We start from the raw sequence: 72,089 nt of genomic DNA on the forward strand, positions 1-72,089 counted from the left end.
TCCCACAATGCCATAAGCCACCTATCTTCTGTTTGCGTTTTTCCCAAATAAGAATTTTAAAATATGCACTGACAATCAATATCAATACATATATTATTAGTGTAAGAATTAATAATGATGCACGAAATACTTTGATCCACTGAGGGAGAGAAGTTATACAAGATTTTATCAATTTCCGGTGGCATCATGTGCTTCTCTCGCTCAGGTTGTGGGCCTTGATATAAGTAGCTCTCCCTTCACTGGCTTCAATCACTTTTTGTTCTGAAGGTATTTATTCCCATTGCTAGTGTTACTGCAGCACCCACAATAGGAGATACACAATAAATGATCCAGAAAATAGTTTCTCTCCTAAACAATCACTTGTAACTCCTGGTAACATTGGCCATAAAATAAACTCTCCCAATCCCACATGCCCAGGGGCTGAAAGAATTCAGGGTGGGCCAGATGGAAATTATATCCTGAACCTACAAGAAATTAAATATGCTCAGCCTCTCCAGTTTCCCTTTTTTTTTTTTTTTTTTTTTTGGTTTACATGGGAACCTGTGTTTGTAATGGAGTTTTGTGTTAACCAGCTGCAGACAGAGTCCTTATTGCCTGTGCCTTCCCAGTGCCACAGAACTCCTTTTCCTAACATTTATTCAAGTCATGGTTTATGGTTTCATATGCTTTTTAATTGATTTTAGTCTTTCCCTACCAGAGGCAATGTTTGGGTGCTTTGTTTGTTTTATTGGTTGGTTGGTTGGTTTGGGTTTGGGTTTACTTGCTAGTTTTGCCCACATTTTATCCCCACTGTATCTAACAATGTCCTAGGGTCTGATAGGCTTTTTAAAAATATCTGGTTGACTGACTACTTAATCAAGTTCTCATGTTCTCTAAGGGTTTCTAAGATGACATGCTTTCCCAATATTCATTTGCCCTCTTCTTTCCTTTCCCTGATGCCTATGCCTTACAGAACAAATGGCCTTGTTGGGTTTAACATATTTCTAAAAACTGGATTAATCAATACACCTCCATTTACAGCAACCACCTCCAGCACTATGATCACCACAATCTTTGTCTTTTTGTTAGAGAAACCCTATCCCTTCTATTTTTTCTCCTGCTACATGGTTTAAATTTCTTATGTGTTATCACTGACCTTGTGCTATGGATGGAACTATGTGGGCAAAATCACTCTTTGGCTTTCTACATAACAATTTTTTCAGGGTTGTTTTCTCTTTCCTATGAGGGAACGTTTATGCTATCTCTAAAATATTGCAAATGGTTCTCCCAGTCTTCCTCTTACCTGGCTGTGTTTCTGGCCAAAGTTGAGAAAATGGAGAAGAAAGCTCATGGTCCCTCAAGTAGCCTACCATACAGAGGACAGCACCTGTGTGGACAAAAATTACAATGTGATGAGAGAGACGCTGTCATGGAGATCTGTATGAAGTGCTGTGAGATAACAAGAGAAACATCCAGATCTACTCCCCAACACACACACACACACACACACCCCCACACAAACTCAAGGGAGAAGTCATAGGAAAAAAAGATCTTTAAAATGGCAACTGGAGTCATAAGTATGCATTTGCTGGGTATAGACATCCTACGTAGAGAAAGCCGACTGTAAGCAATAGAGGGGGCAGCCTGCCCAGCTGATATGAGTAATCCAGTGGTGTGTGTATATGTATGTGTGTGTGTGTGCAGGTGTGCAGGTGTTTATGAAGGAGTGTTTATGAAGGTGTTAGGAGACTAAATATTGAAAGATGAGTATAGACAGGTTAGCATAGTTCAACTAAATATCTTTTACTCTATCCTGTGGGCAATCAGAGGCTGTTTTATATTTACTGGTGAGAAAGATTTCTGGCATAAAGCAGAGAACTGACCGGTGAAGAATGATATTAAAAGCAGAGAGAATTATACAGCACTTGAAGCAAGAGATGGCATGCATTGACGAGCTGATGCTACAACAGAGTCAGTGGAGAAGATATCTGGAGGCATGTTAACAGATTTGATGATGGTTTGAGTGGGTGCTGGATGTAAGGTGAGGGGAGGCATCTTGGATAATGTCTAGGATCACAGAGAGGACGGCAGAGGAGTAAATTGGAGGAGAATATGAGTTTAGTAGTGAAACAACAGGTGAAGATATCCAGGTGGAATCAATGTTTTTATTTGAAAAGCAATGGAAGAATCTGGCTGGAGGAATAAATTTGAAACTCATCAGCAACTGAGCGCAGATGAAGGCAAGTAAGAAAATGAAATTACCCTTGCAGAGTAGCAAGAAAAAAGAAATAAGTTTATGTTTGTTTCGTTCTGAGCTATAATGTAAACAAGGCTGCTTTGCAACAGCTTTATTTATTTTTACTTTCATGCAATTTTTTACACATCTTTTGGAGGGTAAACTTCACCATATCCATTAATAATCCTTGGTTATTTAAAATGGAAAAAAAGAATGAAATTCTGGTGAATCTCCAACTGTAAGGTATAGATGGAGGAAGCAGAGCTACAAAGTACACTGAGAATTGGCCAGAGAAATAGAAAAGAATTCATGTAAAAATGAAAGTTGGAGCATAAAGTGGTAAACAATATAAAACGTCATAAAGAGGGTCAGGTAAAAAGAGGAACAATTTTCTTTTTGGTTATAACACCTTGAAGGGCTTTGATGATGGTTGCTAGAAAAATTTTAACAGATTAGTGCTGTGTGAGGCCAAAGTGCAGTGATTATTAATGTCAATAGAGGAGAAGGAATAGAGACATCTAAACAGTAGCTCCATGAGGTTTCATCTTAAAGACGAATAAAGAAAACTTCACCAAGACCGAAGATAACATCAATCAAGAGTAAAAAGTAGAAGATACACAAAGAAAGAATAATTTTTGGACCAAGTTCTTCAAAGAGGTGAAGAGAAGTGTGAGGTAGAACACAGAACGATGGCATGAACTTGAATAGTGATGGATACATCTCTGCTAAGGCAGAGTGAACAAAGGGGCATGAGAAGATGAGCGTGAGGAAGAAAAGCCAGAAAGTTAACATTTGCTTCCAATAGCCTTTATTCTCTGGTGAAAGCAAACACAGAGCTAGACAGAGAGATGGAGTGCCGACGGCTTCAATAACCACGTGAGGAATTATAGATGGGGGGATGAGAGAATGACTAAGGCTCCAAAGAGAACCGTTTTGAGTTCACAGCTAGTGACAGCAGATGACCCTAATGCAGTGTGTTAAATCTGTTCTCCAGAGGTATGAACTTCAGGCTGGCACTGGGCCAGAAGAAGATGATTGCTGGCTCTGTCCTGCGAAGGAGGTGTGGGTAGGAGGATTCTCACAGCGGATGCACTTGAACAGGTAAGGGATGGGAATCCCAATGGGTAGAAGAAACAATACAGAAATAGGAGGTTCTAAGGCATGTCTGAAAGTGTCTTATTTCTTATATCTTTACTTTTGCCACAGTGATGGGATTCTCCTTATCAAGGCCCAGCTTTTCTATTGATGTCATGCGGAGAGCAAGCCATGTCGTTCTTGCTTCCAGGAAATATTTTTTTCTGGGAAAGTATGGAAGGAATCTGTGTGCTCTGTGAGCTGCCCTGGCCTGACCACACAGCTGGCTCTGTCAAAAACCAAGAGGATTTTCAGATGTTTCCCTAAGGCAAAGATACATATTGTGTATATCCAGCAGTTTATTTATCTAATAAAATAATCACACATAGTTCTCCTACTATGGGCCGTAACTCTTTGAGCACTTTGTAAATATCAATTAATTTAACCCCCAGAACTACCCTCCAAGGTGAGTATTGTCATTATCCCCATTTCACAGATAGGGAAGCTGAAGTCTAGAGAAGTTAGGTGTGGTGTCTACAGACTCAAAGTGGGTAAGACACAGGGAGGGATTTGAACCTAGACAGTCCAGCTCTGGAGTCTGGATTCTTATCCACTATTCCAAGCTGTTTTTTATAATCAAATAGTTAAAAGTTGTAAAATTCTGTGTGGTGGGAATTTTCTAACTACTCCAATTTCTTCCTATTACACTATCACCAAACATTTAATTAGAATTGGCAACTTAATAATTTCAATTTTGTTATCTTCTTTAAAGACATAAAGGTGCAGCATAAAGGTGAGCATTTTTATTTTAATGTCATAGAATGTTTTTTCCTTCACCCTGAAATATCCACATCTTTGATTTCCATCAGTCATAGAACATTCGTGGATTCCCTGGACGTCAGCCCTATTTTAACTCCCTTTGTTTCCAGAGCAGGTGTCTACACAGTTGGTCATGGTGACCTCTGTTTGTTCTGGGAGCCTTTTTGAATTATTAGAAGGTAGTCTACTATTAGCCAGTATTCCACTTGGCAAAGCCAAACACGTGTCAAGCCTGCTTGGAGATATATATATATATATATATATATATATATAGCAAATTTGATTTTCCTTATTCTTAGCCAGTTATACATCTGTGTATATATTATTAATTGTTATAAGTTTAATTTTTCCATTGTCCTATATATGCGTATTTGTGTCTGGAAATGATTATCTTCTGTTTAAAATTCAAACACATTGTTTCTTTAGTTAATAGATTACTCTGTCTTCACAGAGATGTTGGTTTGATTTTCTAGAGAAAAAGTTCTGGGATTTTGAATGTTTTGTATTTTGAACACTGAGCCAAACTCTGACCACATTTTTTAAATGGAAACACTTTTGATGAAAAGATAAAGCATTATGTTAACCTGTAGTCTTTGGAGTTGAAGTCTAAACAGAAGTATAATGCGTGAATTGGCTGATTATTTCCCGCTTCTGAGTTAGCTGGCTTTTTACTGTTAGCTGTAAGAGTCACAGGGTTCACAAAATTCTGTCTCCCCCTAACCAATGAGTAAGAAATGATGAGTTGTTTAATATAATACAAATCAAATTATAGAATGTTGCCAAAAGAATGACAACGGCAGTTTGATAATGGAGCAATTAAAGTTTAATTAAGAAAAATACATTTTTGATTTGGCAGATAATTGAGATAATATCTTCTACTATGATGTTGGAAAAAATATAAAAGAATAATTAAAAATTTTAAGTGGAAATGAAGAGTAGAAAATAAAATCTCTAAGCACAAAACATTCTTAGTTTCCTCAGTGCAGTAGAAAGGCCAGCTTGCCTGAAGCAAAATGTACAAAAGTAGTTCTGAATCCCAGCATTCATAGCAGATCTGTGACTTATACTTTCGACAGCATCGTTCAGGAAAAATCCATGACCCCAGAATATAGGTGAGAATCTCATTAGTAATGATTAATGATTTACATGAGTATAGTAATTTACCTTTTGCAAAGTTATTTATTCATTTAATTAAAAATTATCTGTTGATCATTTACTATGTGCACAGCACTGTGTTAGATAATACAGCAACAAGATCTTTACTCCCACTGAGTTTCCATCTACCCAGGAAGATGAAGCATGACATGTCATTTCAAATGTGATTATGTGTATTATGAAAGGCTAAGTACAAATTGCTATGGCGGCAAATGCTACGCGAGACTTAGGACACATAGACTATCTACATGCTTATAAAAGATGGTTTTTAAAATGTTAGTGTGCTTAAAAGCTCTATACCTGTCTAATTGTAGCTATACATTACAGCATTCATCACATTCTATGTGTACGTATACCTATTCCACCAAACATTGTTCTTAACTCTGATTACATAATAAGTGGTCTGCAGGGAAGCCCAAGCAAAAATATATTTTTAAAAGAGCTTCCCAGGTAATCCTACCACACAGCCATGATCAAGAACCACAACACGAGGCCACGAGCTTCTTAAGGACAGAGATACCTGTTGTCCTGAACTTTATGCCTAACATCTGGCATGGTAAGCTATACAGATTTGGTGTACAATAAACGCTTGTACATTGAACTGAATTGATTTGAAATGCCCTGGAAATGCATTATAAACTGCTTCCTCAAGAAAGAAAGTCTCAATATTGCATGTCCTTCTTTCATTTCTACTCTAGAAATGTAACATAAACATGATGAAATAGCCATACCAATCCGGTGAGTTATCTGCCTGTTCCCTCAGGGGGACAAAAAAATTAAAAGCATATTATTAAATAACTATAAAAAATTTGGATTAGGAAATATCCTAATTCACCCATGGCCTGTCTAGTCCACTCAGTTCTCAATGCACATGCCAACTATTGCTAAAACCATCTGTTCCCTTCCAGACATGGATGATCCCATCAAACAACCATGAGCCAAATTTGCTAACCATCAGCCTGCAAAAAGTACACAGAGTTTGACTTTTCACCTGACCAATCCTATCAGCACTTCGTGCCAGTCATAAAGACAAAAAAATCCAGCCAGCTGCACTCTGTGAATGGCTGAACTGATTGAACTGCCTAGATATTTTGGTCAGGAAGACACAATCTAAGGCTTCCCCATCAACACAAATTTCCATGGAAACCAAACCTGGAGATAGAGTACATGTACTTTATTTTAGGTCCAATGGTTGTCATGAGGCCTTCCCTGTGTCAGTCAAGGTTCTTGGTATCCAGGCCAGTGCTTTGCTCCATGGCTGGCTATCGTTTGAGCCATCACTTTAACCAGGCTCAGACAGTACTTGCTTTGAATAGGCTCCAAAGAGTTTTCCATGGAGAACTTATGTCTATAGAACTGTCTGCTCACCCAGACTTCATAAACCCTTTGTCTATCCAGACAGGAAAAAAAATCAACATTGCACTGTTATTATTAAATTTATTTAGTATTATTTTATTCTTCTTAAAAATACAGCTACATTCCTCTCTTACCACAATATATCTGGAACTTGAAATTTTGTATCTGCTTTTTAAAACCATTTTAAGGATATCAATGACTTATATCCTAAATAGCCAAATATAAATTAACCCTTACTTTTCTTAACACTCCAGAGCATTATGAAATGAAAAACCATGTTTTACCGTGAAAAGTTACTCTCTGATTTTTGTAAATTCGGATTTGGGCACATCAGGCCCTCCACTATTTAATGGAAATAAAAGTGGAGGTATAACTTCACATTGATGATATCAATCCCTATTTTGTGCTTTCAACATTCACATCTTTATTTGCTTGCCTAATGTGTTAGGAGGAATTCAAGTCAGTGCAGGACACAGAAACCACACTGAAGGTTTTAAGCAGGGACAGATTAAAATAGGAAATTTGTTTCTGACAAAATTATTGAAAGGGCTTGAAGAACAGCTTCTATGCTGGACCTCGTGGAATGACTTCAGAAACAAAACTGACCCACTAAGCTCACTAAGGTGGTCACTGGAGCTGTGATGGAAGGGAGACGTTCCACTGACATGGCTCCAGGGTCCTTCCCACATCCAAAAAGCTAAGAGAATGAATACTGGGAGCTGTGATTCTGAGACTGGAAAGCCAGATCATGATGCCAGCACCTCTGCCCCTGCTTCTTGACACCATGGAAGCTTGAGAATGGACAGTGGAGCGCTGAATTAAGGAGACATCCTATCTTCATGATCTCACTGGCCAGCAGCAACAGCTAAAAGCTACAAAAGGATGACTTCTCCCTCACACCCGCCTTTCAGATTTCATGGAAATCAGTCTAATTGGTGGATCGTCATTTCTTCTAAACCGCAGCTGCAAGCATATCTGGGAAACATAATTAATAATTTTTCAAACTCTTCAACTAGAGGAAAGTTGTGAGTGTACAAATAATTTTTCAACCTCTTCAACAAGAGGAAGTTGTGAGTGTATAAACACCTATATAAACAACAGAGGCACAAAGTAATATTCATTGCTTTATTTACACATTCAAGTTGAATATAGATAGAAGATGACAAAGTCTGATGACCAGAGGCCCCAGTTTCAACACTGTTAAAAGGAAATTGAGGTCACATCAATCCTAAGTACCATGCATTCAGATTATGGTTTCAAGTTCAAATAACAGCTAATGACTCAATTCACATATATTCAGAAAGACAGCCCAAAATCACCCAGAATAACACTCCCATGTCTCTACTACTTGACCTCTCTACCATTCAACTCAACTTTGATGTCTAATTTTTGCCTTGAAACTGCATAAATTCAGTCTTCAAAAGTTTATTGTTCTGTAGGACAACCAGAAATTTACACTCAGTTAAGAAACATAAGACACAGTTGTCTTTTAGCGTGTCCATTCTTCTGAATGTATATCACTCATAATAATAATAACCGATACCTCAAAGCAAATAAAGTATTTTATGATGTGGCTTAGTGGTTTTATTTATGCCTCCTCAGGAAGCCAAGAGTCCACAACACAAATCTGAAAAACAATTAGCCTGTTTCTGATTAAACATGTATTGCTTAAAGCTGTAGCAAGTGAACAAGTGAAAAAGTTTACTGCTAATTCATACAAGCAGTATTTTTTGCTGGGCCCTTTAAATAATGAAAGCTATGCAAATAGTGGCAAAGGATAAAAGAAATTAAACACAATTTAATTTCTTCATTTTGAAATGCAATCAGTAACTGTTTTCATTCATACTCCTTTGGATTTTCTTATCTATCCTGTGCACCAAGGAAATAAAATGTATCTAGAAAGGTCAATTGATAAATGCTTATTAGCTTAAAGCATGTTTAAGCTAAAATCTTAATCCTAGAATTATTTGTTTAGTGGAAATTCAAAAGGGCAAGTCATATTATCAAAAATCATGTGGCTAATCATTAGTGTTTTATCTTTAAAACTACTTTTAAACTAACAAGCATTTCTCACGGTTTGCAAGTTGATTCAGTAATGTACCTTTGGCCTTCATGAGCCACTCACTTATGACCCTCCAAATCTCCTAGCTTCTAAGTCTGCAGTCAGAGAACACATACACAGAAGGAGCCTTAGGTGTTACGCTCACAGTGTAACTCCTTATATATTCAATTTAAAATACAAAAGTGCCTCATAAACAAAACTAATTTATAAAGTCTTGATAAAATGCATAGAGGTTGGTGAAGATACTTATTCATTTAAGACACATGATGTAAATAGTCAAGTTCTCATGGTATGCACACAGACAAAAGGTGGAAAAATTTAGCAAATACTCATTTTTTTAAACAGGGTCTTGATCTGTCATCCAGGCTGGAGTGCAGTGGTGCAATCATAGCTCACTGCAGCCTTGACCTTCTGGGCTCACGTGGTCCTCGCACCTGAACCTCCCAAGTAGCTGGGACTACAGACTTGTATCACCATACACAGCTAATATTTTTTTTATTTTTTGTAGACATGAGGTCTCACTACGTTGCTCAGGCTGGTCTCAAACTTATGGGTTCACATGAACCACCTCAGCCTCCCAAAGTGCTAGGATTACAGGCATGTGCCACTGTGCCCTGTCCCAAATATTTGGATCTTTAGTTCCCAAAATACCGAGTGTCTGCATATACAAACATATCTGTATATTGGTGTTTTTAGTTTTCATTTGGAAGTTTTCCATAAAAACCACGATCTTAGTTTTCTTAACTATGTGCCCTGAGTTGTGAATAATAATTTTGATAATGTTACTATCCCTTTAGGAAAATATTTAGCACAGAAACTCTGAGAAATGTGTCTTGTCTGTTGCAATTGAGTATGTTTGCAAAAAGAAAAGGATTTGGAAAAGATATTTCAGTAATTCAACATAGCCAAAAACTTATCATTGTATAAGTATTAACACACTACTAAGACAACTAATCTCATTTTATGTACCACAAGATACTTAATGAGTAAATTTAACTAAACCTATCACAGTAAAGGGTAAATGACTACTCCACACCTTTTACATTTGAAGCGGGCACCAGTAATGCTCACTTCAGTGCAGGGTCTCTGCGGTGTCTGCACTCATTCCTCAAGGAGTAGCAGGCCACAAACTGGTTATTGAGTTTGGAAGGGGAAACTGAACAAATGTTTCCCAGCCTCTTCCTAGTTCCTTCATCTAGGAAGTGTAAGGCTTGCAAGTAGCATGAATTTTCATATGCGCCATTTTGCTCCATGTTGTAAAGGATCTTGTCTCTATTGAGGAAACTTGTGGTTTTCCAGGACTGCTGTAATTGGCAATCATACTCTCCAAAAGCAGATTTACTAGGTTAAAAAAAATGTGGTAATTTGCTCCACTTCTTTTTTATCTTTTGTCTTCTCACTTGGTTCAGAACTTAGGCAGTTTAATAGAGTTCTCTTTATTGGACCCACTTGAGTCTCACATAAGATTTAATTTTTAAATTGTCTGAAAAAGAGTCTGAGGTTCCCAAGAAGCCTCTAGTTCATTAAACCACTTGACTTTCCAAATCTATGTGCATTAGCCAGAATCCATGTGCAAAGATCTACCTATATAAAAGCCCTTCTATAATTACAATTTCTACATGGGCTTTTTTTTTAACGAAGAAATAGAAATGGGAAACTCAACCAATTTATATTTTTTCTTATACAGCTCATCATAGAAATAGATAGATATATATAAATAACTATATACATAGTTATATAAATAACTTTTCTTTAAAACATTTTTAAAAGCAGAACACATATTTAATATATATTAAAAGGTCACATGCCTAATATAGTTTTCTGTTGCTCTCTAATGAAAGATGCATGAGAGACTTATTTACAAGGTTTCTTAATTTCAGCATTGGTTGCTTACTCTGCCCCAAATTCACAAGTAATTGATGAAGGCCTATTTTGTTAATTATGTGAAGATCTGTTTTAATTGTGCCTTCTATTGGCATTTTCATACAAAACAAAGTGAAATTGCGATTTAGGAATTTTCCAGTAAATTTGATCAATGTAGGCCACCAAGCTTATTAATTCAGGCAAAGAAATAGAGGCTGGTTATCAGAGTTGATCAAATGAGTGATGGTCAACAAATTCCTACTGTTTTGTGTACTATGGACACATAGTCTAGGAATTTATCCTAACTTCTCTTCTTCTCCATGAAATATATGAGAAATTGCCTGTCTCCAAAGCCAAAACTAAAAGCTACTTAAATTGACTGCAGATGCTTATGTATCTCAAGATTAATGCACTGTGGATACAGAACTCTCAACCCAGACTTCACAACCAAATCAACTGGAGCTCATATGGCACACACCTGTGGAATTCAACCAACTAAATTCTCAGAGATTTGGACACAAGTAGATATATTTTTATTACCAGAAAGGAAGGGTAAAGGCAGAAGCATTTTGTAAGACCTTTCTTAACAAGCAAGTATGTATTGCAAGGGGGCTCTGGGAAATGAGGCCTGCAGGAGGGGAGGGAGTAGACACAGGATGCACAGGAAAGACGATGGCAAGTACCAAAGAAAAATATCGTTGATTTCTAAAATTAGAAAATAGCATCAGTGACTGAAAAGGACCATATACAAAGTTTGTGGGTTCTTTTCATTGATTATTATAACCAATTGCAGCTTCCATTACCATTTTCCAAATCTGCTATCTCTTGGGTTCATAATTTGCTAAAGCTTTGGCCCCCAAAGAAGCATTCTATCTCCTATTATACACTAACTTTCCTAGCCAACATTTCCCTCTCAAGCAATGCGTTTTTTTCTGCATTGCATGCATGAAATTTACAGAACGTATATCCCACTTGTTAAAATCCACAATGCTTATATTAAAAGCTAGAGAGATAATTAATGCATAAAACACTGAAAATAAAAAAAAAACCATTGTCTCCAGAAATAACTTGCCGAAAATGTAACCCTAGAGTCCTAAGTGGGGCTGGAAAGCAGAAAATGCTCATCTCAAACACCTTTACCTCTTTTTTTCCCTCCTTAGGAATGTCCAGAATGTCTGAGGTCCTTATGAATTCCTAACTTCTTGTTCAAATTGACTCACAGAAAAAAAATGCCCAATAAACTCATCCATGTTAAGTAATAAATTTGTCTACATTTTTACATTAATACATCATGAATATTATCATTTTCTGACACATACATTTCAACACCAAAACATTATATACAATAAGGAAATCCCAATCATTTTAATAATGGAGAAGAATTAACCAGGTCTCCCTTTAAATCATGTATTTGCCTACACAAGCTGGCTTCCTTCAGTGTACTTACTGTACATCTTGAGAAGCAACAGCTTCGTATCATCTGGACCAAGCACAGTGAGAGTTCAAGGAAAGTTGACTATAACAGGGAGTTGCAATAAATCATCATTCGGAGTTTGAAGGTGACAGTGTCTTTGCTGCACTTGTAATCCCTTTCATGATACTGGAGAGGGCAGAGGGAGAGTTAAAAACAGTGGACATGTTCATCTCCAAGCAGCCTGACTGTGATGTTTCTAGGGGGAAGCAGTTCTTAAAACATCTTCTTTTGAAATTCTCTAAAATAGTAGTGCCTCATAGTGTCAATAATGGGTTAAGGGATTAGGAGGATAAATGGATATAACAGAATGATACAAAGTCAGACTTTTAGGAAACCTACATCTCAGAGGTGAAGAAGATGGCAAGCAAGAAGCACAAATAAGATAATTAAGGATGATAAAATAGGAGAAGCTCTCCATGGGAAGAGATGTGAGGAGACATGAATCTAAAAATGAGATAGCGATGTCAAACACAGTGAAAAAAAAAGTGCTCAGGCAAATAAACAGGACATGCAAGGACCCTGAGCTGGTCTCTGGGCCTCCCCGACCAAGACTAAATACCTACAACCTTCATTCCCTGACATAATGCTGTACATTGGGGGAAAAAAAAATATGCCATTTGTAGAGATCACTAACAACAGCCAAACTGTTTTGGCTGTTTATACTAACAAGATTTGTCAATAGTCTGTAGATAGTTTTATATGTGATGCTATTTGATATGGTTTGGCTGTGTCCCCACCCAAATCTCACATTGAACTATAATAATCCCTATGTGTCAAGGGTGGGGCCAGGTGGAGATAATCGAATCATGGGGGTGGTTTCCCCCATACTGTTCTTGTGGTACTGAATAAGTCTCATGGTATCTGATGGTTTTATAAGTGGGTGTTCCCCTGCACAAGCTCTCTTGCCTGCTGCCATGTAAGATGTGACTTTGCTCTCATTTACCTTCCACCATGATTGAGAGGCCTAGCCAACCATGTGGAACGTGAGACAATTAAACTTCATTTCTTTATAAATTACCCACTCTCAGATAGGTCATTAGTAGCAATGTAAGAACAGAGTAATACACAATTTAAATAATGTATAGGTAACATTTTTCCTGGATCAATCTATACGGACTTTGGATGAGAGTAAGAAGGAAGACAATGGCCTCTTCTCTTTAGAGTTGAGGAAGTGACTATAACAAAAGCTAAACATCAATTTGTCAAGAAAAAATGCAAATTTAGCAAGGATATTCCAGAGAACAGTACCAGCCAGTTCTGCTAACACCAAATGTAGCGGGGAAATAAAGAGAGAGTAATTTGTATTTATGAAATAGGGAAAGCAAACTACCTTGGGGATGACTATTTTCTTATTCCCAGTAAAAGACCCATTTATGGGAAATCACAACAGTCAACAGAGAAGCAGGAGAAACAAAAGTCTTCATTTCCCTCAAAAACACTTTCCTTGACGTAAAAGGTGCTTCATTTGTTCTCTTACTGCAGTCACAGCAGGATGAAACCATATCATAATTCTTAATTCCAGGAAATTTAGGACAAATTATGAGCAAGCTATTCTTTTAAAACAGCTGCTATTTTTAGTGTCTTTATAATTATTTAACTTCCTGGAAAGAATAACATATACAACTCTTCATCTTCCAAGCTCCAGTGTTTGGGCTTTTTAAAAATGTTTAAGTAAATGTTAGAGTAGTTTTAATAAAAACATGCCAAATTCACCTTCTTCTACCCACAGTGTTTATAGGTTCTTCTGTATCACTATATTACCTAAAAAAAAATGGCCCTGAAGGAAAGAAAAAGTGAAAGTGGGGGCTTTGAAAATTATATATTACAATAACTTTATATTTTGGTAATCATATCTTTTTTTGAGACGGAGTCTCGCTCTGTTGCCTAGCCTGGAGTGCAGTGGCACAATCTCGGCTAACTACGACCTCTGCCTCCTGGGTTCAAGCGATTCTCCTCCCTCAGCCTCCCGAGTAGCTGGGACTACAGGCGTGTGCCACCATACCCAGCTAATTTTTGTATTTTTAGTAGAGACAGGGTTTCACTATGTTGGCCAGGCTGGTCTTGAACTCCTGACTTCATGACCCGCCTGCCTCGGCATCCCAAAGTGCTGGGATTACAGGCGTGAGCCACAACACCTGGCCCAATAATCATATTTTAAATAGTGATATTGTAGTTCAACCTGCTGGATTATGTTATTTCAACTCTATCCTTTCTTAGAACAGAGTAGCTAATACATATATTCAAGGACTCTTAGAGAATTTATACCACCTAGACATTGTGCAAGTGAGAGAACTGAATTCAGCCCGAGAATCTTCAACAACTCACCTATGATACCATAGGGAGAAAGTGAAAATGGCTGACGAGGGAAATATTTTCAGGTGACTATTTTGTTCAGAGAAGCAGAATAAAATTTCTCACCTGTATGGACCCAGATTTACACCCTGAAGCAAAGTAGAAACTTTTAACTGTGCCCAGCCTTTCAGCTTGTAGCCAGGGATAGATGGAAGGCTTTGCACTCACTCCCAACAAGAAGAGAATCCAGGAGAAAAAATCCAGTTCCGCCCCAGGCAGGCAGAGTGATGGTCCTGAGCAGAGCAGGCAAATTTTTTTCTGTAAAAAGACAGAAAAAATTTTTAGTTTCTAGGGACAGGAAACAAATTATACTATATACTTTTAAAATAAGTGAGAAAACAAATTCTTAGAATGTTTTCGTTGATGAAATTCAAAATACAATGATAACTGAGTACTTTTTTTGTAATATAGGTCCACCAATGAGAAAAGCTGAATTCTTTATAGGGTGGATAATGTGTCACCTAATGAGATTCAAAGGTAAAAACTGTCTCTAGTGTGTGAGCCATACAAAAACAGTGAGCTGTATTCGACCCATAGGACATAGGGTACCCACCCAGGCATTCAGTGTGGCTCTATGTGGTACTACCTACATGTCCTCCCATCCGGTAAAGAAAAACCTGGGCTAAATTTCTTAAGACAGGTGGGGTAAGATGTAATGTTTCTCAAGGAGAAAAACTCTTATTATTTTAAAGCCTGCAGCAAATACAGCAGTTGTACCACTGAAAAAGGCCACGGCACAGCAAATTGAAAATGGTGCTAATGAGAACAGCAGGAAGACCTTAAGAATCATGACACGAATGGTGTTCATGATCAAGGGGCTCTAGAGGAATTAGGCCTTGGTCCAGCCTTTAGGTAAATATCCATATTTTCTCTCTGTAAATAAATATCCATAAAGCAAAGACTTCCAAAATTGTTCTCAGGCTATGAAGTGTGTGCTTAGATTGTCTTACTCCAAGGCAACATGCCCTGGTGGAGGAAGGTCACATATTCACATCTGTATAATCTTTTCGTTGCTTCTTAAACTCTGAGTCTTTAACACCGAGATTCTTTTGCCTCTCCCAAAGCTTGGTCATTCCATTCTAATTCATCAGAGGTGATCAGTTTTCTAAGAGAGAAAGAATGAGATACAAGTGAGGAATTTTCAAGCTTTTGGAGATAAAGGAGGAATGACAGTGTGTAGTTTGATGCAAAAGGGAACACATAGAAGGAATATTCACTTACCAGATGCACACTTGCTGAATAGATGTTCTAGAACTCTTGGGTCATGCCACTAATGGACATGTTACTGATGAGGTTCAAGAAGTTTCAAGAGTCCTGTGGAGATCTAAAATTGTAGGCCCTAGAAAAGTGGCTAAATTAAAATACAGGAGGAGTCTAGAGATAAATTTTGCTTCTAGAAGGAATTGTGTCCATGGCTGGAGCTTGTCAGCCAATGTAACTAACACCATCTTCGTGAGTAGTGTTAGCTTTGAGGACCTTTGTGATCACTGAGTAATTGCAGAACTTCTTGTTCACTCAGGACAGTGATTGCTGGATTTAGAATGTGTACAGCTTCCAATGACTAACTCTGTGCATCACTTTCTCTGACTCCATAATCCCAGTAGGCCCTTCTCCCATGAGAAACTAGGGAAGCTTTATCAAGAATGAAGACTATGAGATATTAAGCCACTTGCAAGCTAACATATTAGCCCCCACAGCTTCAAGGTGATGGGCTGAAGACACTGGACTCCTAGATCAAAGAGAAAAGACTTTATTACTGAAGGCACAATGAGCATCCTTATCTTCATATTTTCCCAGGTGGATGCAGCACACACAATGGGTTTGCATCATAGATGAGCAACCCCTTGCTGGCAAAACCCCAGTTTCTAATAGAGCTGCAGAAAAGAAACCCAACGTCTGCCCCAGATGAAGACATTGTATTTATTAGACTGCAAAGTAGACAAACACCTTTTGCTTCAGAGAGAGAAATCATCTCTATCTTCAAAAGCTGTTTGCTCTACCAACATCCTCGAAAAGACAGAGTGATCATCATCGATGCCTTTATTTGCAAGACATACATGGAGAATTGTCTCCCAATATGCCCAGACTTGCTTAAATTCATTCATGTCACATTCCCTATTGAGCTTCCAGATAATAAATGAATTACATCAACCTAATTCTTCTCTTTCCCTTCCCTGCCCAGTACACTAACATTTATTGATTAGTTAGGCAGTGAGCAACTATTTATTGAACATCATTCTAAGACATGGCTTTATTCTTATGCACCTCAAAGTCATTAGGAAAAATAGTCATTAGGAAAAAAAGTGAGTCATGATTTCTAACCACTGCAATAAAGATAACATGAGCCAAGCCATTTGCTATTTCTCAGATTCAATTTTTGCTTACATTTCACTGAACAGAACTTAGTGACATAGCCTCACATAGCAGGAAAGGCAAGGAAATGAATACATTGTTGCCTGGAATAACATCAAGATTCTGTTACTAAGGAATATGGGAGGGTGCAATTAAAATCTCTGACACAAGAAGAAAACCTGTAAAAGTTACAATGAATGATATATCTTTGGGAAATTATTCTGCTCATATAAAACCAGGTTTCCCCAAATATGATTTAGGTATTCCTGTCAAATGTTAGGTGATTATGTAACTGAACTAGAAGATAGAAAATTAGACTTAACATGCTTACTTATTCCATTAAACAACAGCAAAAAAAAACAAACAAACAGATTCACTCTCAGTTTAGCATTTATATATGCCATTGTGTGGTAACTATCATGTGGTAATAATCTAACAACATAAAATATTGCTTTAAGATTAAAGTAAGATCATAAAATTTTCAAATACTAAGAAGTTACCAAAAATTGTATACTACAGACTCACTGTATACTATAGTTCCACTGAAGGTTGTTTCAAGAAGTTATTTTAAAATTTAGAACATAAAGGGCAAGGAGGTGAAAATACTAGACAAAAAGGGAAGCAATCTAAAAACAGCCTAATTCTCAAAACAATATATTAGAAATTTCAGAAGGAGATATAATAGACAAAGGAGAGATAATCAATAAAATAATAGTTGAGAATTTCTCTGAATTGAAGAAACATTAAATGTTAAAAACATGTTATGGTAGTAGAAACATAATTATACTGGAAAATATTTAAATATTTTTATAAAGAGGAGATAATAGATGGGGGGAAAGTGAATGTGTTTCTTTTCCACAAATATCAAATTTCAGAAGATAGTAGAGCAAAATTTCTAGAGTTTGAGCTTCAATACCTTCATGCCCAATCAACCTAAGATTTAACTGCTAGGGCAACTGAACAGTATTCTTATACATGCAGGAATAATACTACCCATGTGCTCTCCCCCCACAAAAAAACTGAAAAACTATTTCATCAATTGAGGAACTGAATAAAAATAAGACATCTGTGATGTACTGACAAGATGAAATGAAAAAGGCAAGCTCAAAATATGTCTTATAATATGAACGTTTTGTTTAAAAAGATATTATACATGTTTAATGGAGATATGTATCTCTATTAAAAAGCTTAGAAATATATAATCAATATGTTAATAGTGGTTATGTTTTACTAGTGGGAAAAATAATTTTTAATATTTATGGTCTACACCTGAGCTGTCCAACATGGTAGCCACTAACACATGCAACTAGTAAATGCTTGAAATATGGCTGGTCCCAGTGAGAGGAGAGATATGCTATAGCGCATGCCAGATTTCAAAGACTTAATGGGAAAAATGAATATAAAATATCTTATTGATAATTTTATATTAAATACTAAAATAATCATATCTTCAATAATTAGATGAATAAATTTTATTTTTAAAATTAATTTTACCTATTTTAAAAAAATTATCTCACAAATGTAACTACTAAAAAGCTTTAAATTATATATATTGTGAGTAATGGAAGTCTTCTTCGAATTAACAGTTTTAAAAGGAAATCTGTAACTCATGGAGCTGGAAATAGTATTGGTATAGCTCATCAGATGGAAGGAAAAGCTATGGGAACCAATATTCTGGTCATTATCCACCTCCCAGCTCTGTATTCCACTGGCTTCTTTCTGTGGGAGGCTTCTCTCCACCTAGCAGGAAACATGTTTGCCAGCAACTAAGTTTTGCATCCTCCCAAATAAAAGAAACATCTTTCTCTCTACATGTTGATATGTTTTTTGTTTTGTTTTGTTTTGAGATGGAGTCTTGCTCTGTCGCCCAGGCTGGAGTGTAGTGGCATGATCTCAGCTCACTGCAACCTCCACCTCCCGGGTTCAAGCAATTCTCCTGCCTCAGCCTCCTGAGTAGCTGGGATTACAGTTGCCCGCCACCAAGCCCAGTTAATTTTTTTGTAGTTTTAATAGAGACAGGGTTTCACCATGTTGGCCAGGGTGGTTTTGAACTCCTGACCTCAAGTGATCCACCCACACTGGCCTCCCAAAGTGCTGGGATTACAGGCGTGAGCCACCGTGCCTGGCCCATGTTGATATGTTAACCAAAAAAATTACTCTGTTTGGCCCCACTTGAGACATATGGAAACTCCTGGACTAGTATTTTTTCTGGCAAGGTCTGCATGGCAGGTAGACAGGGGACCTGCAGGAGGGTGAGAGACAGGCAGAATGGGCTTGTCAGGGTCCATGACCAGAAGGAGTAAGACGGTGTTCTAAGAAGACAGCCCACTAGAACCGAAGTCTGAAAGCTGTTATGCTAGATAAATATTTCATGAAATGAAACATTATGCATTAGACCATTTGACTCACATCATGTCCACTACACAAAAGTCTGGAAAGTGGCAGAAAATAGAAAGATTGAACAATGATTTCAGGGATAAAATGGACTAAGTATAATTGCATGATCTGTCTGTTCTTGTATACATCACTTCTATAAGAAGGATTATACACATTTTTGCTGTAGTTTGTTACCACCACAGTCTGGCATATAAACTATGCCTGCCTCTTACCCTTTGTGAACTAGAAATCCTGCTCTGTTTTTACTGCCTTAGACTTTCAGAGATCAGCAATTACAAAAGCTTCCAAGACTTTTCTCTGCTCAGAAGCTTTGTATATTTTTGCAAAAGAACATAGTTTGGGATGTATCTTTGCAGGCCACAGGTTCTTTCCCATCCGAGGGTCAGGAGGAGGACATCAAGAGAAAGGATCAGTGAAGACAGAGCTTAGAGCAATCACAGCTTTAGTCTTCACCATTTAGCTTTCTGCTCTCCTTCCCTACGTAGATCTATCTCCACTGTTTATAGTGGAGAAACACAGATGTGCTCATTATTTCCTTGGATTGATTTAATGTAAATTAACTTATTAATAAATACTCTTTCTTACCTTTCCCTGTCCATTATCTCATAACATACACAGCACATGAAGCAAACAAGAAAGTTTCCTGGAGGTATTACTTGTTCATTTATCACCTAAGTGTCTTTATCCTGTTTTTGCTCATTTAAACTGTGTAGTATTGAAAGGAAAAAAGAAAAAAATACATGAGGAAGGACAGACATGTCCTTTCTTATTTGCATTTCTCCATCTCTTGTCATCATTCTCCTTTACTACACCTTGGCCAACATAACCATTTTGCAATATCAGCAATTCCTACTCCCTTATGATAAATATTCACCTCTTATCTTCTAATATCTTATAATCTGCCCACTTGGGACCAATAACACCTACACCAGAGACTATGAATGACTGGTGATGTAATTTAATAAAGGACCCAAGAATATTTGGAAACAGCCCAGTATTCACTGTCAGTAACAATGTTTGTGCATATCTGAGTTTTCTTTCGGCAAAATCCCTTAAACCTTATTTATTTATTTATTTATTTTTGCATTATAGAGGGCTTGTTCACCATAGAAAGCACAATTTGATAAATAGCAAGTAATGAGAACAAGGCACACATGCAGTAGTAATCCAGAAAAGGAAAATGTTACTGCTGTAGCAGCACAAATGAGGTCATCATGGTACAGGGGCTGTAATAGTCAGAGGCTCAACTTGGTGGTCACTAGCCTTTGATCAGCAATTTCCAGTTAGTCAGAGTCATGTCCAAGGACAGAGGGCAAAGCATGAAAGACGTATCAGCAATAAGTCAGAAGCAGGAAAATGGAAAAAGTCTTAAAAAAAAAAAAAAAAAAAACCTAACTTGGAAACCAGGGATGAAACCAGGAACACAGGTTTCAGCTCCCAGGTCACATTTCTCCCAGGTCACAGCTGGGAGAAATGAAGCTGAAGGTGGAGAAAGCATGGAGGAGGTGAGTCACAGGCCAAGGAACAAAAGCCAGGGAACAAAGCATGGAACACCATGAGTCAGCCATGCTCAGGATAATGAGCAAAGACAGCCTTTCCATTAAACAGCTGCCTTTTGGAGGTGCATGATGGCTGGACTTTCAAGTCTTAAGTTAGCAGGAACATGGGGCTGCTTTGGGCCCTGCTTCTGGACACTTGAGGGTCTGGTGGACACAAGAACCCCAGTGGAGGTACCTCTAAAAGAATTCAGATCCCATCAAAGAGGAAGGAGAGAGATTATTCCAAAATGTGATCATGTGATAAAGAAGCAAGTTGAGAAGGCAGATGGGCCCACATGGCGGAGGACTTAAGGAGGATTTAAGTTAGTGAATTCATACCCTGAAGGCTCTTTGGAAAAGCAGAATAACATCATAAAAGCAAAATTGTGTGCAGAAAATCAAGGACTTTCTATTGTACTTTGAATCTCTGTTTCATTTATATTTTAAATGTCTAATTTAATTGTTGCAGTCATATTTCAAAATCATATGGCCTAGCAGAAATCATAAATCTTATTAAATGCCCTGTTTCTTAGTCCAACTGCTGTAACAGAATACCACAGACTTGGTAATTTATAAACAACAGAGATTTCTTACATTTCTGGGGGCTAGGAAGTCCTAGGTTGAAGGGGCCACATCTGGCAAAGGCCATCTTGCAAGATACCATGGCAGAAGCCATGAGCGTAAGAGAGCATTGGATGAGGAAGGGAAGAAAGTGAGATGAAAGCATCCTTTTATCAAAAATTCACTCTTCAGATAAGCGACCTTCTCCAGCAATAATGGCATTAATCCATTCATGAGGCTTAGCTCTCATGACCTAATCACCTCTTCCAGGTCCCACCTCTCAACAGTGTTAACTGGGGATTAAGTTTCCAACAAGTAAGCTTTGAGGGACACATTCAAACAATAGCATTATGATAATGTAAACTTTAAATAATAAGTAAAGAAATGAATCCCTTTTCCAAAACTTTCCAAATCTGTTTTCAAGTTATTAATCTATATTCTTTTATATATATGCATGTTTATATATGTGTCTGTATGTGTGTATGTGTGTGTATTCCAATAAGTTTAAGAAACACTAGGATAACAATACTTAATAGGTTTCTCTACTTTAGAACTAATATTTTAATCTCCAAGATTGGGATCTGTTTGCATTACTTATCAAATTGTTTGACCCTGCACGATTTGTTCTTGAAGCACGTATTGGCACCCTTCCTGGTGCAAGTGTTCATTGGAATATCCGTTTAAGAGATTATGTTTCAGTCTACTGGCTTTTTCCTAAGAAACCAAGCAGATTGATTGATGTTGCTCAACAAAAAGATGGTTTGGAATGAAGTAGCTATTCATGGCAGAATCTACCATCTCCCAAACCGTCAAATTATCGGTATTGTTCTCTCTCTCTCTCTCCCTCTCTCTCTCTCTCTCTCTCTATATATATATATACATATATATATATATACACATATACATATATATATACATATATATATAATACTTTAAGTTCTAGGGTACATGTGCACAACGTGCAGGCTTGTTACATATGTATACATGTGCCATGTTGGTGTGCTGCACCCATTAACTCGTCATAAGAAAATGTTTCATGCATAATACACTGAATGTCTTCTTGAGAAAGCAGCGTCCTGCTTTCAGGATTCTGAAGGCACATCAGGATCTTTGGTGGCTTGTAATAATTATTTTCAAATTCCATTTTGCTGGTAGAACACAGAAATCCAAGTTTTAAAAGCTGCTTCTTAACATGTGGCTAGATAACTAACGTTTATGCATATTCTGCAATAAGTATATCTTCATATATTTATACACACACACACACATAAAAGGAACTTTCATACACACCTTGCAACTGGTCTTGTTAAATTTTTTTAATATTGGTTATGAATCAATGTATTGTATTGAGCCTGAGAGTCCTAATCTACAGAATGGGTGTATTAATTTTTATTCTTCTGCTAAAGTGGGTCAAGGAGGTGAAAGTATTTTGTAAACTCTTTATGCAAATGCAAATGGTATTATTCAGTATATTTTTGTTGTATAGAATATATTTAGTGTCCTTGTTTAACTGAGTGGCTTAATCATTGGAATAGCTTATTCACCTGAAGCACATACTCTTTGGGTATGTATCTACATTAAAACCTAAGTCACATGAATAAAACAGATGTCAATCAAAATTGATATAGATTATCATTGAACTTGCAGTCACATCGTGTAGACCTGCGTAGGTATTAAATTGGGATGATTAGTCCATCTACCTCTAAATTCTGAAAAAATACAGATATTTTCCCCCAAGGTTTGTGTTGCTCGCTGCATCTTCTAAATGTCACATGTAACTTATTCTATCCCACTCTTAGCCCTAAATTTTTGTCTACCAAATCCCTCTATAAAACCATGACTGTGAAATAAAGGGAGAGGACTGGATACGATGTTTGTGACAAAAAATACAGACTCATAATGCACCAAAACACAGCACTTCGATTCTGAGTATTTTTATTTTACTCTGAGAATTAAAAGCAGGCTGTTGACGCACATAGTCAATAAATCAAACACATGAAATCTTGGGCTTTTTCCCCAGTGTCCACTTTACCAGGGTTTCTAATAAAAAGTCCCATATTTTGAATTCAGCTCATTCAGACCTCAAATCCAAACACAGTTTAACAATTGAACAATGGCTGTTGTTAAAAAATGTCACAACCAAACGTTAAAAAAGTTGCTAAAACATAGACTGTTCACCAAGCACTTTCACCTGATTTCTAAGTACGTAGTTAATAGATTGGGACTTTGCCTGTTTTTGTTTTTGTTTTGTTGCCTATTCATAAGACTCTTAGGAAGAAAAAACTGTCAATGTTTACAGCAGGAAGTTAAAACAAACTGAGCAATACATGCAAACATTGTTTGAACCTACGAGTTGGCTGAAAGAGTGACCAATTCCCAAAAAAAGAAAACAGACAAGGAGTAACTAGAATATAAGTTCCCAACAGAGGCTAATCTATATGTTTTCTAAAGCTGGGAAAATAAAACGCAATCAGAATATCCAAATATTTTGCAAACACTACTAAGACATTTCATTTGGTCCAAGCCCCTGATTTATAGACATTATAAACAATTGGGCAAAGCACAAAGCTTGCTGGAGATTCTTCAAAAGAATGATGCAAACAGCAGGAAGAAAATTAACAAGCAACAGATGCATGCATGAGCATTCTGTGTAACTGGCTGTGAGTACAGCATGTGCTGTTTTGTTTGTGCATGAGTTTCCTTAACACATGCACTATTTGTATCTGTAGATATCATACTAAAAAAATCACCATTACGAAAGAGGCTTACATATTATCAATTACTACAATTTTAACAAAATGCATAAAGACAAGTATTCATGGTGAAAAAATACATATATTTTACCTCTCAGTCACATACCTTTTTTCCTTCAAAAACAAACAAATATTGGATAAGAAAAGGCAAAGCAATAGTTTGCCAGAGAATCAACTGATGCACTTGGTTGCGAGACAGGTTTTAAATGTGCAAATTACTTCCATCCAATAGTTCGCTTTTGTTTCAAACCATTCATTTTTTATGTACGAATTTTTCAGACAAAAGTCATATGATTGACTCTGAATAGGTTATGCCTCCATCCTCTGTCCTTACTTTTACCTTTTCCATGTCTAGCTGCTTATAAAAGTGATACAGAACTACGATGCTGCTTAGGACTAAACAAAAATCAAATTTAATGTGCTTGTCTCTACTCAAAAAAAAAGGTCAAAGATTGAATTATTTTCATCCCACACTGTTATCCTTTTATTCTTTAATCATAAGTTCTACAGATATCCAGTAATGCCTGTTGGGCACCAGGTACCTGGAACTGGGGGTGTAAAGATGAGAATGAAAGACACAGATTCTGTTGTCACAGAATTTGCAACCAAGCTAATAAAAAGCCAAAGATAAAAATACATTCAGTTAATTAGTTTTGACATCCAGCAACTGAATAGTCTTACCAACTCATATAATATGCTCATTCAAATATTCACACATCATTCATTCAACAAACATTTATTCTTACCATGTCTAGTTATGCCAGACACCACTATGTTAAATCCTGAGGTAGGTATAAGAAGCAAAAATATACTTGCTCTGGAAATGCTCAAAGCCAATCACATAAGATAGGCCTGAAAATATGTAGTGCTAGAATGCACTAATAGAAATGTGTACTGATACAATGCCAAGCACATAGTAGGTATGGAAAATAAGATGTTCTTGCTTTGGCAAAAATAGACCAAGCAGCTATTTGCCTACAGAGGAGCTAATTATTCTGCCTGATGAAGCTGGATAAGTTTCCATAGAGGAAATGGCATTCGATTTGGGTTTACATGGATGAAAACACATTTCCCAGATGGTGAAGAACACAAAGACTGTTTTTGGAAGAGGCAAAATCACATGTGAAAGCACAGAGACCCATTAAAAATGTGTAGAATAATCACACATGCCCGATCTCAAGTTCTAAAATTCTAGTGAAGATGGATTTACTCTGTACATTATATCCTCAGGGAAATTTTAGTTTCCATGCACATGAATTTACACTTCTCCCTGCCTTAGATTATTAGAGAAATAGGAAACTAGAAGTTAAGAAAAGGAAGCTGAAATAACTCATAAGGGAAAAGATAAAAGAGAGATGAGGCAATGCAATGAAACTGTAGGAGAGAGAAAGAGAGCTGGGAGAAGATTATCCCCAAACCTTGCAATTGAGTGTTTTGGTTTATGGGTGAAAACATCCCTGAAGTTATAGGTGAGGAAGGGCTTTCTTGTAAATTTACGATGTTCAGAATTGGCACCACTGGGCCCTGCACTTGGGAATGCAAGTTGAGAAATAAAGACTACCTGAGGTTAGTTTTCCAGCTCAGGCATCCACATGAATGTCTGCACAAATGCGGTGAAACCACACTGATAAAAGGTAAATTAAAATCATAAAATCAGAGAGGCTTTGAAAATTAGACAGTGGACAAACACAGGGACTCTTCTGCACTGTAGATTAACACCATCAAACAAAACAAATGTATAAGTTCTGTATTTAAAATATGGAAAAAGGAGAACAGAGATACTGAAAAGTCACTGGAGATCAAAGAATGATAAATTAATATATATCCATTCCATGCTATTAATTACCAAATGAAGAAACGTGTGAGATATTGACATTCTCATTATTTGGTGGGCTGTTTTCATGGCTCTATTTTAGAAAACATAAACTATGTCCATCAGATTTTTGAGAGATTAACTAATTATCTCATTTCCCCAATCCTACTTTGGCGGGATTGTAAGTTTCTTACATAGGGATTTTAGTAATCTAATTTTATGTATAGAGAAGAGACTATTACATTGTAGCTGATTAAATTCACCACATCCCACGTGGTTGTATACACACAACCTTAGGAGAATTGCAAGAAGCAAGTTTGTCAAAGTGAAACCAAAGAGTTTGAAAAGTGTCCTGTAGCCAGTAAGAAACCAAGGGAAGATTTTAGGTAACTCTGTCTTGAAAATAATTGTTTATTACTGCCTCCTCTTCCTGTCTATTGAGAGTTCTTTTTGTAAGGTGCCGTCTTTAAATTATGTTAAGTCTTCCTGGAAATTCAGTGGAAAATTCTTTTTTATTGAGAACATATGAATTAAAGGAAAGGAATTTTACATGTGTGAGAATACAAAATAACCAATATTCTAAGTTAAAGAGAGAGACGGAAAGAGAGACGGAAAGAGAGACGGAAAGAGAGTTTTGGGCTCCTTCACTGCAAAAGAAGGAGGTTTGGTATTGTTTTCATTTTTTTAACTGCATGCATTGCTTAGTGGACAAATGAAAATTAGGCAATTCTATTTGCCAAAGCTTCAAGATCTCACTCTTGAATCAGAATACCAAGTACACTTAAGATACAGCAAGAAGGAAGCTGCAATCTGGCATCACACATGAATCATATGTAAACTATGTACAGTAGTGATCTTCCCAGTGGCAGAAAAGCTCAAAGCCACGTGAAACCAATCAACACCATATTGATGTCATTTTCTCAAAACTTCTCATCTGTTTCATAGCCATCAGGCATTGTGATCTTTAAAGCAGATATTTACCCTCTCTGTTGCTAACTAAGCCAAATTTTGCATTACAGTAATTTTTTACAAAATATTTTTTTCAGATTGTTGAAAGAATATAAAATGTAGTGGTTTATTTATTTAGTGGTAACAGTAATTCACACTAATATTATTAACTAACTTATAAACTGTCCATTTAAAAACATGCTTATACATTTATTATGTGTCTTTTTTAATGACTAGATCAGCCAGACCCCTAATAGAAAATTATGACATTCTCAAACTGGATAATTTGAGTTCAATCAAACACCTATTTCTAAAAGTATGGATAAAGCTAAAAATGGTAGCTCAAATAATAGTAAAATACCTCTTTCTTGCAACCTTTGATAGGCAATTGCTCCTCTGGTTTGGAAACTGTCCCTTCCAGAACTCATGCTGAAATGCAGTTGCTATTGTGACAGTATCAAGAGGTGGAGTCTTTAAAAGGTGGCAGGCCATGAGGGCTTCACCCTTACGTGTGGAATGGGTGCCTTTATCAAAGGGTAAATTTGGTTTCCTCCTTCTCTCTTGACATTCTGCCTTCCACCATATGATGACACAATAAGAAAGCCCTTGCCAGATGCTGGCACCTCAACCTTGGATTTCCCAGCCTCAAGAAGTAAATTTCTGTTCATTATAAATTACCACATCCGTGTCATTCTGTTATGGCAGCACAAAATGGACTAAAGTAGTTGTCAACAACTTGACAAATCTCAAACTCCCCCTTGGCATCTGAGGTACAAGGCAGAGACCCCACTGAGAAGTCTTCTATGTGTTTACATGACATGAGTGGATTTAGTTTTCCTCATCATAATCTGTCAGAGTTTCCTCTTAGACAAGCTTGTGAAAAATACATTGTCATGCCCTTAACACTGGATTGGAAAAACTGCACCAAAATCGCTTGAAGGAAAACCGACTGAACAAAGTTTCACAATAATGTCACTCCTACAATGCATCATCTATGCAAAACAAGATATCAAATTCTATAACTTTCCAGCACACTAAATTATCTCCCATTTCCTCTACTTTTTTTCTTACAAAAACACATACTACACTCACACACGCACCTTAATTGCCTATCAACAATAACTGTGTACTGAAACTTCCAAAGAAGTTAGGTGAGGGTTTAAGTATTCCTTTTACATTTGCATGCATGTAAGCACCTGTGATCATAGGTCTTACCTTTCATGGTTTCCTAGGTAATAGGACCTCTTCATTGATAGAATGATCCTAATATTGACATAGGAAAAGGAGTCACAAATAAGAGTTGGGCTGTTACTTAGGAAAGCTTGTCATTGTTACTTCCCCAGATAACAAGAATAAATGATGCAATAAAAGAATGAGTGCCTGCTTCAGCAACTCATCACTAAAAGTGAAGAACTACCACAGGAAGCAGAACTCTAAAAGAATGTATGCACTTATGCAACCTTTCTTGTAGCTTTTTGCAGCTAATTCTTATTATTATACATCAAGATAAGAAAAAAATCACATAAATCTTTGAAGAAAAATGAATGAAAGAGGGCTTTCTTTAAAGGTTACTAGCTAATCCATTTCTTTACTTTCTGATTTTTTCTTTCTTTTCTTTTAAATAATCATTGAAGGCATTGATTCAAAGGAAGTTAATGCTGCAAAAGACCTAGAAATCATCTAGGAGTCTTTTGACTTTAAAATACTTTTTCTGAAGAATAATTTGTTCAAGTTCAGTAAAATTCCAACATGTGACAGAGCTTTGTTCTGGCTGAAGTCCACTTGGGTTCCTTTCCTCTTGTAGCTGACATCAGTAGTGGCTTCTACAGGGATGCTGGGTAATTCCTCCCAGAGCACTCGCCTGGAATAGTGCCCTCTATGTAGAAATAAGAAAAAAATGAGGCACAGAAAGATGAAGGGATCCACCATCACAAAAGTGGTACACAGCAGATAAACATCTCTTCTTTGCCTTTTTATCTCCTACATTTGTCTTCTCATCTTTAATTCATTTGGTAGATCTGCAGAATAACTTTCCAGAGAAGATCAACTGCACCACATAGCTAAAAGCTGACTTCCTTTTTTTTTCTTTCATTTCAAAAAATCAAAACACCTGGTTGTGAAATGCAACGTTTTCACAGAATATTTAATTTGGTCCACTTACTGATAGTAACAGTTTTATGTGAACAGTTACGTGGCAATTAAATTTCTCAGATTACCATTTTTTAAAGAGTTCTCCAGAGTGCGTCAATGGCAAGGGATCCATTTTTCCAAACCTGTCTTGTTTCCTTAGTGAGTCAGTCTTTCAAAGCTTATATTGCAGTCATTCTTTGTATTATAAAAGTGATCCCTAAAGTAAGAAGAACAACTACATATAGTCTCTATAAAATTCCTAGCCTAAATAGTCATTTCAAATGCCTTGCTTTCTCAAGTATTGCTTAATATTATGTATGACTAGGACTGTACAAAATATAGAACACTTGGGAGAAGATTATGGCAACAGTGAGATCTGGGAACATTTGTGTATTGGAAGGAAAAACCATGATTCTGATGGGCAAGAAAGAGAATAATCTTGAACAACAAAAGAAGAATATAAGAGTTTGGCATATCATGCTTTTCCAAACGTATGGCTTCATTTAACAAACTTGGGACAGTCTTTATTTTTTCCATGATTACTTGTGTGTCAGCAGGCATAGCTTGGCCTTCTCCTTCATAGGCCTGACGCTGAGTCAATGCTTAGCATCCAAACCACACATAAACTATTTTTTCCCCTAGAAAGTGCTCATTGGATGACTTAATAGAAGTATTTTAATGTTTGGAAAGGAAAAACATGTTTGCCTTATTCCTTTAGATTTACAGCTGCTTAGGGTTTATAGAAAATACTGTTGTCAACAATATTCAAAAGGCAGAATACAAGAGTTTGAGGATGCAATCTTGCTACCCCTATGTTACTCCTACCATTCTGATATGGTTTGGCTCTGTGTCCCCACTCAAATCTCATCTCGAATTGTAATCCCCACATGTCGAGGGAGGGACCTGGTGGGAGGTGATTGGCTCCTGGGGGCAGTTTCCCCCATGCTGTTCTCATGATAGTGCGGGAGTTCTCATGAGATCTGGTTGTTAGATAAGTGTCTGGCATTTCCCTTGCTCGCTCTCTCTCCCTCCCTCTCTCTCTCTCTCTCTCTCTGTCTCTCCCCTGCTGCCATGTAAGACATGCCTTGCTTCCTCTTTGCCTTCCGCCATGATTGTAAGTTTCCTGACACCCACCCAGCCATGTGGAACCATGAGTCAATTAAACCTTTTTTTTTTTCATAAATTACCTGGTCTCAGTATGAAAATGGACTAATACAAATCCGCATACCAGAAAGCCAGAGTGATGTAGTCTGATGCAGAACAGAAGTTACTATAGAAAGTGTGGCATGGGTGGCTGATTCTTGCAGGATGCTGACTTCTTGATGAGTTTTCAAACCTTGGACTTTGTACACACCAAATTGTTCTGAGATCAGGACAACTGACTTCTGATTCTAGCGAATTTATGCAATTCCTGTAAGAACAGAGCAAGGAAAGATGAGAGCCTGTAGCATTGAAGTCACAAATGATAACAATAGCACCAGTATAATAATAGCAAATGTTTTGGGAGCATTTACTATTCCAAACACTACACTAAACACTGCATGCATCATTTTTCTTATTCTCACAATAAACCTTATATTTCTGTTTTGCAAATATGGAAAACAAAGCTTAGGAAAGTTAGGTAATCCATCTAAGTTCACAGAGCTAATAAATTATGGAGTGAATATTAGGAGTCTGGTCTTTCCCTTTAATACCAATACCTTGTTCTTAATCAGCAACAAGGCCACTTCCATCTCTGAGTGAGGAAGGTGGACTAGATCATTATAAATTACAGATAAACTCTTTCAAGCTTTTGATTTTATACTAAAAATCATCTCCTAAACTCCACTAGCAGAAAAATAGCATATCATCTCCAGGAACACAGTCCTCAACAGCTGCTTTTCCAACCTCATCTTTCAAAGCAACCTGTTCATACATTTCTTATATTCTAAGTGAACAATTTCCAAGGCCTTTCCACCTCTCTGACTCCATATTCACTGCTGTCTTTTATTCTCACTATTGTCTCCCTTCTTGCACTTTTACCTATCAAAATTCAAACTAGCTATAATTTCCAAACTAAATGCCACTTTCTCCATAAAGCTTTCTCATCAGATGATGTCTGCTCTACGAATAATTTTTAATTACCGGCCACACATGTCCTGTGAGATGTTATAGCCTTTTGCCCTGTGGACCACACATACAGTGTGGACACTGTAAAAGGAAAAAAAATTGTCTAATAACTCTGTCTAATTATCAATATTGTCTAATGACTCTGTTCACCTACTATGGAAGTGGCTGATTCTTCTCTTATCGCTCATCTTTACCTCTACATTAACCCAAGTCAAGTGCAGCCAATAAGGTCACAATGAACTGCTTTATTTGTAATTATTTTCCAAAGGATTAAAAAAGTACAACGTATCATTTACAGATCCTATGTAATCAGGAATCTTTACATAAATAAAAGTCAAGCAATTTCAGAAAAATGCTGCTAGGAAACAATTCTGTCCAAAAATTCAGAAACAACAATACAACCAAGGGTATGCATGTGCAATCCTTTTGGTAGCACATTACAGACATACTTCTAATACTTCTAGTACTTTATATTCTGAAGTTGTATTTTCATTATGGTTTCTCAGCAGGAATTTCACAACCAGTGCTCCAAGCTAATCTCAACATCGCTGATCTAGTTTCAAAAAAAAATAGTAATAGCAACAGCAAAAATGAGGTTGAAGAATAGAGCTTTTGTATGATACAAACTTCAATTAGATGACACATCAATCTTTTCACATGCCATAAAACATACACATGTATCTGGAAACCTCAGTTGCAGTGCACAAGAATTAAATGAATATTAGGGAGATAAAGGGAGATTATTACAGATGTACAAGTAGAGAAGGAAGAAAGTTGGGGAGAAGGATCAATGAGTTGATGTTCAATGCTAAGAAAGCATAGATCCCAGGTCCCAGAAGCAGGGTTCTCTGCTCTCAGCATTCTTGACCAACCTTCAATGGCCTCAGTCAGATTTGAAGACTTCAAAATAACACGTAGGTTTTCCTTTCCTTTAGAAAGGGAAAGAAAAATGAAGAACTGCATTTTCTTTACAGTGAGACCACAACTCTTCCACCTCTGTGCAAAATCTATAGGGTCCCAAGGCAAAAATAAGAAAATATAGCCAACTGCAGATATTAAATAAGTGCATGCAAAAAACTTTGTAATTCAAATTTATTGGCTAGTTTGTAACGTGAGTTTTCATACTGAAGAGCTATAACATTTTTATTACAAAATAAAGCTTTTGAAAACGTTAACATTTATATTTTCAACAAACTCATGAATCAGATTTGTCTTATGTCATCTTATTAAGCATCTAATAGCTAATATCTTAAGCGTTTAGTGCTTGATAAACAAATTTTGTTGAGTTTTTCTTTAAAAATGGACATATTAAATTGACTTTTTAAAAAGCTTAGTTCATAGCACATTGTTTTGAGTCATAACATCATCATTTGTTAAATTTTAGTTTTTATAAACATTATTTCTAAAATCTAAATCTCAGGTGTGTATTTTCCTTAATACACAAAACCACTATTAACTGTAAACAGAAAGAATTTGATATTAAGTCTAGGGGCAATCTACCTCTTTAGTCCTATAGATCACACCAAGGATGAATAAGACTCATAACAGACATAACAAAAATCTCTGGTAGGCCTAAGACATAGGTTGGGAAAGGGGAAATTATACAGAAAAAGACATAAACAAAAAGGATAAAAGTACTTAGGAAATAAAGTACATATAATAAAAGTGGTGGTAAGCAGTGGTGTGAAGACACGGTACTTCAGGGGACATGTAAGTTTCATGTACAATAAGGCATAGTCATGGGATCAACTTCTCATAGAAAATACTGTCATCAGAGATACACTTTAAAATGCAAAACACCACAGTATAACTTCCAAACACATTAACCTGGAGAGGAAAACACAGACAAAAGCATTCTGATGTGAGAATACATCTTTCAAACGAATGCAATAAGCCAAGAACCACCTCCAATCTAATGCTTAGATGATTGGGAGCCAGGACCAGCTCAAGGCCCTGGTCAACTGTACATGCTTTTGCAGTTGTCTCAAGAATCTTCCAGTGATAAGCCAGACCACTAATAACTGATTCCAAGGTTATGGCGTAGAGAACTGAAAAGGTTCCTTAATTGAAAAGGTTCCTTACCCTTCACACTGCTAACACTCTGTTTCCTTACTCACAATTAACCTTATGATCTTACATTATAGACCCCACGTAATAAAGCTGACTTAATAAGAAACATCCTGCCTTATTCTGCAAAACAATAAAGAAGTCACTCTGATTCATTCAAATTATGGTAAATTTAATTTTTTGTGAATTTCATGTAAAAGCTCTATTAAAAAATCCAAAATAAATACACTTGCTCAGATACAAAGAATAAAACAAATTGCAAGAACGTTAACTCCTAATCTGGTGGTTCTCAACATTTGTAACAATTTAGAATCACCCAGGAAACATAAAAAAAGAGAAGATTCCTAGGCTTCCATCCTCAGAACAATTATATTACACTTTCTGGGAGGTTAGACTCGGGCATCAGTATTCTTTAAAAGCTCCTCAAGTCATGATAATATGCAGCCAAGGTAGAGAACTACAGGCCTCATCTATTTGCTTATGAGATGGTAGCGGAGTGATAGAAGGAAATTCTCCTATGAGATGAGAATTCAAACTCAAATTACACAGGATGAGATGTGTTGTTTGGGGCAAATGAATCAAGCTCTCTGTGCTTCAGATTCTGTATCCTTAAAATGGAGGACAAATATCTTCTCTTAAAGACCAGATACTTCTCTGGGTTGTTTAAGGATCAATTATCATAGAACAGCTGGCAAGTGGTGAGATTGCAACAAGCTGGAATTCCCTCTCACTCCTGAATGCTTCCTTTCTCCCTCTGCCATTGATCTGATATAAGCCTTTACCAACTAAGTGATTTATTCCCTTCATTTCACAAAATATTGCTTTCTCACGAAAAGGAAGTGGTGATTATTAATTTCTAGGGATACTAAAAATTAAGTATTTTTAAATTTATTCATTCCATAGTCAAGGTTTAATATATTTATTAAAAATAATCTAAAAATACGCATTGAATTATCTACCATATCTCAGTAGAACACTTACTCTTAAAATAGTAATCCTCATGCAAAAATGGTCTAGAAGGAGATAGACATTTAAAAATACAATGAATCACACAGGTACAACAATAGAAAAAAAAACATATGATAAAATGGATGAAAAGAGAAGAAAGTGTCAGGAAATGCTTTGAGCAGAAAAAAAACTCCAGTGCGATTACAGACCTTTCTTACTAAATCTGCTTGCTAACCAAGCTTATTCTTTCATATAAAGGACCATTTAAGAAATCAGTACATTGTAATTTCTAATCTTCTAAATGACTGTTTGCCAAATTCACATCAATTTCACAAAAAAATCAATGAGAATGTCAAATATTTTAAAGAACATCTAAAATTATCGGAAAGACAGCATAATAAAGAAAACTATTTAAACTAGTTAAGGGTGAACACTGTGGACATTTATACATGAGCTATCTTTGCTGGACATAAACGGCATCTGAGAATAATCTAAACCGCGGTCACTATGTCTTTTGTATATGTCTTACCACACAGCTCTGCCATTGGCACAGCCACCATCTTACACTATTTCTTTCAGTCAGGGTTGGATTTAGGAGATGACTTTTAAGCAACCAAACCATGCAGTGGCACACCTTTTGCCAAGGGAAGTTTTTGGGTTTTTTGTTTTTGTTTTTGTTTTTTTAAGATGGAGTCTCACTCTGTTGCCCAGGCTGGAGTGCAGCAGCACAATCTCAGCTCACTGCAATCTCTGCCTCCCAGGCAATTCTCCTGCCTCAGCCTCCTGAGTAGCTGGGATTACAGGTGTGTGCCACCACGCCTGGCTAATTTTTTTTATTTTTAGTAGAGATGGGGTTTCACCATGTTGGTCAGGCTGGTCTTGAACTCCTGACCTCAAGTGATCCACCCCCCCCTCAGCTTCCCAAAGTGCTGGGATTACAGGCGTGAGCCACTACACCTGGCCAGGAACTGTTAATAGCACACCATGTGCCATGTAGACTACAATGTCACTATCAGTTCCCATAACTGAGTGCAGATGCTACATGCCCATGGGACCATTTCTGGTGAACTTTTTGATCATTGAATGGAGGGATCCAGTTTGTTCTTCTCATAGAGCCAAGAAGGTCTTTCCAGTGCTGCAACATCCTCATTGTTAGGAGACATGAGGGTGAAGAGGTCGTTGGGCAAGGGCTTGATGCTGACCGCTAATATTTGCCATGTTAGCTCCCTCCTCTCCTTCATGAGCTATGTAAATTTTCAGAGATCAACCAGTATCTGTAGCCCTGAAAAGATCAGATGTGATCATTATTCTACTCAACTACCAAAGTTAATTTTGTATCAATCAAAATAAGCAAAACCAATTGAGCTTTTTAGAAGATTTCAAAAATTACATATCTGGTACTCATTCATTTATGTTGTTCATGTTTCTAGTTATTTATTCATTCGTGACCTAGCCATTAAATAAATAATTATAAAGTCTCTATTATAAACCACATAATGTTTGAGGTACTGGAGATGAAAAGATAAATAAGACAGCATCCGTGCCTCAAGTTCATTACAGTCTAGAACAGGATTTCTCAACTTCACCATTATTGACACTGGGGGCCAGGCAATTCTTTGTTACAGAACTTTTCCTGTGCATTGTAGAACATTTAACATCACCCCTGGTCTCTTCCCACTAGATGCCAGTAGCACCCCCTCACCACCTTCTCCCCAGGGTTGTGACAAGGAAAATGTCTCCAGACATTGCCCAGATGTCCACGGGGGACAAAATCACTTTCAGATGAGGACTGCTAGTCTAGAAGGAAGAGACAGACATTACAAAATACAATGAACGACAGGCACAATAATAGAAAAACACAGATGATAAAACACAGGAAAAGAGAGGGAAGTGCCAGGAAATGCTTTGAGTAGAAAAAGGCTCAAGAGTGTGATTATAGACCTTCTTTCTGACTAAATATGCTTGTTATTTCTACTGTGACAAGACTACCCCAGGCTGGGGTGAGAGGCATCATGTGAGGCCATCTCTTCCCAGAATCCCAAATGGGATCTTCTCATTTGATTTCTTACCCTTCACACCCTCCCCTGGATTGAAAGGGATAACACTCAACTGTGTTTCCCTCCTGGATAAAACTACTCTCATGCAATATCTTCTCTTTCTCTGGATCACAGTAAGTCTGCAGGTCCTTGCAGATTATGGCAAGCATGATTGAGCAGAAGGAAGGTTGAAGTAATGCTCTTGAGTGTCCCTCTGCTTCAGTGTGGCAGGAGAGGGGCTTAGAAGTCCCCGTGTGCCATGCAGAGGTTTCCAAAGGCAGGGAAATTAAGAGCCAGTGAGATTGCAGTGGGGGCTTCTATAGCAAGTGGCCAAGGCTCGATGGGGTCTACAGTGCCTAAAAGAGCCAGATGACATCAAGGCAGCAAGAAAGACCACTGTGGAGGCTCTTGCAGTGAGAAAAAAGGAGCAGAGAGGAAATCTGAATGACTGGACATAAACCTAAAGTCAATCTAACTATACAAAAATATAGGGAAAAACCGAAATACCATTAAAAGCATGTTAGAATTCTTTACTAGAGTAGGCATCATTCAGGAAGATTCTATCAGTTACAGAAAAGGAATCATCTCCATATTCTTTGTCCATCTGTATTTTGACGTGATAACTTTCTATTTTGCTACTCAATAACTTCAATATTGGAAATACAACTTTCTGCAGGAGCACATAGCACAGTGGTTTAAACAGGTCTTGGCACTCAGGGAAGACTGGAATGAAAACATATAATTTTGAACAGAGATTGGAGCATGAATGGAAAGTAGCCTGCTGAAGGTAGAGAGGACAAAAGAGAGAGGAAGGATATTCCAATAAAGGGGACAGATGCAAGGAGCTCCAGATGTGGGGAAGAATTAGGTGAGTTTGAGAACTGGCATATATACATGCAGTGTTTCTAAGGTAAAGAGAAACATAATAGCCAATATTTATTCAGGATGTATTATATTCCAGGCACTATGCTACATGCTTTACAAAACTAATCTTGATTAAGGTTCATAACAATTAAGTAGGTAGTTGTAGCCCCTCTTCCTCATTTAGTTATTGTTATCTTCATCATCATATTTTGTATTTTGGGAAATGGATAGACACAAGGAATGAAAGAACAGATTCACAAGAACCATTTAAGAAGCTATTGCTGCAGAGTAGGAAGAACTGAAGTTCCAGACTATGCCATCAGTGATTGGAATAAAAAAGAATGAATGGATTCATGAGTCATTTCAAAGGTAGAACTGAAAAGAGGTTGGATGCAACCAACTTATTTTTAAAGTTCAAGAGAATTGTTGAATACGAGGCCAAAGCTTTAACTATGGAAAACAAGTAGCAAAGTCCTGCCCTGAGATGGGTCAACAGAAGGTGGAAAGTGGGGTTTGGGAGGTGTGCAAAGATATAGAAAAGATAAGCTGTAAAATGGGGAGCCAAGATTTGCACTGCTCAGTTTGAGGTAGAACAGGCAGCTGGAAAAGGAGAATGGGATCTTTGCAGGGAGAGATGGCCAAGGACGTAAGTTTAGATGACTTTTACTTTGAGGTAAAATTTGGAGTCCTAGGAGTGATTAAAATGGTAAAAAGAGGAGGCAAATTAAATCAAGTACTGATAGTTGTGGATCAAAAAGGATCCATACCGTTCATCTGTAAGTCCGATCTATCTTGCTTTCTGCTCAAACATTAACAATGCCAAGAGCCCTGGAATCTAAAGTACATATTGCTTTTCTGATTTTTTGCTCCAAAGAGATCAGGAAGAGCAACCACTATCTGAGAACTGCCCCTTTTCCAAGGCCTTTCCTGATACAAACATTTCTAAGCCCTGTGCTCTCTATGGACCCTTCAGAGATCCATAGGCTCATGTCATTCTATGGTCATGCCCACGGACCTGATTCTCTTAACTATTTATCAGACTAAATGTCAGATCAGGTGGGGACTTGAGATGTGGGTGTTTTAATGTTGTTGAGGTAGATAAAATAGTGACCTCCCACTGAAGGACACTGGGCCTTACAGCTTGGTATCGTTAAATGTGTTCCGTCTGATTTGTTGAAATGTTCCATCCCTGCTTTGTCATAAAAGAAGAAATTATATATTTAAAGGAATACAGCAAATGTTTAAAATATGTTGCCTTTTCTTCACCATCTGTCTCTTATTTATTAAATTCTGTCCACTTAAAATTATCCTCTCCCCAAACTGCAACTGTCAAAATCCCATCTTTCAACCTCTCATATCATCTCATCTCAAAACCCCATTAGAAAGTTGTTCCTATTCTTCTTAAAGGGAATGAATTGTCAATCACTCTATGCGCCCTGGGCATTTATATCTGCTAAAGCCTTTGCTGTGTTCTCCTATATTTTAGGGATGAGTGCATGTGTTTGTGCTTTTGTGTGTGTTTGTGTGTGTGTGTGTGTGCATGTGTGTGTATACATGTGATTGGAGTTTGTGATTGGAGTTGCTGAATGAAGTTGCTGAAGGAGACATATGGCCATGTAAGTAATAACAAGTAGAAGGGCTCTATGAAAACACAAGCCAGAAATCATTCACCATTTCATGTTGAAAATAACACTTTCAGCAGAAAAATCCTCATTTGAAAATAGCAACGGTATAATTAGCCTTCAACTTTACTTCCTTATTAGTGATGCAGTTCTCCATTCCACACAATGCAACACATTGTAATAAATGGATGTTCATATAATGGATTGGAAGAGCATAGGATCCAAACATCTGGATTCTTCCACACATGGCGCATTAGCTGTTTCTGCAAAAGCCGATAGGAATTCCATGTTGATGCAATTAAATGTGACTGGAATAATACATGCTTCTCACATTTTTAGTTATACATATGTATATGTTTGGCATACAATTCATTATAGTCACAGAAATTTTAAAAAAAGAAAAGCTTTCTACAGCCATGTCTGTTAACAATTATTGTGCTACTTCCTGGAAGCAGGGAAAAAGTGAGTAGTCCTGGGCTGCTGGCCACTTCACCACATTGCCATAGTGAGAGAATGCCTAGTCCATAAATAAATTTAGTTCAGTATTAGGACTTCAAGCCTGCTCTTTATGATGGCAAAAATATGCTTCAATTTGAAATTGCCCAGAAATGAGTAAAACGAGGGATTTTATCCAACATTTCTTAATTTGCAAGAACACAAAATAGGTGAATACTTGTAATTCTTTCTCTCATCACTCTCATTCTAAACAGGCTTGCAAATGGTGTGGCCTACACTGAGTCAGAATGAGAACACAGCTCATTAGTTTCACAGTACTGGGAGAGCCAGCCTGGAATAAAATCCAATAGCAAGGGAATCGAGGAAGAAGCTGATTTTCACGCTTTCACTTTCATTCTCTCATTTCCAATTTTGCCCTTTATATGCTAAAGATACAGTAATCTATGCCCAAGTTGGAATGAGCTTTCCTTCTTACGTTTCTGTGCACATGAGAGCCTCAGAAAGGGAGGGCATCCTCTCATTGCTCTTTTATAACTTTTACAAAGGGAGAAGATTCACTTAACCTTCCTTTATTTGATTATCTACTATAGAAAAATATTGAGTTACATAATCTCTATATTCTCTATTACCCGAAATCTCTCACTTTCATTCCAAACTAAGTAAATACGAAGCAAAAAAGTGGTATGCCGTTACTAATTTAGGTTGCCCAAACTGTCCCACAGGGAAACAAATAAGTATGTTGTCATTGATCAGATTTTCTGGATACAGACACTGAGATCTGTGCACAGGAGGTTTCTCAGCATGTCTTCTCAGGAATATTGCTTGTAAGGGAGTGAAGAAGTAAGACTTTTCCGAAGGAAAAGTTGAAATGTAGTAGAGTTCAATCAAAGGCTCCAGCCCATCCCACAGAGAGTCTGTAGAACTCTGAATCTGTGGTGACCCTCTAAAGATGTCCCAAACTGAGACAAAGGGGGCCAGGTGTTTATATCCCCAACAGACTAGACACTGGACACTTGAAGGAGTGTTCTTCCATCAAGGGCAATTTCTACAAGGGAACACAGCTAGGATCCAACAGCAGCCAACATATTCAGGGATGGAGAATGAGCACCTTGACTCTGAAGGCATTAATCTGGGTGACACACAATAGTATCCACTACAGTTCACTCTAATATACGATGCTTGGTTCTACTTGATTCTTGTAAATAAGCTCTCTCAATCTAGAAACATCCTCTTTGGGATCCTAGTTGGTCTCATTTTCGAAAGAAATTTGTTAGAGGAATTTCGGTCCTCTCCACTAGGGCTAGTCTCAGGGCTGCAAATGATACTCAACAGTGCCCACCTTTACTTCCCATTCTATATTCCATACATTCTCAGCTTGCACCTCTTTTGGTCTAGGTTGTCTACCTGTTGGGGTGACCCAAATACTCATCTTTGAGGGGTCTGAGGTCTTAGCCACCATGCAATTCTTGGGTCACAGTTGCAAAATTTTTGTTTATTACCATCCTATCACAACAGGGAAGGGGAGTACCAAGCAACACACTAGTAGGTCAGTGGTGCCAAACATGTTCCTCCCTGCCCCAAGTGTGGAACAGCTACCTTTTCTACCCCTAATATTTGGGGTCAACTACCCTGCCACGATGTAGTCATTTCTTCCTACTCATCCTTTGATATAAGGAGCCTGACCAGACAGCAGTAATAGCTTAAAGCTCAACAGGACTTTCCTTGTCTCCCCTGGTGAAAGCATTTCCTTTTGAGAATAAGTACTTCTAGATCCACAAAACCTAAAATTTTTTTTTAAAAAAGGAAGCTAAAATTCCCCCAAGTGTGCTATGGGTGTGGTCGTAAGCTGGGCCACTCCACCCTTTAGCTTCTAGACACCTACTGGGAAAATAACATCAGTTTACAGTTATTGATTTAGGGTACTTAACACCTCCTGGTGTATGCAACCTTGCAGACTATCAACACCAAGTTGGCCTATCATTTGTACCATAAAAAAGATCTGTTTCATCCTTCTTTCAGGTTGGCATCTTCTGGCTAGCAAAATATATCCATTCCAATTGTACATCTGGAGACACAGAGTAATGACCACTATCTAAATCTGGGGAATCAGTGGATCCACTGGGAGCCTGTCCTGAGCTAGCACTCCATTTATTACTTGCTTTCATATATGCCCATTCTAACAGTGGTATATGATTGTGCTTCAGTTCCTGAGTATCGAGGTCAGCTCAGACCTTATGTCCAATTATCCTCAAAATGCCTGCACATTCCTCTTTCCCCAGTATATATTACCCAAGTAATTTTCATATGCTCCTTTGGTCAAGGACCTGTGAAATTACTACCACATAAACTTGTCATGTTGCAATGTCCTTCTTTCTGAGGACCACCATCTCTTCAGTGAGAGACAACACAAATACATTGGCATATATTATTTGACTTATGTCTTCTAAAGGGAGTATTTCTAGAGAGGATAAAGATCACCCCTATATATGTTGTCTAATTTTAATGTATAATAATTTCCATGCCTTCCACAAATAAAATAGAATACAGGGAAATACTTCTTAAACGACAGGTGGCAATAATAAAATAAATCAAGTGTATCATTTGTACTGAGAATAAGAGTAAAATTATATATCTATACGCTATAATTAGCTCTACCTATATATCTACGTACTTATGTAAAGCATTTCCTGACAGTAAGATGTGCAACTGGTGTTTTAGTGAACATGAGAGAAAAATATTTTTCTAACCTGGTGCAAGGGTAACATCAGTATAACGACTTTCACTTTGTGGCATCCAAAACTCTCTCGTCTTAAGCAGTTGCCACGTGTCCATATGGCAAGGGCATTACTACACATACTTTTCACACGATGTTTCTGGAGAGCCCCTGGGAGACAATAGTCCATGGGTCTCTCAAATTTCTATATGTTCAACTTTTCATTCCACATTATTTCTTTTCAAAAATATTTATGTGATGAGAAGCCTTAAAAGAGAGAGATAATGTCTTGCTCTGGAACAAAGAATTTATGGCCTCCTACTACATGGAGATGATGACTCCCTCCAAATTAAAAAGCATGCTTGCTTACTCTCCAGAGTAGTAAAGATAACGTCTCCTGCCAGGGAAAAGGGCAGGCATCTTATTTATCATTATAAAAGATGTGAGTTCCCTAAGTTCAGAATTCCTTGACTGTAATAAAACCCACTAAGCATACAAGTATCACCTGAAAATGTTTGCATCTTCCTGTGGGAATTGAGACTGAGGAACCAGCACAAAAATGTGAATACTCTGGCTACTGCTATTGCTGCAAATAATAAACTGCCTTTGTTTCTGACCCCAAAGTCTTGCATCTTCTGTCAGCATCCAGGTATCCACAGCAGGCTGATTTTTACATTTGCAAACAGGGTAAAAAAATCTCACACCTTTCACAGTTCTAGACACTTATGTATGTTGTTATGCAAAGATATACTTTAAACAGCAGCAGGAGTGTTATAAACACCATTCCAGGAAATACTATGCAAATAAAGTTATAATCATCCATATTCATGTGTTCTAGCCAGAAAAGAGAAGTAGTAAGACATGAAGACATTATCTTTCCCAAATTACATAACTATTTTGTGATGGAACCAGGAGCTAAAATGCTGCTTGGGTAACTTCACTATAATAGGCTCTACTGGTAGAGTACTTCTTATCTCTGTACTTTAGAGGAAAATCTTATGGTGTTTTGTAGGAGGAACTCAGAGTGAGGACTTTTATATACATTTTGTTTCCCAGTTTCTAGACCTAAAAAGAGAATCAGCATTGTTTTATTCCTACAGGAATAGCAATTCTGTATTCTACATTTACACTACAATTTATTACCAAACTTCTCTGACATATGGACCTAACTTATTGTCTTAGCCTGTGTTCCTCAAAGAAGACTCTGAGATAAAGGTTTGCATACCAGGAGTTTATATACAAGTGGGATTCCAGAGAGCTAAAGGGAAGTCCAGGAACAGTGAATTCATGAAAGAGGAAAAACCAGTACAAGACTGCATTATCAAAATGTCCAACTGCTACAACAGATTGTGCCCAAACCCACAGGACCATCTGATGAGTCTTACAAAATACATCTTAGAACTAGGAGAAAGCGTTGATCAATGGACTCTCACCCACCCTATTCCATCAGCTCTCACCCCCTATTGCATCAGCTCTCACCCCCTATTGCATCAGCTCTCACCCCCTATTGCATCAGCTCTCACCCCCTACTGCATCAGCTCTCCTGCATTTCCAGGTTGCACGTGTGTGAGAACCAAGTGGGTTCCCACAGCAACTGCTGAGAATCCCCATGGCAGGAAGCAAAAGAGAGATGTCAGGTCTTTTCTCTACACAGTTGGTGAAAGCCCAGTATACCCAGGCAGGATCTGCAATAATAGATGGGGCTGCCAGAATTAAGAATGAGATCCAAGAGTTAACTAAAACTAGCCTCCTTGGCACACATTTTCTGGAGGTAAAGACAGTAGCTTCTCTATTACTGATTAAAAACCAGACACTTTTAGTCTTCAACCAGACTTCTCACCCACTGAAGAAATTCTATTATTCTGATTTTTCACAGTATCCATTTCTTAAATCAGAGAGGCTATATAACATGAGAGTAGAAAAGACAGACTCTGGAGGTAGACTTCTGTAGAGAGAAGCTCTGATGTAATTTGAGCAAGTTACATAACCTCCTGATGCTTCTGTCTGCTCATCCATAACAAGAAAAATAATAATCATATCTGTGACAAAAACTGTTTATAAGGATTAACTATATTAATACTTACAAAGTGTTTAGAAAAGTGTCCAGCACACAGAGTCCATGAATATTCAGTACTACATTATTTGAACTTCAACATCATTGATATTTCTTAGCCTAAAGTTAATGAATGACACTTTCAGTAAAATGTATTATTTATTTGCTTGTAATGGGATCTAAAATGGTGGATGGAGTCTATTGAATTTGAGCACTATATGGTTCCGATTGGTTCATAACTTTATAAAAATGGAATGAAAAGAGCATTCTCAAATATAAACTTACTGAGGGTGCAAGTCTGCCTTATTCATCTCTAAATTCCCTAGACCCAGTGAGGTCCCATTTTCTCCATGCTTACCTCTACAGCCTCATCCTTTGCAACACATATTTCCAGGTTTCAAGGTTCATATGGTTTGGCTGTGTCCCCATCCAAATCTCATCTTGAATTTAGCACCCACAATTCTGTGTCATGGGAGGGACCCAGTGGGAAGTAACTGAATTATAGGGGCATGTTTTTCCTGTGCTGTCCTCATGATAGTGAATAAGAGTAAGCTTTCCTGCACAAGTTCTCTCTTGCCTGCCACCATGTAAGATGTCCCTTTGCTCTTCCTTCATTTTCCGCCAAGATTGTGAGGCCTCCCCAGCCATGTGGAACTGTGAAGTCCATTAAACATTTTTACTTTACAAATTACCCAGTCTCAGGTATGTCTTTGTCAGCAGTATGAGAGCAAACTAATAGAAAGATGTTGCTGGCTCATGTTGGCTTTGCAGCTCCTTGATCACACCATGATCTCTCCTGCTTCATGACTCTCACGAGTTATTCCTTTTGTCTTCAGCACTACTACTTCCGTTATTTGACTAATAATTGTCAGTCTTCAGGGCTCAGATTCTCCTTCTAATGGTAAGCCTTCCTGGATTCCCCAAGTCCGAGCAATGTTTCCTTCCTATGTGCACCCAAGGTGCCCATTATTTCCTTGTCATAGCACTTACTCTCCAGTACTGTTATTACCTGTCCTCATCTGTTTTTCTCACTAGATTTAATTGTGCAATGATTGTGTCATTTTCATCATTTAGCACTGTGACTGGCACAAAGTGAACCCTTAATAAATATTAGTGGAATCATCAAATGACAGAATGAATGAACACATACATAAATATGTGATCAAAGGAGGGCATAGAAGGCACCAGCTAATTGAGTTACACGCACACACACACACACACACTCACAAAAATGACAGCTGACAGCATTCACTTGGTTTTCTCATTTTTGTCCTCCACTCTACTCACACATGGCTAGAGCCCTCCTCCTGGAATGTGATAGCAACATGTAATAGTGGCCCCTTCTCTGGACTGGTGCCTGACCATGCAGGGGTCTCACCGGGTTTCCAGCTTTGACTGAGGGTCAGGAGCAGAGTCCAACTCATTCTCCCTCCTAACAAGCAGAATTATATCACTCCTTGTGATTGATCCTTTTTTAATCTGACCCCAACTGCTGTCTTCATACTTCTTACATAAGATCACCACCACTGTGTGGTGCATGGGAGACAGAGTACGGAGTCAAATGCAAGGATACAAACTTGATCGGTGCATTGAGTGGAGCCTCACTTCAGTATCACCAAAGACAAAGTCATTCACTCCTCATTGACAGAGTCAACCCCCTTAATTATTTCAGCAGTCATTTCTCACTAGAATGTGATTATAACCCCAAGCAGTTCCTCATTATGCATGAACACAGTGGTAATGTTTTAAAGTGAACAGAAACATTTTTAGGGTCTCTATCTTCTTTCTCAGTGCCCTGCTCCTCAGTGCCCCAGCCTTCCCCCTGGAGCTTCTTTCCCCCGAAGACTGTCTTTACCAGCCCCTGTGGCTCTCCAGATGACTCCCAAATCCACCAAGATGAGGGTATAAATCTCAAGACAGTGTTTTCAAAAGTGGGATTTTTGCATCTCCAAAATCTGCAACAACTCAATGCGGTGAATCAGATTACCTTGGGGCGGGGCCCCCGAATGTCATTTTACATGCCCCAGGTGATAAAAATTATGCACTCTCAATATTGAGATCCACAGACTTCACTCCAAATATTTTCAAGTAAGGAGATAACCTTCAAACTACAAAGTAATGAAGCCTGATATGTATCTGAACTGAAGACCCTTTGCTTCCCCATAAGAATGGTTCTGACTCAGGTAATTAACCACATAGCAGTTTTAGATGTTAAGATCAAGTGGGCTAATGGAGCCATATGGAATTGGAATCACATCAATTTAGGAGGTTATTGACTCTGACATTTGACATCAGTTTAAATCTGAAGCCAGAATTTATGAGCTGCTTAAAGGTATGCTTTTAACTTCTAGGAACTAAATGTTCTCATGGTAGCAAGCACAGTTGGAAATCTTAAGAGACTTAGATTTGCTGGCTTGGGCAGTGGATATGCATGATTACCTGAAATACTGGAAAACGTAAGAGGAATATTAGTGACTCTGAAGAACTCAGTCAAAGTTGAAGAATCTGGCTATAGATTGCATTTGAGCAGAATCCAGAACTAGTAAATTGGTGAACAATGCCCTACGCACAATGTTACTAAATAAATAGTAAGCAGACAATATTTATTTCACGAGTAAGAAAAGTTTAAAGTAACCTCAGAACATTTTTCTTTAAAACCAAGCCATTATTGTCCTGTAAAGACAATTTCTTTACTAGCAGAAACCATATTTATAGTTTGATTTAGGTCATTGTTATATTATGGTGAAATTCCTCTTGAGTTAACACCATAAAAGGTAATTTAAGATACTGACTCTTTCCAAATAGAATATTAGTTTCTCTTGTAACCAAATACAATGGTGATACTCTCCAAAAGCAATCCTTTGACTAGAAGTTGGCCCTCACATTGGGGCAAAGGTTTTAAGCTTGCTTCATGCTAAATAAAGGCAGTCAATTCCTTCTTTTTCTTCTATGTGGTTGGGCACTGATACTCCAGAGGGAAAGTTTCCCATAAAGGCACACATAATGTCTCTTCATCTCCTGATACTCCAAAGAGCTCCATTCCAAACAAGCTGATGTTACAGTCTAAGACTTGACTCTGTCAATGTATTGTTGCCATCGCTCATTTCAGTTTTGCCAAGAACTTCTAAAGGGGTGACAGACCGAATCAGTCTAAGAAAACCCATATGGACATTCTCTCAAAAGCATATTATAGTAGTTAATGAATACTATATATCTTTAGAAATGATATGGTATAAAGTATTAGATATTTCACAGACCCACACATTGATATAAGTACACTTTTACTCTTCCCAGAATATGTTTAATTAAATAATAACAAGAGCAATGAAAACCTGAATATAAGGTACATTATGTCAAAAGAAATGCTGGGCTTTGGGACTTTAATTTAGATTTTTTTTTATTTTTAGTGAAGATCTATTAATTGTGTACTTGGGCCAAAGAGCATATTAAATATCAGTAATTTAAAGAATAATAAAAGACTGTCACTACCACACATAAATTCACAACTCAATAGAGAGAAGTGAACATATTACAAATAATTATAAAACAGAGTGTGTCACACCTGTAATCCCAACACTTTGGGAGGCTGAGATGGGTGGATCATCTGAGGTCAGGAGTTCAAGACCAGCCTGACCAAGACGGAGAAAGCCCGAGTCTACTAAAATACAAAATTAGCTGGGTGCAGTGGCGGGCACCTGTAATCCCAGCTACTCGGGAGGCTGAGGCAGGAGAATGGCTTGATCCTGGGAGGTGGAGGTTGCAGTGAACCAAGATCGTGCCATTGCATTCCAGCCTGGGCAACAGAGTGAGACCCCATCTCAAAACAAACAAACAAACAAACAAACAAACAGCGTGTTGTCACAATACAAGAATGACTTTTTACATGAAGTCTGGGAGTTCTCATAAAGATGACGCTTGAGCTTAGTCTTCAACAGTGAGTGAAGGAGGTGGGCAAGCAGTCACATGGGGAAAGGAGCAAGTGTAAAGTCAGGGCTGCCTGCAAACACAGTGTCTTTGGGGACTGGATATGGGCTGGAAGGTTCATCATTATGGCATAGAATGGATTAAAAAGAATATCAGGAAATAAGGCTAAGAAGCCATGAAAAAGTCTCCATCACTCTTCACAAAATAATGTTATTTTTTGATAGATGATTTTCTAAAGAAATAACGTAAAATTTCTTAATAAAAGTAGGCAATATGAAACTGTCCACCAAAATACGAAATATTTGTGGAAAAAGAATACAATCCTATGACCACATACCCATGTGAAGCTGAAAATTCCATTTTACAGAATCATAAACATTGCTTTTTGAAGTCACAGACAACTCTAATAATTCATAATTATAAGGAAACTAAACAGAAAGATGCAAACTAGGTCAGCAATGTAGGGCACTAATCATCTGATCCTATTCTGTCTGTTTTAAAATCCTGAAGACTCATTCTTCCAATATGTGGAATTACAAGTTTGGCTTTTTTCTCATCTTAATGCAAAAGCAAAATAAAAATAAATTCAAATCTTTAGAACTAAAAGTGATGTGTGGGTTTTGGACCATTTCAGCAGGAATGGTAGTTTCTTGTGCTCTGTCCTCAGTATTATGGAGTAGTTCAGTGCAGTATTCACAGACATTCTGGGGAAAAACAATCTTATAATAAAGCAGATGAATGAGTTGTGCTTCAGCCACTCCTCTGCCTGTCCTTCCCTTACCCACCCCACTTTAAGGCATTATATTACTGCAAAAGAAGATTCTTAAAAAGCACTCTGCCAGATGACTGAAAAACAATATATATGTTTTTAAAAAGGAACATTTACTGAAGTAAAAAAAGATCTATAATTCAAGGAGAGTGAGATTTTGAATCTTAATCTTCCAAAATATGCTCTCATTTTGACTTTTTTGCCTTTGTGACTGTGTTCCCAGTATCCCTACCTTTTTTTTTTTTTTTTTTTTTTGAGACAGAGTCTTGCTCTGTCACCCAGGCTGGAGTGCAGTGGCACCATCTTGGCTCACTGCAACCTCTGCCTCCCAGGTTCAAGGGATTCTCCTGCCTCAGCCTCCCGAGTAGCTGGGACTATAGGCGTGTGCCACCACGCCCGGCTAATTTTTGTATTTTCAGTAGAGACAGGGTTTTATCAAATTGGCCAGGCTGGTCTCGAACTCCTGATCTCATGATCCACCAGCCTCGGCCTCCCAGTGCTGGGATTACAGGCGTGAGCCACTGCACCTGGCCATTCCTACCATTTTTAGGGACGTTCATTACTGCCATCATATGTTGTGCTGGTCTTACGCAATTTGCTTTCATTTAGGACAGTGGATTCAAACATAAAAAAAATTAACTGCAACATGGCATGAAAATGAAATAAAACTATATGTTCTTAGATAATTTCTGAAAAATTCACATCATCTTTGCATGTTTTTTGTCTCCTCTACATGAACAACCATAATCTGTAAGTGTTGAGTCTTAAAGTAGAGCAATTTAAAAATGCGTTATTTTGGCAGGCAAATAAAAAACTTTTAAACATTTTTCTCTATATTTCCTAAAAAAAATTATCTTAACTTTCTAATGGGCTATGGAGATAATAACAAGAGGTCCCAGCTTCTATTAAGATCCTGGAAGGGCTATAGCCAAAACAAACCAAATCGGCTTTTCTAAAACTAAAACCCAACTTCAGATCAGCTCAGTCACAGACTGCTTAAGGCTAATCTTCACCTACTTTAATTCTCTGCCAAAAAGAAAAAGTAAATTCTTGCTGGGGGGAAAATACATTAGCAAGATCCCCAAATAATCCCTAAAATATTTCATTTCAATTATCTGACATTCAATAAAAAGTTACCAGACGTACAAGGAAAACTGACCAAATGACTAAATTGAGAGAAAAATCAGAATGAATGAAGTCCAGAAATAAGAACTACTAGAAATAGACCTTACAGTAATTACAATACATCTGTTTAGTAAAACAGATGACAAGATGTAGAATTTCATTTCCCAAACACTGGAATGTATAATAAAGATTTAGTTCTAGACAATGGTAATAGACTAATTGTAGGACTAGCCCTAGAAAACCATCCTGAAAAATACAATTACTGAAAATAACATATCAATAGGTGAGTTTAACAACAGACCATCTATGATAGAGAATTAATGAGCTAGGTGATAGGTAAAAATAAAAAGAAGCAAAAAAGTAATTTATGATATTGGTTCAAGATAATTGCTGAGTTGGGGGAGGAGGAATATAGTGCCGAAATGCAAACATCTTCTGGTGTTTTGGCAATGTTCTATTACTTGAAATGAATAGCGGTTATAAGGGAATATTCACCTTGTGAAAATTCATGAAGTTATGCAGGTAAAAATGCATAAAACTTATCATTCATGTACTTTTCTATGTGTATATTTGAGTAAACAAAACATGGACTTTTGGCCTGGGAGTAAAAGCCTCCTGAGCTCGATTATCTTTCCTCCATTTTTTCCAGAGAAATTTTTCTATTGGTGGGGAAAATAGCTTCTGTTTTCATAATCACGCATGTTGCTGCAATGCAGTGATGATGTGATCAAGAGCACCTATCTGCTATGTAACCCTGAGTCATGAGTTCGTTTGACTAACCATATCAGAGAAGCTAATGGGGAAAACTCGCCCTGTCAACCTAGAACATACATTGAGTACCTTTTTGTTACTCTCTGCACATATCCTGTATAGCATCTTCTGAGCAGCATTTTGCCATAGAGAAGGATATATGAACTTAGGAGGCGACGGATCAGTCTTAAATCTGCTCTTGGTAATGAATACATTTAACATCTGAGCATCTAAAACCATGGCATGGGAAAGGTTTTTTCCACTCTTAAAATAGGCTGAATTATAGTGATTTGCTTAGTAAAACTCCATTTACTAGACAAAAAAATCAGTAAACTATTGCTCATGGACCAAACCCAGCTCATATCTTACAAATATACAAATGCAGATTATAAGCCCTGTGATCCAAAGATGTTTTTTACATTTTTTACAGAAGTTTTTTAAGAAGTGCTGTGAGATAGAGATTTTTTACTACCAGGTCCTATAAAGAAAAAGTTTGTTTACTCTTGCACTAGATCTTTGATCATTTGCCCAAAGTACCTAATAAAATAAAATAAACTCCTGGTTGGAAAATACTAAAATCTTCAGTGATGGTTAATTTCATGTGTCAACATGGCTAGACCACAGTACCCAGATATTTGGTTAAACACCGGTTTTGATATTTCTGTGAAGGTATTTTTTAGATAAGAGTAGAATTTAAATCAGTAGACTTTGACTAAAGCAAATTATCCTCCATAATGTGGTAGACCTCATCTAACCATTTGAAGGCCTTAAGAGAAATGAGACTAAGGTCCCATGAGAGTGAATTCTGCCTCCAGAATGTCTTCAGGCTGGAGCTGCAACATCTGCCCTTCCCTAGTTCTCCAGCCTACTGGCCTACTCCACGGATTTTAGACTTGCCAGTCCCACAGTTACATTAGCCAATTCCTTAAAATAATGTAGGAAAAGTAAGACAGAGATCTAAATTACAGCATTAGGATGATAGTTAACAAAATTATATTGCATACTAGAAATGTACTAAGAGAGTAATTTTAGCTAGTTTTACCACACACACACAGACATACATACAAGGGTAACTATGTGAGATGATGAGTATGTTAATTTTCTTGTCTCTAGTAATCATTTCAATATGCATATCAAAACACTGTTATATATTTTAAATATAAATTTAAAAAATATTGTGCATGTATATCTATAGATAGATGATATAGATAGACATACATATATCTTGTTTTCTCAGTTCTATTGCTTCTGTTTCTATGTTTCTGTTACTCTATTGGCCCTGTTTCTCTGGAGAACCCTAACTCATACACCTTTGATAGCCAAACTCCAGCCAAATTATCTTCTCTCAGTGACCCAAGAGACAACATATATGAGAAGTAGTAACCTAAAAGACGTTAAAAGAGTAGAAGAGTCAAGTAATACTAGCGTTCTTTTGAGAAGAAAATGAGCTACTGTGATGGATTCATTGCAAAAGAAGAAGAGTGGTTTCAAATTTCTATTCATCTTTATATAAGTTTTCTTTACAATGTGATTTTGAAGCTCCTCTTATCTATTTTCCCACTCCTTGAATCTAGGCTGGCCTTGTGATGTATGCTATTCCAGCTCTAGACCTCGAAAAGTCTTCCTTACTTTCATTCTGTCTTTTGTTCCTTTGCCTTTTCCATAAGACAAGTTCAAGCTAGCCAGCTAGAGCTGAAACACAATATAGAGTATAGCCTAGTCATCTCAGCCCCTAGCTCACCAGCTAACTGCAAAAACAATGAACAGCTGAACTCAACTCTTATTAGCAGAATTGTCCAGCAAACAGAGATGCTTAAAAAATAATAAAGTATTGTTATTCTGGAATAATAAAATGTGTAGGAGACCATTGATTTATACTAAGCTCCTATGCTGGGTCCAACAAAGCAAATCAATATGGAGTCATTCGTGTTAAATGAAACTAATTAACTTGAGAGTATACGTATAGCTGAGTTTCAGTTAGATACAGCTGTTGAAGTTTAGTCAATTGTGGATGGCCAGTGGATCCAAATAAGACAAAATGCCAAGCTATAAACAATTAAATATTTTTTTTTATTTTGTTTTGTTTTGACAGGGTTTCGCTCTGCTACCCAGGCTGGAGTACAGTGGTGTGGTTTCAGCTCGCTGCAACCTCTATCTCCTAGGCTCAAGCAATCCTCTCACCTCAGCCTCCCCTGTAGCTGGGGCTACAGGCACAAGCCAACACATGTGGCTAATTTAGTTTATTTTTTGTAAAGACAAGGTCACTGTGTTGCCCAGGCTGGTCTCGAACTCCTGGGCTCAAGAGATCCTCCCACTTTGGCCTCCAAAAGTACTAGAATTACAGGCATATGCTACCACACCCAGCCAAGTTGTTCTTTTTGCAGTACTTTTGTTTTCTGTTCATAAATGCTGTCTGACCATGTAGCAGGCAGAAGTTCTTAGAAACTGTTCTGGTTCTGAGGATTGCCCGATTTGAGAATTGTTGCTGTTGAGGATTTTTGCACAAATAAACGCTGATAAATTAAAACAATTTATCAGAGTTTTTTTTAAGTTGAGATTTTTTTAACACCCAGCAAACACAGGTGCATGAGAATTAATAAATTATTGTTATTCTAAGTAGCAAGTTTTTGAGGTGGTTTATTATATAACATTATTGTGGTGATAGAAAACTGATATATCCTAATTGAGAAACTGAGCCTGTTATTGTGTCTTTTACCCATCTCTGATCATCTAGCATCTGAGTATGGATGGTCTAGTTCACATGAAGGATGCTAATCGTGCTTAATTTCATACCCACAGAGAATACACAAAGAAAATCCTGTTTTTGTAAGTCTTGTCAGACATAAAGAATAATTTTCCTGGACTTCTGACAAAAACCAAGCCAATCTCAGATTGGACAATTTTTTTTCTGATATAGCCAGAATTCAACATGAATGCGGAAAGACCAAGTGATAATTTGATGCAACAAAAACAAAAGCTGTAAATAAAGGAAGAACACAGGATGAATTATTTGGGTGTATATACAAGATTTCTGATGAATAGCTTCGAACCTTTTTGAGGAGATTATTGGGCAAGTTGAGATACATTACCTAGGGAACGAGTGGATTTGTTTTCTGTTCATGAGAAAAAACTCATAAATAAAATGCAAAGAACTAGAAAATTATATGTTTAATTATCAAATTCAGTAAAAGCCATTCAATTATTTTTTAAGCAATCTTAACATTTTGGGGAAGCTTAGTCTCAAATTTTTCAGAAAATGCATCAAAGATGAAACAGCAATTCAATAACAGCAAAGAGTAAATATATGTTAGTGCTTATTAGTAAGAATGGGAAAACATATAGATCATTTGCTACTTAATGAAGAGTAAAAATTTTAGTCCATGCTGATTTTTCATGTTAAGTTTATTCATACAGAAGTCTTAACATTAAAAATTCTTCCGAAAAAAAAGACATAGCTAAAATCAAAGGAGTACTGAACAAAATTGAGACATAAAAATCCATATGAAGAATCAGCAAAAACAAAAGTTAGATTTTTCAAAGAATAAACAAGATTGACAGACTGCTGCTTAAATTGACAAAGAAAAAAGACTAGGGTGACATTACAACTGATACCACAGAAATACAAAAGATCCTCAGAGACTGTTATGAACAGAAATGGATAAATGCCTGGAAACACATAACCTCCGAAGATTGAATAAAGACTGAATTGAAGCCATATACAGACCAATATTGAGGTCTGAAATTCAATCAGTAATAAAAATTCTACCAACCAAAAAAAAAGCCCCAGACTAGATAGATTCACAGCCAAATTCTACCAGATGCACAAAGAAGAGTTAGTAATAATTCTACTAAAACTACTCCAAAAACTTGAGCAGGAGGGATTCCCCTGTAATTCATTCTATGAAGCCAGCATCACTCCGATACCAAAATCTGACAAAGATACTACAAAAAAGAAAACTATAGGCCAATATTCCTGATGAACAAGACACAAAATTCCTCAACCAAATGCTAGCAAACATTCAGCAGGACATCAAAGAATTAATTCACCATGATCAACTAGGCTTCATTCTTGGGATGCAAGGTTGGTTCAACATCTACAAATCAATAAATGTGCTTCACCACATAAATATAATTAAAAACAAAAACCATATGATCATTTCAGTAGACATGGAAATGCTTTTGTTAAAACCCAACATCACTCCATTATTTTAAAAAAACACTCAACAAACTAGACATTGAAGGAACATACCTCAAATAATAAGAGCCATCTATGACAAACCCACAACCAACATCACACTGAATAGACAAAAGCTGGAAGCATACCCCTTGAGAACTGGAACAAACAAGGATGTCCACTCTCACCACTCCTATTCAACATAGTACTGGAAGTCCTAGCCAGAGCAATCAGGCAAGATAAAGAAATAAAAAGGAATCTAAACAGAAAGAGCAGAAGTCAAAATATCTCTCTTTGCTGATGATATGATTCTATACCCAGAAAACCCTAAATATCCTGCCAAGAGGCTCCTGGAATTGATACAGTATTTCAGTAAAGTTTCAGGACACAAAGTTGATGTACAAAAATTAGTAACAATTCAATACCCAAAAAACATTCAAGCTGAGAACCAAATCAAAAATACAACCCCATTTACAATAGCCACAAAAAAATAAAATACATAGGAATATACCTAACCAAGGAGGTGAAAGATGTCTACAAGGAGAGTTATATAACACTGCTGAAAGAAATTATAGATGACACCAACAAGTGGAAAAACATTCCATGATAATATACTGGAAGATGTAATATCATTAAAATGCCCATACTAACCAAAGCAATCTACAGAATGAATATTATTTCTCTCAAACTACCAATATCATTTTTCACAGAATTAGAAAAAAAAACTATTTTAAAATACATTTGGAACCAAAAAAGAGCCTTAATAGCCAAAGCAATCCTAAACAAAAAGAACAAACCTGGAAGCATAACGTTACCTAACTTCAAACTATACTAAAACACTACAGTAACCAAACAGCAAGGTACTGGTACAAAAAGAGACACATAAACCAATGGAACAGAATAGAGTACCCAGAAATAAAGCTTCATACCTATAGCCATCTGATTTTTGACAAAGTCCGCAAAAATAAGCAACGGAGAAAGGAGTCCCTATTCAATAATTGCTGCTGGGACAGCTGACTAGCCATATGCAGGTGAAGCTGGACCCTTACCATTCACCATATACAAAAATTAATGCTAAAAAATTTAATGTGAGACCTCATATCTTGTGTACCCCATATATATTTATATTATATATAATATATTAATATATAATATATACTATATATAATATATTAATATATAATATATACTATATATAATCTCAATGAGGTGTACATATATATAAATATATAATATATATTATATTACATATTATATATAACGTATATATAATATATATTATGTAATACATATAATCTATATATTATGTACCCACAAAAATTAAAAATTAAAACATTTCATAATACAAAAAAATGTAAGACCTTAAACTGTAAGAATCCTGGAAGAAGAAAAGCTAGGAAACACTATTCTGGACATTAGCCTTAGGAAAGAATTTTTTACTAAGTCCTCAAAAGCAATTGCAACAAAAACAAAATTGGACAATTGGGACCTAAACTAAAGAGTTTCTGTGGCTGGGCACGGTGGCTCACGCCTGTAATCCCAGCACTTTGGGAGGCCGAGGTGGGCAGATCACCTGAGGTCAGGAGTTCGAGGCCAGCCTGGCCAACATGGTGAAACCCCATCTCTGCTTAAAATACAAAAATTAGCCAGGCATGGTGGCAGGCGCCTGTAATCCCAGCTACTCAGGAAGCTGAGGCAGGAAAATCGCTTGAACCCGGGAGGTAGAGGTTGCAAGGAGCCAAGATCGTCCCATTGCACTCCAGCCTGGGGGACAACAGGGAGACTTCACCTGAAAAAAAAAAAAAAAAGAGTTTCTGCACAGCAAAAGAAACTATTAACAGAATGAACAGACAAACTACACAGTGGGAGAAAATATTCCCAAACTATGCATCTGACAAAGGTCTAATATTCAGAATCTATAAGGAACTTAAACAGTTGAACAAGCAAAAAACAAATAACCCTATCAAAAACTGGTCAAAAGACATGAACAGATGAACAGACACTTCTCAAAAGAAAACATACGAGCAGCCAACAAACATATGAAAAACAGAGAAAGTCAAACCAAAACCACAATGAGATACCATCTCACACGAGTCAGAATGGCTATTATTGAAAAGTCGAAACAGCAGATGCTGGTAAGGCTGTGAAGAAAAGGGAGTGCTTACACACTGTCAGTGGGAATGTAAATTAGTTCAGCCACTGTGGAAAGCAGTCTGGAGATTTCTCAAAGAACTTAAAATAGCAGTACCATTGCACCCAGCATTCCCACTACTGGGTATATACCCAAAAGAAAAAGTATTCTACCAAAAAGACACATGCACTTGTATGTTTATTGCAGGACTATTCACAATAGCAAAGACATGGAATCCACATAAGGTACCCGTCAATGGTGGATTTGATAAAGAAAAGATGGCAACAAAAGACACTGGGAACTACTAGAGGGAAGAGAGATGGAGGATGACAAGGGCTGAAAAACTAACTATTGGGTACTATCCTCGTTCCTCGTTACCTGGGTAATGATGGTGTCATTTGTACCCCAAACGTCAGCATCACACAATATACTCATGTAACAAACCTTCACAGGTACCTCTGAATCTAAAATAAAAGTTGAAATCATTTTTTTATTCTGCTAAGTGTATATTATATTACCGTTGTTTTTGAAGGTTTTTTAACTAGACTACATACACTTCTTCATGAACAACACAAATGCAAGAGTTTAAAAATGTGTTTATTTATTCAGGGCTAACAGAAATAATGTGTAACCTCAACATACCTTTATCCTGATGAATTGAGTTTGGGAGCTAAATTATCTGGACAAGGGTCTTTAATAATATAAAATAATAAGTGTGTGTTTTCAAGCAAAACAGGTAACAATTCCCATGCATTTATCTAATGAAAATTATAACTCATCAACTGGAAAAGAAGAAATACTTTTACCTAGATATAGTCAGAATGAATATGTATTTTTAAAATTTTCAATTTAATTTGCTATAGTAGCATTGTTTATTGCTGGAAAAGTTGCTTGGGAAATTTTTTGATCACATTTCTCCAAAATGTAAATCTAGCCATATTTTATTGCACAACTCCAAAACTAAACCTCATCTTTTTATGAGTTAAGTAACCAATACAAAATATCAGAGCCTCCTGAGTTTCTCATACTTTAAAAAAAATAGAAGCAGGGAGAAAAAAAATGCCTTTTATAGAATTTCAGAACAACCTCATACATTCTAACTTTTATGACAACCTAAGATTTTCAGATTTAAAAGGGGAAATTAAAGATGGTTTCACATTTCATCAACAGTGTGGGAAATAAACATTCAAGAAATTACTTTTGCATCATGTGTCATAATTCATGTGACCTTGGCTCAAGGCAAGCTTGTACTACAGTGTTGAGCTGTCAGAGAGAGAGGGGAGAACAGCAGGGCTGAGGCTGAGAGAGATTGTCTTAGCTATGGGCTGACTGCAGAGAGGTACCGAACAGTCTAACAGTCACACTGTTATGGGGAAGAGAGGGCTTCAGTTTGATCTGCACTGATGTTATCCTCCAAGACAGCATGGTCTGCTGAGTGTGTATATTTATAGAACTATTTGCCTGTGGGTTCATGCCTGGCTCTCCTTTCCTTTAGCCCCAACAAACCAACTCTGTTCTGTAACATAGCAGGTGGGGTCCACCCTGCAGTCTGCATATCCCAGATCTCCGTATTTGACTTTCTAGCTTCCCATTGAGTTCAGCCAATAGGGAGAACCCTCGGGAGATGTGATGATGGAGGGAAGGAAGAAGCTTGGGTAATCTCTCTGTTCCCCTCTGCATTAGGCAGAGTATCCGGAAAGGGCTATATCTTCACCAAGCTCCCGTGCCCTCTGCACTAAAACTGCTGTGGTTCTAGCTTCTATTGGGCCACTCTATTCCTGGAGTCTGGCAAAACTGCCTTCTCCAGTCCTGTAATAACTAATGTATTGGTTAGCTCCCCATTCCTTTTGGTACCTCAGCTCTTCCGCCATCTATGTGATCAATTTCTACAAATTAATCATTCTTGGTTTTAATATTTGGAATTGTTTCCATTTGTTCTGACTGATACAATGAGAATTTATCATCTGTCCCTTGGATTTCATGGGTAGAGGCAGTAATTCCACTTGGAGTGGGTGGGCTCTTTCACAGTGGTTCATGATGGCTATGGACTATAAAGACAGGATGTATGCCCCATCCTCATGTGGAAAGGGATTGTAAGAGATGTTTAACAGTCCCAGAAAGGTGGGCTGGGAATCACAGCAGATACACAGTCTAAAAGAAGGATCAAGAATACACTCAGGTTCCAAGGCTGAGGCCCATTCACACAACCTATAACTGTAGCAGGAGTGGTTGAGGAGAGGTGGGTGGAAGGAAAGTCTGTAATTCAGGGGATATATGGGCTCACTCTAGGCACAGAAAATATTTTATTTAAGGAAGCAAGCCTCACACCAGTCCCAAATCATGCATGGAGATAGCCTTCCCAATTCTTCCCAGATTAGTGAAAATTGGCCCAGGGACTGGGTGAAGCTGAGCTCATCAAATTTAAGGGTTTGGGAATTCACCTTCAGGTAAAACTGAAATAAACATCTTTTGAAAGATCCCAGCAAAATTATTGCTAGTGATAAAACCAGCTTCCAAGATTTGGTAATGTTTTCTATTCTTCTAATCATTCTTCTACTCTTGTAATTCTATTCAGACCATTTGTCCTGTTTTCTCTTTCAAAATACCATTTATCTTCAATGTCAATAATCCTTTCTAGAATCTTGCTGGTCAAAGTGTGCTGCAAAGATGGGTAGCCTTGGTATCATCTGGCAGCTTACTAAAAATTCAGAATCTCAGGCTCCACCTTAGGTTTACTGAATTAGAATCTGCATTTGAACAAGATGCCCAGGGGATTCATGTATACATTAAAGTTTTAGAAGCACTTTAGGAGAAAGTAATTTAATTCAAGTAGCAACTAATATGATTAAAACCCTCTTAGCATAGTATTAGAGCACAGAGAAGAATTATTTTCCTTAAAGATTACAGCGAACCATAAAATACACACAAACAAAAAAGTTAATGTGAGTTCAGGATTTTATTTTTTTACTTATATACTGCATGAAACTAATGAGCCCTAGATGATTTATTTAACCCTTTTCTGTTTATTCTACATGACAAATATTAATATAAGGGCTGTTGGCATAAAATGAGAGGCAGCAGCAAGAATGAAGACTGGTCAAAGGGACAAATCATAGGACTGAACATCAAAGAACCTTAATTTTCTTCCCATGTTTATGACCTCTCTGCTATGTGCTTGGATGCATAATGCCTCTTCCCTTGCTAAAAATGTTTATTCCACTGGAAGTTTATCGTATAATCAGAATGAATAATGGTCATACTATGCAAATTTTATATAATATTAGAGAGTCTTGTAGAATTTTGCTCAAAATGCTAATACCAAATTACAGATTTACCAAGATATTTGGAATAGAAAGTATTAAAGTGGTTGAAGGCTGGTGGGGGGAAAAGAGTAGAGCTTTCCAGGTTAAAAAATAAAATAAAAAAATAAGTTTTGTTTTTATGTCAAAGTCTTTTTGAAAATTATTTTTCTTTTTTTGGAGAGAGGAGGCATCTTCCTAATAACACCAGAAAATATATTAAGTATGTAAAGAGAGAAAAGCTGTCTACCTAACATCCTGAAAATACTGAGTGATTGAAGATAAGAAGACAAAGGAGTCGTAAAAGCTCTGGAAAACATTGAGGGAAAGTAATCAATAAACTTTCTACCATCAAGATTTTAAAGTAAAGCTGTGTATTATTTCTGCTTTAAGTTGTATGACTCCAAGTCCCCAGTACAGAGGTAACCATTACATTACAGTTTCCTTTGATTCCTTACCACTTCACACGATTTTTTGGTAAAATTCCCTATGTAGTGGCCTTAAAAAATATTATTTAGTATATTTAAAATTTGTATATGTTATAATATAGCCTAAGTTTTTAAAATATGAGTGTATTTATGACTCATTTTTATTTTAAGATGTAAGTACATATTCCTAAATCTGATATAGGGTTCTAGTTGCACTGACTGTTGAAAACTGACATCTGAGTTGGAAAGGAGAGAAATGTTTAAAATAGAGACATGTTGAACTCATCAAATAAGGAGGGAAAGAAGAGAGAAGAAGAAGAAAAGAAATAAGAATGTATGTTTCTGCAAATTCAACAATTACGTGTGTTAACACAGGAGCTTAAAGTAGGAGCTCTGGAGTACACAGACTCAGAGCACCATGAACATAGTTGGGAGGCACAGCAGGTTAACAGAGATGCGGAGTGAAGAGATAGCTGGAGGATGCATGGCCTATAGGATCTATTGCTTGGAAGAAGTCAGGAGGGCAAAAGACAAGCTGAGACTGCAGTGAAAGACCTGAATTTTCCACCCTGAGAGGATGAGCTATAGTGAAGTGCCTTCATTTGCCCAAGCCCTCAAAGCTAACTCAGAAGTTAACTCCTTAATACAGTTTTCTTTAATGTCCAGATTCAAGACACCCTGTGCTCCTTACTCTTCCGCAGTACTTTTCCTCTGCATACTCTTATAAATATGGTAGCCATGAATCTCAGTCTGCAAACCCAATTTTTTTAACTTTAAAATTTTTAGGCTTTAAATCCAGCATTTTAAAAACTTTTGATCTAATTTAATCTGTCTCAGAGTCCCTAATCCACAGAGATTATGAGAATGTCAATCCCAAACAAACCCAAAGCCACTACTGAGGTAGGAGACCAGCTGGACTTAATTCCAGGTTCTGATGGGATGAGATGAAAAAACCACCAAGAACCAGCAGATGGCCAAGAAAGTGATCCCTAGCTGGCCTCACTGCTCATTAGCATGAGACACTCCCACCAGTGCCATGACAGTTTGCAAATGCCATTGCAACCACCTGGAAGCTACTGTCCCTTTCCATGACAATGACCAGGAGGTTACCACCTCTTTGCTAAAAAGTTCTGTATAACCTGACCCTCAATTTGCATTACCTCACCCCTTGATTTGCATGTAACTGAAAGTGCACATACGTGACTATAAATATAGTTTCCTACAGCCAACAAGCACAGCTCATGGCTCTAGGCACAATGTCTATGAGTTCTGGTCTGCAAGGAACAGCTCCAGTTCAATAAAAGATCACTATCCAGCATCACTGGTTTACCCTTGAATTCTTTCCTGAATGAAGGCAAGAGCCCTCTCAGGCTAAGCCCCTGTTTGGAGGCTTGTCTGTCGACCTACATCAATATAAGTCAAGAGCCCTCTCAGGCTAAGCCCCAGTTTGAGGGTTTATCTGTCCACTTGCATCTCTACTATTGCAGGGCAGATCCAGAATCCAAGATGCTAATGGGTTTCCCTAAGATGGAAGAGGAGGCTCTTACCATCTGCTCATTATAGCCTTGACTGAGATTTATGGTTTCCACTTGGTGGTGGTACAGTGACTCACTTATTTCAATCCCTGTTTGAGATTCAGCCTCTAGGGTATGCTACCTAAGGACAGTACCAACTAGAAAGTCTTGGGTCCATGCTGTCTCTGGAAGCCACTACTCTACAGTTTCTTTCAATTCTTGGCAATCTCCCTACCCTCTACTCCCACTCACTGTCAAAACTCTCTTCACTTATCTACCCCTCCCCATTCTCTGTTCAGGATACCTATCACAATCTCTTAGGAGGACTTTGGCTTTTGCAAAGACAGGAAGGGAAATATGGTGAAGGCAACTTCTGCTTTTGTTCCCATTATATACATCTCCCTTTAGTGAAAAAAAAGTCTGTCAATGTGAAAGGGGCAAAAGGAAAAACAAACTAATTAATATGTTAGCTTTGTAGTCTGATTTATTCTTCACCTAAAGACTCTCTATTGTCATCCCAGAGAGATAATTTACTCTCCATCTAGAGGCCATCCCAAACAAGATGGAACCATGTTTGTATCCTGAATTTGGGTTCTTTGGGATATTAGTCCTAGCATTCAAAGATTAGCTGACTCAGTTTTCCTGAATCTCTCCAATTACTACCTAGGTAAGCCTGGCTACTAGGCAAGTTTTCTGTTTCCTAAAGGGCACTATCTTCTTTTGGAGAAATTTCTTCGAATACACACTGGCTACATTCCAGCCAGAGAAATAATTTAATTATTAATTCAAAAAATCTTTATTGAGTGTTTACTATATGCCAGACACTGCTCTAAGCACTGAAAATAAGACAGTGATCAAGGCAAACAAAAATCTCTACCTTCATGGAGCTTACATACTAGTGATAGGGGCAGACCACAGAGGCAAAAAATAAAATTACTAAGATAAATAACATGTCAAATAAGAATAAATTCTTAGGGGGAAATTTAATCAGGAAAAGGATCTCCTTAAACCATCATTTGGAAAGGGCAAGGGGTGCAATGGGGAGGAAGAAAGTGGAAGAAAGTGTGAAAAAATTTAAATTGGGTTGCCAAAAAGGTGTCAGCCCCAGAAAGTCCAGATATGTCTTTGGTGTTTTTGCATAATTGCATAAAGTACAGGGTGGGAGGTGGTGAGGTTTAAAAGTAGCCAGGTGTAGAGTCAACTCTAACAGGTGGTGAGCTGGTTCTCTACCTGACTCCATTTTCATCTCTTCACCAATGAGCTAAGACTCTCTCTCCAATTTCCTCTATCAAAAAATTGGAAGGCCATGCCATGCTCACTAGAGTAAGAGCTGTTGGGTTCTCATGATGATTCATGCAACAGGTGTCAACCATCAGGTTGAGAATCCAGCCCCTAGCTACCCCCATCCTTGGTCTTGACATTTTGAAACAAGCTGAAAAGGTACTGACTGAGCTGAGACTCCTGTAGGATCAGAGCAACTCCACTATGTGATCCCTTTTTGGTTTCCTGAGACACTTCACCAGTATTTTATTTCTACATTACTTTTTGTGGTTTACCCTTGTGGGTGCTATCTTCTAGCAAATGTAAGGCCTAAATTCTAATATTCTCCCTCTGAAACTAAGCAGGGCTCTCTGTAGGCCTAGTATGGGTTATGGTCTTCACTGGGACAGCATATTCCCAGATGCACTCCAGATCCATCAGTGGCTGTGTGATGGTTCACTTTACGTGTCAACTTGGGCTGGGCCATAGTGCCCAGACAGTTGGTCAAACTTATTCTGGATGTTTCCATGATGGTATTTTTTGGCTGAGATCAATATTTAAATGGGTGGACATTGAATAACAAGTATCCTCCATAATGCGGGTGGGCCTCATCCAATCAGTTGAAGGCCTTAACAGGACAAATGCTGACCTTTCCTGAGCTAAAAAGAATTCTGCCAGCAGACAGAATTACCTTTGTCTTTGGACTTAGGCTGCATTCTTCCCTGGGTCTGCAGCCTGCCAGCTTACCCTGAAGATTTTAGACTTACCAAGCTTTCACAATCACATGAAAAAAATTCCTTGAATAAATCCTTCCCTCTCTCTCTCTATATATATATATATTTACACATGTACAGTTGGTTCTATCTGTCTGGAGAACCCTGACTAAGGCAGGCATATAAAGTTTATTTGGTGGTTCTTCATTTAGACAGCTTTTGTGATTGACTATGAAAGAGTTCTCCCCAAAACCTTGCAAAGCAGTAGTGTAGACTTTACACAGCTGTGGTATTCCCCATTTGTCACCGCAAAGAGCCATCTGTTTCTAGCTTTCTGGCTTAAAGAGAGGTGCAACTAATTCTATTTCTTTCTCCTCTTTTATCAGTTTCAATAGCATTCAATAAATCCGTCTAGCACATAAAAACATGTGTTTTCATCTTCATCACTAGAGTATAAACCCCTCAAGGGCACGAACTAATATATACCACCACTGTAGCACCTCTGGGGCTACCTCACACGTTGTAGATGCTCCATAAGGAAAAGAGACAAGGTTGAGCAAATTGTACTGAGAAACTGGATGAGAATGGTTGGCCTAATTTTACCCCAAGAATTAACCCAAGCATGCAGGTGTATCTGGTTTAATTTTGCATACCTTCCGTGAAAAATGACTTACCAAGCAGAACTTCACACATTGCGGTTATGAGAATGCATTTTTTCATTGGCTCCAGTTCACATGGTTTAAATAGCATTTCATTTCGCTATGAGCTTTATTTTAATTTGAAACTTCACGAATACGAAACCATTTGAATCAAACCAGATGCAAGCACTCAGAATATCCTGCTCGTTCCTGTCAGCCTGCTTCACTTGAGAAACAATTCAATTTCTCTTGACTTCAAGCAAACCCTTATTGAGCAGGCCTCTTTTTCTCTAATTGGCTTTTAGACTTCTCCACCCTTTACTAGCTGGTTTGTGGAAAAAAGCAAGTAATCTTCAAAAAACAAGTTACACCTTTTTTCCTTAAAAACAAGTTATTTTGTTTGGCAATTATAAAATAATACAGAAATATGAGTATGCATATTGCATCTATGTGTTTCGCTTGCATATTCAACTCATATACACACATTATCCTTTTAGTTCACTGTAGTTTTATATGAACCTATAATAATAAGCCAGTTCAGGAATGATGCCTGCCTTATTGTTAACAAAAATATGAGGATAAAGTTTTCCACTATCACATCCACTACTGTTTGGGTACGTAAGCTTCCAGTGTAGTTGGCATATGAGAGGTGAGTAATACTTGTTCCAGATTCAACTTGGAAGCCCGACCTAGGCTAAGCATTGTGTGTTTTCTTACTTTCGCAGCATAAGACTTACACATCTAAAAAACAAATAGATTTGCAGCTATCACATACTCCCCTTTACCAATGTCCATTTTCATTCAAACTCTACTTTGAAAAATCTATCTCTAAAATAAATGGCAAAGCAATGAGCATTATTAGACTAGTAACAAGCAATACTAGACTAGTAACAAGCAATGCTAGACTAGTAACAAGTAAAGCCATTTTTTTAACCCAAACACCAAAGCAAATGACCCCTATTACAGTGAAGACTGTTGGATTCATTTTAGAAGTCCCCGCATTTCAATCATATATCTTTATACACAAACAACCAAAATATGGAAATGTCTTTGTATAGTACCCACTTAGGAGAAATTGTTTTTTTAAAAAAACAGAAATGCAACAAGGAAGAATGATGATATACATTAAAATATAGAGACATATGAGAAACCAGTATTTTTCTTTAAAATCTAGGAGGGGAAATTACACAGAAAATACATGAAATGCAGCCCCTTTGTCCTTTTGGCTTTTCTGAATCATCATCATCGTGGTTTAAGGAGAAGAAGAGGAGGTAGAAGTTTGATGCCTGAAAGGTGACTTGGTAGCCCTGGAAGGCCCACTCGGTGACCCATTTAAGTAATGTTGACAGTTCCAATCAGATATTCAGAATACAGACTTACACTACAAAGATAATGATTACATGTACTCAATGTCTACTACATGTGGCAGATGCTTTGGAAGCCTTACTGATCATCTCAGTCATGAGTATCATCATAATCCTGTTTCTTATGAGGAAACAGAAGTTGAGCGGAAGCAAGTACGTTGCCCCCAAAATCCCAGAACTAATAAGTGACAAGTCAAGATCTGAATTTCAGAACTGGCTTACTCAAAAGTCAATGCTTTTTCTACTTTTATACTCTAGAAGAAAAGTTCTTTTTTAAAAATCCTCCTTCACTGCCTCTTTCTTAATGATTCCAGATGTCTGCTTTACTTCCTGGCCTGTTATAAAGACTCTTAGTTTCTCATGTTTCAATTGTTGATCAAAATAGTTAACTCTATTCAGAAAAAAAAAAAAACAGAGAAGAAAAAAGAAAGTCTTACACATTCTAAAAAGAAAGGAAATGGGTCTGGTCTCTGTTACAGGTTATAGGTTGAATGGTGGGCCCCCAAAAAGATATGTTGAAATCCTTGAAATCTTAACCTTCAGTCCTTCAGCATGTGACCGTATTTGCAAATAGGGTCTTTACAGAGACAAGAAAGTTATGATTAGGTCTCTTGTTTTTGGACACAGAGACAGACACACACAGAGAGAAGACTGTGAGTGTGAATTGTGAATGTGAAGACACACAGGGAGAAGACAGACATGTGACTGGAGTGAGGCCTCTATAAGCCAGGGGCTCCAAGGATTGCCAGTGACCAGCAGAATCTAGGAAAAGGCAGGAAGGCTTTCCCTACAGGTTTCAGAGGGAGCATGCTCCTACAGACGCCTTGACTTTGGACGTCTAGCCTCTGGATCAATAAATTTGTTTTCAGTCACCCAGTTTGTACTACTTTGCAATGGCAGCCCTAGGAAACTAGTACAGCTTTCAAAGAATGAAAATAAAGCACTGTAAAGCCTCGCCACTCACAGTGTGGTCCTGGCACCAGCAGCATCTGCACCCGCTGGGAACACGGTGGGGTAGAGGCCAGATCTAGTGACTCAGAGCTGCTTTTCACCAGCCTCTCCAGGTGATTCGTGTACCTTCAAATAGAGAAGAGAGATTGCAAATGGAATGCACAGTAAACTTAACTTGTAGCTCGGATAAAAACATAAAAGTACTTCCCTTTTGAAATCCTGTTTCGGGGGCTGGAGGCTCCAGAAGGTGCATAGAAGAGGGAGAAATGTGTGCCTCTAGGCAGAAAGTGAATGTGTTCACCAGCTAAGACTAAGGATATACTGAAGAAATATGCAGGTACCTGGAATGGCTAAGAAACAGGCATCAGAAGGAGACTCAGGATGGCTTTAGGAAAGAAAAGCTAAAAGTGGTTTCAAAACCAAAGGGAATCTAAGAGACACGTGTGTGACAAAGGCAGGAGCAGAAGTGGTGTGGGCAGGCCCAGGAGAAGGGAGAAGTATTCCCTGCATCCTTCTCTGGTGGCTGAATAACCAGGGGCCTCCAGGGAGGGCTGGGGGCAGAGCAGAACTCTTGGTCATAACATGCCTGTTGCAAAGCCAGTTTAGTAATTCCTATTAAGTAAATTTTGTCCTATTATATTTTTTTTTCCAAAAGTATTGAGTTAGGAGTGCTTACAAAGGGGAAGTCCTAAACCATATCGAGCTTGTCCTCATAACATGCCTCTTACAAAGCCAGTTTGGTAATTCCTATTAAGTAAATTTTGTCCTATTTTTTTTCCCAAAAGTATTGACTTAGGAGTGCTTACAAAGGGGAAGTCCTAAACCATGACAAGCTTGTCCTCCAGGGGCCTGAGGTCAGGAGGTCAGATCTCCGTATCTTTTTCTTTTCCCATGTATGGCCGTCACATTCCAAAAGTCAATATAATAGAGTAACAAGAGAAAATCTGAATCTGTCTGGAAATAATTCAGATCTCTAGTTTTTCTCCAAATTCTTAATTTTAAATCTCTCAAACAATAAAACAATGCAATGAGTCATATGGAACCCTTTATTAAACTGACAAATCAAATCATCAATCCATTTTAAATTCCACACTTTTCAACTTTGAAGTCATTAAAATATTCCCTTGAGATGAAAGATTTGAAAACATAATTCAATAGGAAACTTGTGACAGAAAAAAAGGATCTGTTTTATAGATTAGGTGATTGCTGAAAACAGTTTTCTAAAATTATTGCATATGCATTTATTTGGAATTGTCGTGTCTTGGAATCACAAAGTGGGGTGGCCCAAAAAAATCTGTCTAAATGTGAAGATCAGCATTCTAAATAGCCCTACTTTGAGAGTAAATGAGATTGGCACATCAACACTCAATAACTATAACATGGATTGCAAAATACTGAAAGACAGAAAAGAAAAACCCTCTGGAAATGCTATCTTCCACCACCCTCTCCTACACATATACAGACAAGATGTTTTCCATTTTTTTAAATACAGGAAACATTTGTGGGACAAATGTAGAATAGGAAGAATTGAATCAGGCTCCCAAGTCAGCTAAACTTGAAATAAATCAGAATTTAAGGTCACAGATACCTTTGCCCTGTTTCTTCCTGTCTGCTTGTCATTTCTCAAAGCCTAATACAAAAACTACAGCCTTCCATGACCTTTACTTCTTCTGAATTGCAATTTTATTGATTGTTGGAAGCAATCATTGTTTCCTTTTATTGACAGACATTTTAATTCATATACATATATGTTTTGGAGAAAAGAAGATAAATGTCTTCAAACATTGGGTCTGGATTTCCCATATTAAAACTAGATTGACGGCTGGGCGCAGTGGCTCACGCCTGTAATCCCAGCACTTTGGGAGGCCAAGGCAGGCGGATCACGAAGTCAGGAGATTGAGACCATCCTGGCTAACACCGTGAAACCCCGTCTCTACTAAAAATACAAAAAATTAGCCGGGCGTGGTGGCGGGCGCCTGTAGTCCCAGCTACTCAGGAGGCTGAGGCAGGAGAATGGCGTGAACCCGGGAGGCAGAGCTTGCAGTGAGCCGAGATCACACCACCGCACTCCAGCCTGGGCAACAGAGTGAGACTCCGTCTCAAAAAAAAAAACAAAAAAACAAAAAAAAAAACACTAGATTGACTTCTGTTATTATTCGAAAGAATTCAATTCAAATAGTAAGAGAAGATTAGATTAAATAATGCATTTTAAATGAAAGACTGTGGCTGAAATGATTGACAAGAATCAATCACATGTCAATTCATGCAGCCAGTCTGTTAAGGTGTCTCTTTGTACATGACAGAATTCCTCCCTAGCAACTATTGGGACTAAAATCAGTTTCAAGATAGCCACTGTCTTCCTCTCAAAGCTTTATTATCCAGAGTTTGACCACAGCTCATGTGTGTACTCTACTGCTGAGATTTCATATCCCAGGGAAACCCAGATTCAGTATTGAAGAAACTTTCTCAGAAAGGCAGAGTTGAACCCAGTATGTGTTATAAAACAAGCTTCCAAGCTGCCAACCTTCCCTTGGCTAAATGTTCTTACATAACTGTGGGTTTATGACTTGACACCATCTCATTCTATGCTCTCTAGACAATTGGAATAAAGCAGGGAAAATCACGTCAGACAAAACCATATGATGTACTTACTTCATATGTGATAGTGTTAAAGTAGACATCCCACTCTAAATGGACTCTTCAGAGCAGCCTGGAACATCACCACCTCCCCTTCATTATACTGTGCAGTGCACCATTATTATTAAGCCAGTTTGTTCTCTTTGCCTCCCTTCCTCTTTCCCTCCCTCCCTTTTTGTGAAGCAAAATTGTACATGTAACACTTTCACAAATGTTAAAAACAGAGCTATGGGTTTTGTGATTTTTCTGGCATTGCTTCATACCACCAATCATTCCTTCTCTCCAAACTTGATGAAATCATAATGATTCATAAGCTTTGGTTGGAATGGTTGTATGATATACTCTTGTAGAGGCAATAAGCCTATTACATTACTCAGATAAATCGGTTTTAAAATAATAGAATAGTTGCACCCTTAAGTAAATCTAATGTGTCAGAGGCTCATACAAAATTTTGGTCATATTTGACATAATTAAAATTAAGCCAGCATGAATGCATTGAGCTTAAGAAGTAACAGTCTCTCTGTCCCTGGAGGTGAACAAGAAGAATCAGATGAGGAACCTATCAAGCCTGTTTTGAATAAGAGGTGAGACTCTAAACTTGGCATCCTCAAATTTCATGAAGCCCAGATTCTAACACAGAGAATAAAACAACTAGAAAGAAAGATTGAAAGGTGAGAAATCCAAAGTAAAATAATTTAATTTTAAGGGGTCAGATTAAAAAAATGCATATCAAAGGATCAAAAGGAAAGAAAATACATCCAGGTGTGGTGGCTCATGTCTATAATACTAGCACTTTGGGAGGCCGAGGCAGGTGGATCACTTGAGGCCAGGAGATCGAGACCAGCCTGGTCAACATGGTGAAACCCCATCTCAACTAAAAATACAAAAATTAGCTAGGTGTGGTCGTGCATGTCTGTTGTCCCAGCTAGTCAGGAGGCTGAGGCAGGAGAATCTCTGTAACCCGGGAGGTGGAGGCTGATGTGAGCTGAGATCATGCCACTGTACTCCAGGCTGGGTGACAGAGTGAAAATAAATAAATAAATAAATAAATAAATAAATAAATAAATAAATAAAACATGTTGACCCAAGTCCATGGCCAAAACGAGGCAGAGAATTATATTCTGAGGTGAAAGAAAACTTAGAAGTTACATAATTCAGTCCTTACATTGCACAGATAGAAAACTCAAGCAAGGCAAACACAATGTTTTACCTGAGGACATCAGTTATGAGTAAGAACAGAGATGCAACCCAGAGCATGCCAATCTCAGTATAATTCACTCTCTACCACATGAAGGAAGATTCCCACACATCGATAAAGTTTTCTAAACATCATGGACAGATGGCACAGTTATAGAAAGGTAATGATTATTCAGTTTCATGAATGCTATCAGCATCTTTCTATTTAATTGGAAATGTCCTAAAATTTATTAATTAACCCTTTCACCAAGTCCATTCCATATTTTCAGAGCATATATTTCAACTCTACTGTTTACAGAATTTTTTTATTGTTTTGTTTGCTTTTGTTTTTGCTTTTTTGAGATGGAGTCCTGCTCTGTTGCCCAGGCTAGAGTGTAATGGCATAATCTCGGCTCACTGCAACCTCCACCTCTTGGGTTCAAGCAATTCTCCTCCCTCAGCCTCCTGTGTAGCTGGGATTACAGATGTGCACCACCATGCCCAGCTAATTTTTTATATTTTTTTAGTAGAGATGGGGTTTCACCATGTTGACCAGGCTGGTCTCAAACTCCTGACTGATCCACCCACCCCGGCCTCCCAAAGTGCTGGGATTACAGGCGTGAGCCACTCCACCTGGCCTAGAGAAAGTTTTTCTAATGAAGTTTTCCTATCACATACCTATCGAGTTTGAACACCATTTTTTGTCATCCACCAAAAAGTGAAACAGAAAAACATGTTGTTTTCACTTTGTCGAGATGGTGCCACCAACAAAAGGAATCACAATTCCGGTTTCTTCCTAACAACACTCAGTGTCTACCGTTGATTATTCATTACTTGGCACAAAAGAAACATGCAACGTTTCTTCTCACTCTCAGGAATAAATAGCTTTGAGCAGAGAACACAGTGTATCATACAAAATGTCACTACATTCTAACTGGAAACCATGTGATCTCGACATTTGCTGCTGTCCCATCGTCTCTTTGCTAGTGCCATGTCCAAAATTTACAATCTGCGGAGAATATTTAGAGTCCAGAAATTTATTCCAGTGACACTCTGGTGGTGAGATTCTAGAGTTCTCACAAAACCAAATTTGTCATCATTGGAAAGCTTGCCAGCACCCAGAATGCAAGTATCCATGCAACTATGAGAAGGAACATAGGGTTGGTCATAGGGCAGCAAGGACAAGATCCTAGGAATGTAAGAACTACAAAAATAAACGAAACCCACAATCTATTTGCCTACATACCATCCTTCTCACTGTAGCACCAAATAGAGTAAGAGAATTGTGAATAAGGAGATGAGTAAACTTGGCACAAGTAAACACTTGATTCTTGCCCTTCTCACTGCTTGATGCCCAGGCCAGTTGGCCAAGCTCAGAAATATTTCCTTCTGCACCTACCATTTTGCCCATCTTTTGTTCCTTTTCCTACAGAGCAGCAGATCTCCTTGTTAGGAGAAAGAATTCCCTTAGGAGACTTCATCTGAAAACACGAGTAGCTTGGGGTG

The 72,089-nt window shown here is 37.6% G+C and overlaps 2 long non-coding RNA genes across 2 annotated transcripts; both read right to left on the minus strand.

Moving 5' to 3' along the window:
• Positions 1 to 525: 525 nt before the first annotated feature.
• On the minus strand, positions 526 to 17,148 carry LOC104006162 (uncharacterized). The gene is made up of 4 exons (XR_679757.4): positions 15,592 to 17,148; positions 15,321 to 15,475; positions 14,437 to 14,628; positions 526 to 1,366 (listed from the first exon to the last, which is right to left on the minus strand). It is a non-coding gene; the product is annotated as an uncharacterized LOC104006162 (long non-coding RNA).
• Positions 17,149 to 26,277: 9,129 nt separating this feature from the next.
• LOC107970117 (uncharacterized) lies at positions 26,278 to 54,600 on the minus strand. The gene is made up of 3 exons (XR_001712443.3): positions 54,548 to 54,600; positions 30,091 to 30,273; positions 26,278 to 28,608 (listed from the first exon to the last, which is right to left on the minus strand). It is a non-coding gene; the product is annotated as an uncharacterized LOC107970117 (long non-coding RNA).
• Positions 54,601 to 72,089: the final 17,489 nt, after the last annotated feature.

The sequence above is a fragment of the Pan troglodytes genome, chromosome 22, assembly GCF_028858775.2.
Source record: "Pan troglodytes isolate AG18354 chromosome 22, NHGRI_mPanTro3-v2.0_pri, whole genome shotgun sequence".
Taxonomy (NCBI): domain Eukaryota; kingdom Metazoa; phylum Chordata; class Mammalia; order Primates; family Hominidae; genus Pan; species Pan troglodytes.